General features: G+C 35.1%; 7 protein-coding genes and 1 long non-coding RNA gene across 8 annotated transcripts; 5 read left to right on the forward strand and 3 right to left on the reverse strand.

Moving 5' to 3' along the window:
• The first annotated feature begins 4982 nt into the window (after window positions 1–4982).
• LOC121213823 (homeobox-leucine zipper protein HDG2-like) lies at window positions 4983–6789 on the forward strand. Its single transcript, XM_041086981.1, has 3 exons — window positions 4983–5433; window positions 5531–5631; window positions 6654–6789. Coding segments are annotated over exons 1-3 (510 nt in total). The 5' UTR covers window positions 4983–5025; the 3' UTR covers window positions 6655–6789.
• Window positions 6790–7199: 410 nt separating this feature from the next.
• On the forward strand, window positions 7200–8065 carry LOC107917281 (homeobox-leucine zipper protein ROC2-like). Its single transcript, XM_041086335.1, has 3 exons — window positions 7200–7391; window positions 7547–7642; window positions 7724–8065. Exons 1-3 carry the CDS (start codon window positions 7344–7346, stop codon window positions 8063–8065), a joined length of 486 nt encoding a protein of 161 aa, XP_040942269.1. The 5' UTR covers window positions 7200–7343.
• Window positions 8066–14306: 6241 nt separating this feature from the next.
• On the forward strand, window positions 14307–15753 carry LOC121213824 (uncharacterized). Its single transcript, XM_041086982.1, has 2 exons — window positions 14307–14514; window positions 15156–15753. Exons 1-2 carry the CDS (start codon window positions 14425–14427, stop codon window positions 15729–15731), a joined length of 666 nt encoding a protein of 221 aa, XP_040942916.1. The 5' UTR covers window positions 14307–14424; the 3' UTR covers window positions 15732–15753.
• Window positions 15754–17808: 2055 nt separating this feature from the next.
• Window positions 17809–23535, reverse strand: LOC107938647 (AP-5 complex subunit zeta-1). The gene is made up of 15 exons (XM_016871870.2): window positions 23172–23535; window positions 22542–22633; window positions 22033–22129; window positions 21335–21378; window positions 20983–21071; window positions 20607–20698; window positions 20375–20521; window positions 19800–19947; window positions 19587–19663; window positions 19245–19316; window positions 19008–19055; window positions 18798–18925; window positions 18548–18704; window positions 18230–18440; window positions 17809–18102 (listed from the first exon to the last, which is right to left on the reverse strand). Exons 1-15 carry the CDS (start codon window positions 23427–23429, stop codon window positions 18050–18052), a joined length of 1713 nt encoding a protein of 570 aa, XP_016727359.2. The 5' UTR covers window positions 23430–23535; the 3' UTR covers window positions 17809–18049.
• Window positions 23536–23884: 349 nt separating this feature from the next.
• LOC107938630 (F-box protein At4g22280) lies at window positions 23885–25768 on the forward strand. Its single transcript, XM_016871858.2, has 3 exons — window positions 23885–25096; window positions 25187–25327; window positions 25411–25768. Exons 1-3 carry the CDS (start codon window positions 24227–24229, stop codon window positions 25663–25665), a joined length of 1266 nt encoding a protein of 421 aa, XP_016727347.1. The 5' UTR covers window positions 23885–24226; the 3' UTR covers window positions 25666–25768.
• Window positions 25769–34556: 8788 nt separating this feature from the next.
• On the reverse strand, window positions 34557–36147 carry LOC107938627 (uncharacterized). Its single transcript, XR_001694950.2, has 2 exons — window positions 35260–36147; window positions 34557–35135 (listed from the first exon to the last, which is right to left on the reverse strand). It is a non-coding gene; the product is annotated as an uncharacterized lncRNA (long non-coding RNA).
• Window positions 36148–60502: 24355 nt separating this feature from the next.
• On the forward strand, window positions 60503–61308 carry LOC107938631 (F-box/LRR-repeat protein At3g59250). The gene is made up of 3 exons (XM_016871859.1): window positions 60503–60697; window positions 60841–60981; window positions 61054–61308. The coding sequence occupies exons 1-3, from the start codon at window positions 60503–60505 to the stop codon at window positions 61306–61308; spliced, it is 591 nt and encodes a 196-aa protein (XP_016727348.1).
• A 6288-nt stretch (window positions 61309–67596) lies between these two features.
• LOC107938632 (aspartic proteinase nepenthesin-1) lies at window positions 67597–68178 on the reverse strand. Its single transcript, XM_016871861.1, has one exon. The coding sequence runs from the start codon at window positions 68176–68178 to the stop codon at window positions 67597–67599; it is 582 nt and encodes a 193-aa protein (XP_016727350.1).
• Window positions 68179–70938: the final 2760 nt, after the last annotated feature.

A 70938-nucleotide genomic window follows, 5' to 3' on the forward strand; every position in this document is an offset into this window, starting at 1 on the left:
TGTATTTATGTTTTTAATTTAATTTAATTTTTATTTTATTTTATTTTAAATAATTTTAATAAATAACGCAACGAATCGATTTAACATTAAATCGTTGATTTCACTGCTATATTGGGTGAATATCACTGGTTGCGTTAAACTCGATACGCCCTTTTAAAAATAAAAAATATTCAAAAAAATTTCGTGTTTTCAAAAAAATTCGCATGTTTCGAAATTTTCTTTTTTCAAAAATTTTCGTGTTTCAAAAATCCTCGTGTTTTCAAAAATTCCGGTGTTTCAAAAAATTTCGTGTTTTCAAAATTTCCAGTGATCAAAAAAATTTCATGTTTTCAAAAAAATTTCGTGTTTCAAAAATTATTGTGTTTTCAAAAATTCCGGTGTTTTAAAATTTTCGTGTTTTCAAAAATTTCGGTGATCAAATATTTTTTTCGTGTTTTCAAAAAATTTTCATGTTTCAAAAATTTTCATGTTTTCAAGAAAATTCCTATGTTTTAAAAATTTCCGTGTTTTCAAAAATTTTCGTGTTTTTAAGAATTTTCGTGTCTCTAAAATTCTCGTGTTTTAAAAATTTTTCGTATTTTCAAAAAAATAACTGTTTCAAAAATCTTCGTGTTTAAAAAAAATTATCGTATTTTGATTGGATCGCGATTAACTATTAAATTGAACTTGTATTTTTAAAAATTAAGACAACGCGCGTTTAACGAGATACCAATTTTGGGCGTCGCGAGGGTGCTAATTCTTTCCTCGCACGTAACCGACTCCCGAACTCTAATTTTCTCTGGATTCTCACGTAGACCTAAAATTACCTCTTTTTTTAGAAAATTTAAAAAAAATTCTTCTAAAAAGAGAATTTATTAGGTGTCCGATCACACCTAGGAAAAAAGATCGGTGGTAACTCCTTTAGAAATAAGATATTGAAAGAGTGTACAATATTAAAGTAAGCTAGCCTTAATTTAGAAATGCAAAGTGTTGCTTTTACTTGCATTAATAGAAATTCAAAATACTTGATATAGAGAAAATGAACAATCTAAAAATTAAAAAGCAAAGCACTGTACAAGAGCACTGAGAAACAAATTCCTAATTAAAAAAGCCTGTAATGGTTAGACAACTATACTTTCCTCTAGTAATACTATGTTTGTAATTGCTTTCATCTAATTGTAAATGGAGTTTTATCAATAGAAGACCATACAGCAGGGCCACCATTTTCATCCTTAAGAAGTTCAGAAACACAGGATCAGCAACATCAATCGTACAGCTTTCCTCGGACCCAGAGTCTCCTCCTCCATCTCCAATGGTAGAACCCGTATAGGCTTCATCCATGAGTGCAAGTAGGATCCGTATCATATAAGGGAGTTTTACCATTTGCACTACTTAAGGAGTTTTTACTTAAAATATACAATTTATAAAGTCCCACATATAACCTTAGGAGCCGCACTCTTCTGGATAGAAGCTATACCGCTTCCTATTAGTGACCCTGAGCTTCGTTCTACATTTTCCAATGCGACAACCAAGACTAATGTTGACAAACAAAAGTCAGAAAACACAATTAGTTTCTGAAGAAATGAAAAAAAAATTCACTTCATCCTACAACAAACCAGCTAAATGCGTATAGAGCACAAAACAAATAAAAGGGAATAAAAACCACCCTTTTAATCATTGGCTGGCAAGTGACACAAAACCCATGGGTCACTCAACTCCCCACAGCCTCTTCTATCATCTCAACCCCCAAAATAACCATTCCTCAAGAACGGACTCATCTTCTGCTCCTAATGGTAAATACAATCTCCATAACCCACACAAAATCACTATTAATTCACGTACCTTTCAACACGACCAGATTATTACATAAATCACTACCTTTCATAGAGAAATTTGATATCATACCGGAAACAAAATGCCACCACTAGAAGGGAAAATAAAGTTATCCCAAAATCGTACCTTTCGAATAATACCCCTTAAGCTTGGATGCTTAGAAAAATCTGCACACAAGATCCTTCAATCTCACCCACTTCCCTACTCTCAATTATCTTTATCCAATCCCTAATAATCAAATCTTCATTATTGCCTGCATTCAACCCTAACAATTATTGCAGGTATATATACATACAATATTGAAAATATTTTTATATGAATTTATGCTCGAAATTGTTCACAATTTCTTAATTAAACTAATATGAAAAAACATTTAAAATAAAAGAAAGGAAACAGTATAAAAAATAGGGTTTAGTAACTTAAATTTTATGTTTCACTAAAAAAAAGATTCAAGAGAACAGAAAGCAAAAACAAAAAAACACACACAAAAACGTTTTCATAAACTGTCTCAGTCATATTCTAAAGGACTGTCACGTCAACAAATACCCTCAACATTTCAACACTCTTTTCGAAACACTCCTTTGGTACCCACATTTATTTTTGCCCTCAAATATATAATAAATTTTACCTTTCACCCAAAAGAACTGATTGACGGAGAACAGAACGCAAGAACACAAAAAAACACACACTTTTTCATGAACTGTCCATTTACCCTCAGCAGTTTTCAATGCTCTTTTGTTACTCACCATTTACTTTTCCTCTGAAATATATGTATATAAATTCAGTGTTGTGCTCCTAAGGAAGAAGATAAATTTTATGTTGTACTCCTGAGAAAGAAGGCAAATTTGTTCGTCACTTTTTGTTTAAGGTATGGTTTTCTTTTTTCTTTTTGAAAGATTTGTTTCAAAGCACTTACAGATAAAACATTTATGGACGATTTTGATTTTTTTTTAAAACACTTATCCTCGCGCTTTTTTAATTTATTTTTGTACTTTTCAAAGATTTTTCTATCATTTTGATTGATGTTGGTTCAAGGAAAAAGAGAATTTAAAAATTTGCAGATAGTAATTATTAGGTCAATTAAACATTTTTTTTAGTTTTATTAAACATTATTGATGATTCTATCTTTTTTCTTCAATTTTTATTTTGTATTTTTGAAAGATTTTTCTATCATTTTGATTGATGTTGAATTAGGGAAAAAAGAATTTAAAAATTTATAGATAGCCAGAACGATGGATAAACAAACTAAAGAAACTCTTTTTTAGATGGCCAATATTTGGTGAAAATGGTGAAAACGTGAGTGATGATATCCAACAAAATAATATTTGGAAGTGTTCAACAATGGTTATTTTGAGAATATTCAAAATATAGTTGTAGCAGGGGATGAAGTGTAAGTGTTTCTTAATTATTCATAGTTTTCCCTAGGGATTTTTCTTTCAAAAATGGATTTGGCAAGAGTTTAATTTTTTCTTCTTCTTTCTTTTGGCAATTAGTCGTATCGTGGGATTACAAGAAGCTCCTGGGCATGAAATTGAGGTTAATTATAACCAGTTTGGGCAAATCCTCCTCCTGAAATGAATCCAGTGGTAAATTTTCATTTTCTTTGTTTTGTTCATTTTTTTATACTTTGTTAGAAGTTTAGTCGATCTAATTGTTAAACATAAATATTTCTAGTCATCCTAAAGCAAATCTATGATGCTAAGGTTCATGTTAATCACATTTTTCAAGAAAAAAACCCAGATTTCTTTAGAGTAGCAAAAACAAAAAAAAACCAGAATTTAAAGTCTATTTGAAGATGGCACTATCATTTGAAAAGAAATCAAACCTGTTTATTTAATACAAATGAAAACAGAATAAAAGACCCTACTTTTTGAAGTTTATTTGATGATGACTAAATAATTATAATTTGAAAAGAAAATCAAAAAGTTGAAGCCTAATTATTTCAATAGATAGATTATTAGGTAAATTAAACTAGTTTTTTTTAATTTTATTAAACATTTATAGATGATTCTACCTTTTTTTCTTCAAATTTTTTATTTTTAATTTTCCAAGGTTTTTCTATCATATTGATTGATGCTGGTTCAGGAAAAAAAGAATTTAAAATTTATAGATAGATAAACTTATAGGTAAACTAAACTAACAAATCTTTTTTTTAGATGGCCAATATAGGTGGAAATGGTGAAACATGAGTGATATATCCAACAAAATAATATTTTGGAAGTGTTCAACAATGGTATTTTGAGAATATTCAAAATATAATTGTAGCAGGGATGAAGTGTAAGTGTTTTTTAATTATTCTTAATTTTCCCTAGGATTTTTCTTTCAAAAATGGATTTGGCAAGCATTTAATTTTTTCTTCTTCTTTTCTTTTGGCAATTAGTCCTATGGTGGGATTAGAATAAGCTCCTGGGTATGAAATTGAGGTTAATTATAACCATTTGGGGCAAATCCTCCTCCTGAAATGAATCCAGTGGTAATTTTTCATTTTTTTATTTTGTTCAGTGTTTTGATACCTGGTTAGAAAATGTATTACTCTCTGTCAGTTTATCTGACCTAATTTGCTAAACATAAAATATTTCTAGTCATTCCTAAACAAATCTATGAAGCTAAGGTTCATGTTAATCACTTTTTTAACAAAAAAGAAAGAAAGAAAGAAAGGAAACCCAATTTCTTTAGAGTACAAAAAACCCTAGAATTTAAAGTCTATTGATGATGACCAATATCATTTGAAAAGAAATCAAACCTGTTTATTAAATACAAATGAAAGTAGAATGAAAAGACCCTACATTTTGAAGTTTATTTGATGATGACCAAAATAATTATCATTTTGAAAAGAAAATCAGAAAGCTGAAGCCTAAATATTTCAATAGAAATGAAAATAGTATTAAAATAACTTTAGATTTTGAATTCCATTTGAAAAGAAACATCACTTTGAATAGAAAATCATGAAGTTGAGGGCTGTTTATTTCATTAGAAATGAAAATAGCATAAAAAAAACTATATTTTGAAGTCCATTTCATTATGATGGAAACAGAATACAATGAGAAATTAAGCCATTTTCTCCTTATTATCTCATCACTTGTTGATGTTTTATTTCCCAGGAGGATTATTTTGCACAAAGTAATGAAAATTCTGGCTCCCCTTATTGTATAATCCTCATCCCCACAAAATTCACCGGGTTCGGAATCATCGACGAATGCTAAACTCGATCATATGAACCGAGCAAGTGATCTTCTTATGGCGGTCTCGATAGGAGCTGATCTGAACAAGAACAAAATCATCGAACAAGCTGTGGAAGCCATGGAAGAGCTGTTTAAGTTGGCAATAATGGGTGAACCACTATGGCAACACAATGGAAACGGTGGAATGGAGACTCTAAATGGGTTTCAATACTTGAGGGAATTCGGTAGCTTTGATGCAACAATGGAACAGATAATGAGGATGGTTGAAGTTGGTGAACCCCAATGTTTCCTAAGCTATGACTGCAACTGTAACTTTGATCAAGATGTCCCCTCATCCTTTTCGAAACTCAATTTCGAGCCTTTGAATATCGAAACTTCTCGAGAGACCGCATTTGTTGAGATGAACCCTATGAACATCGTCCAATTGCTCATGGATACGGTAGGGATTTTGTTTCCCCTTGTTCCACTTCATTATGTAAGTTTACTCATTTATGAAGTCGTTAATGAACTAACATTTTCCATGTTCTTGTGATTAGAAACAATGGGGGACAACATTTTACAGCATTGTCTCAAGGACAACATTGTTAGGAGTTATATTAGAAAACGTTGACGGGAGCTACAATGGGTTCTTCAAGTGGTAAACCTCAAACATCATCTTCATTTTAATCTAAAATTTACACTTTGGCTTTGATTAAATGTGGAATGCGATACATGAATTTTGATTTGCTACAATTATACACACATGAAACTTATTTGGTTTAATTAGACACATGAAACTTCGATTTGATTCAATTGTATGTATTTTTAAAAATAACTACATTCATTTGTTTTTACATTCGATAAATATAATTATTCATCTATACAACAATAGACGTATAGTCGATAATAGTCTTTAAAGGTTTGAATCAAAATTTTATGTATAAATTGCTCAAAATCAAAATTAATGTATCACATCGTATAGAAAGTTCATGTATAATTTTGATATTTATCCATTTTATATCTAATTTTACTTGATTCAATACCCTATTGATATCTCAACAATATTCCATGCATTAAAATTTAGTACAAAAATTCACTATTGTTTTGCTGAACATACGTATTGATATTGAAACATTTATTTAGAAGCTTTATTGTTCTGTAGAATCTTACTTTAAAGAAAGTGATTGAAATGATTCATATACGAAAAGAAAGAATCTCATGCAAATTTAAGGAAAGAGTTGTTTCATAGTTGAATACTCTTTTGTTAACTACAAGGTTTCGCTTTAGGGTTTACGAAAATCATTAAATGCAGTTATGCTTTTTAATATTCTTCATGATGGATATTTCTCTGTTCTTCCCCGATATTTTATATACTTGATTATGATCCATTAGTTTGTTTTCTCTTACGTTACTATATTTATTACGATTCATCTTCTTGTTTTTTCTCTTATAATTAATATGTTCGAGATAATTACGTATTTGCGTTGCCTACATTTAGTAACTAGCTAATGTTCTCTTCAAAAAATCCGTTTTATTTGTTTTAGTGTTTAGGGGTATCATTAGATGCCGCTATAATTCCTAAAATATCCTTACGATCGATTTCTTTGTTTTTTCTCTAATAATTAATATATTCATATGTAACTAGTCTTCCAAAATCCATTTTATTTGTTTTCTCATCAGATGTCAGCAGAGTTTCATCAGTGTACACCGTTAATACCAGCAAGACAATGCTATTTCGCAAGGTACTGTAAAAAGCACACAAATGGAACATGGGGAGTGGTTGATGTTTCCTTGGAGAATTTATTCCCGTATCCACAGTACAGTTTCGAAGAAGGCCATCAGGTTGTGTAATCCAAGAAGTAGGCAATAGAGGGTCAAAGGTAACATGGATTGAACATGTTGAAGTTGATAACAATCACTTCACCCTCTCTTTCGTCCCATTGTTAGCTCAGGTTTTGCATTTAGTGCCAAACGATGGATTGCAACCATCAACAGGCATTGCCAATGGCTCACAACTTCAATGGCTAGAACCGCTCCTACAACTGATGGGGGTAAAAATTTTAATTTATTCCTGCTTTCTATTTACATTACATGCGCCAACTTAATGAACACTTGTGATGTAATTTGATTTGTTTGGAAAAACAGTTTTAATACCACAAGAAGGGAGGGGAGTCTGCTGAAACTGGCTGAAAAGATGACTAAGAATTTTTTCAACAATATAATTCATGTTCTGAGAATGTATGGTCGGGGTTACCTCAAAACTTTGCTGCTCAAGATGTTAGGTTGAGATACGGAAATATATTAAAGGTTCCTGGGAAGCCTTCTGGTAACATTGTAATCTTCACTACTTCAATTCAAATTCCGGTTCCGATGGAGGTTCTGTTCGATTTTCTTCGTCATGAACGTACAAGAAACAGGGTATGTAAAACTTATATATATACGTGTTTAATTTTTTAGGGTTATTTTCTTGTACTGCGTCTGAATGCATACATGTATACAAACATATATGTGTATATATTACTCCATTGAGCGTGTAACTTTTCATGGATGGATCCGGGGTGTAAATTATGCAGTGGGATTTGCTTTCAAACCAACGACATGTCCGAGAACTTGTCTATGTCAGTAATGGTGAAAATCCTGGAAATCGAGTTTCCATTATGCAAGTGAATGTGAGTGTTTCGATATTTCCTTTTCTTTTCTCATCACAATTTCCTCCATGAACTAACAATAAGCATACTAAAAATTTGCAGTCATCACCAAACAAGATCGAGATACTATATCTCCAAGAAAGCTACACCGATGAAACTGGCTCGTACATAGTGTACGCGCCGATGGATATCATGGCCATGTCAAAAATCTTGAATGGTGGTAACCCAAAATTTGTATCTATTTTGCCATCAGGGTTCAGCATTATGCCTGATAAGGCACCTGGGCAAGGAGATGGAGCCGTGGGAAGTATCTTAACCCTAGCGTTTCAAAGCGTCGACAGATTAAGCAACAAGGAATATATGCCTCGTCGACGCTCAAAATCATTGATGCTATCTTATCAACAACCGTTGCTTCAATCAAGGATGCTATGCTATTTGGCATAAGGTGATGCCATTGCTAAGTCTTGAGCTTTTCTTTTTGTTGGCATGTTGCTGCAGGTACTGGTGGATTTATATTTGCTTTATGAGTTGCAGGTATTAATGGCTTCTTTGAAGTTGTTGAGAATGTAAGTATGTAAACCAAGGAGTTCAAATAGAAACTTTAATATAATATTATCTGCAAACTGTAGCTTTCTTAAAGGAATGTTTTAGAAGAGCTTTTGATAGGACTCTTTGTTGAGCAATGGGCTCATAGAAACCAATCCACAGTTTTAGACTTCTTTATTATGTTGTTGTTAATTGTTCAAGAATTTAAGACCGAAGTTGAGAGTTTTAATTCGGTTTGGATTGAATCACTTGCTTGATTTGGGTTTTGGCTTTCATGAGCTCATATAGTTAGAAAAAAGAAATAATGGGTTACTTGTTTGGTTAAATTATAGGATGATCGTTTGAAATTAAATAAGAAATGATGGATTATTTGTTTGTCACCAAAGTACTAAATATCGGCTCATCTTAAAAAATTTGCTTTAGTTATTTACTTTCATATGTTCAAATTTATTAGTGTATATAACAAATTTTATTAGTATGCAAAAATAATAATTTTCGACCACTAAAATTGATTTCTCATGGCAAAACATGATTTCGGAACAGCAATATAAAATATTACGAGGGAGTACCAAAATTATAAAATAGTAAAAATTTGAGGGAATAGAAAAAATCATGAGGAAGTACAAAAAATTTCTAGGGAGTACAGAAAATCATGAGATAATATCGAATATTCAGTTAAGATTTTGTCATTATCTCCTAACCTGTTGAATTAGTTAAAACTTATCATGAAACCAGGACATGGTGGTGTTTTTAATTTCGCTAGTTTAAGTCTCTATATTTTTCGATCTTTGAAAATTCAGTCAACTTATTAAATGGCAGCTGTTAAATTGTAAATTTTGCTATTTGAAAATGATATGCGTCGAAAAGTTTATTTTTTGTACAAACATTTATAATTAAATTTAAATAAAATATTTTTTATTAGATATATTTGGTTTAACCTTATGGAGTGAGCACATAATTTGACATTTACATGAGATTTATATATATATAAATGAGATTATTTACTTAAATCTGTAATAAAAATATAGATTTACTTAAAAGGATTAAATCGACTTCTCAAATTAGCCTATTTTACATGGAATACAACAGTAAATAAAATTTAAAAACTAGCCATAAGTTTCAAATTGGAGACGTGAATCTATTTGTATTGATACAATGGATGTCGATTAGTGCCAGGAATTTGCACTTGCATATCCGCACTGAAATTTCCACAGATGAATGATGAGCTTGAGCACCACACAGGGCCAATGATACCATACACCTGGATGGATTTTCCACCACTCCTTGATATCGATTCAATTAACGCCAACGCAAGGGACTAGTTAAAGGGTAATTGACTCTAAATTGCAATTACAATGTTGATAGCTTACCCATCAAAAACGCCGCTAGACTTGAGAAGCACAATCTGAAGAGAAAGCACACTTTCAAAAATTAAAACCCCCATTACCAAAACTAATCTCCATCAAATGGAATAAAGCTATCTCACAATCCACTCAGTTTCCAACTATACCAGCAGACTCAAATTCAAAATTGAACACATCAAACACACTTTAACTAAATCAGAGCACAAAACCACCCTTTTAATCATTGGCAAGTGACACAAAAGCCTTCAATCCCCACAGCCCCTTCTATCATTCAGATAAGCCACCCCAAATAACATTCCTCATGAATCCACTGCTCCTCATGGTAAACACAATCACCATAACCCACACAAAATCACTATTAATTCACATACCGACCAGATTATTACAGAAATCACAACTTAAAAAATGATTTCATCCTGAAAACAAAATGTACCACTAGAAGGGGAAATCCCCAACCATACCTTTCGAATAATAGCTGCATAAGCTTGGACGCCATAGTTAAACTGCACACAAGATCCTTCCGTCTCACCCACTTCCCTACTCTCAATTATTTGTCTAATCTTAATAATCAAATCCTCATTATTACCTGCATTCAACCTAACGATTATAGCATGTATAAAAATATTTTTATATAAATTTATCTCAAAACTATTCAAAATTTATTAATTAAGCTAATATGAAAAAGATTCAATATAAAAGAGGTTTAATAATTTCAAATTTATGTTTCGCCAAAAAAAGCATTGATGAGAACAAAAGCAAAAACAAAAAAATGCACACACTCTCGTAAACTGTCCATTAAAACCTTTAACCAATCACATTTCAAAGAAGTGTCAGTCAGCAGATACCCTCAACAATTTTCAGCATCTGTCCCATGTACCCTTCTATGCTCATTTCCTACTTATTTATTTTCCCTCTCAAATATATATATAAATCATGTTGTACTCTTAGAAAGAAGACAAATCTGTTCTCACATTTTGCTTAAGGTATGATTTCTTTTTTCTTCATGAAGTTTTAGTTTCAAAGACACTCAGAGCTAATGCATGGAAAATTTATGGATGATTTTTTTTTTATCTTTTTTTAATCATATAAATTTTTCTATCATTTGATTGATGTTGATTCAAGTAATAAAAAAAGAATTCAAAAGTTTGCAGATAGATAGATTATGAGGAAATTTAAGCTCATTTTTTTAGTTTAATTAAACATTTAGTCAACTATAAGATGGAATTGAATGAATTTATCTGTAAAAAGACATCGAATATACTAACCAAAATGATGTAATGTATGGTTGGATGTACCTGAGATGATTTCTGGAATGAGTTTTAGGCAACAAAAAGAAATGTTTTAGGTGGAGAAATGCTGGTGGAGGGGCGTCATTAAAGCCACTATCTTCATCAAACCATTTATGCTGCTATCAATTCACGTTCAACCAAAATTCAGATTTACTCTCTAAGAAAATAATGAAATGAAATACAAAAATAAGAAATAAATATATTGAAAAGGAATAAAAGAGGCACTATTAACTCCAAAAATAGAAGTTAATAATCTATCAGACTGAGGGCTATTTGTTGGAGCTTGTAGTACTGCAGCAACCCCAGGAGAAGTCCAATGGCGTTCCTGAAACAATCAATCTTCTGTCTAAGTGTCGACTTATTTCAAACTATAGAAAAAAAAAGGGATATTAGTTGCAAAACAAACAAAAACCAGGCTAGCCTAGTTATATACACAATTCATAGCTCAAAAAATATGATATTGTACTATTGGAAGAGCGTACAATATTAAAGTAAGCTAGCCTTAATTTAGAAATGCAAAGTGTTGCTTTTACTTGCATTAATAGAAATTCAAAATACTTGATATAGAGAAAATGAACAATCTAAAAATTAAAAAGCAAAGCACTGTACAAGAGCACTGAGAAACAAATTCCTAATTAAAAAAGCCTGTAATGGTTAGACAACTATACTTTCCTCTAGTAATGCTATGTTTGTAATTGCTTTCATCTAATTGTAAATGGAGTTTTATCAATAGAAGACCATACAACAGGGCCACCATTTTCATCCTTAAGAAGTTCCAGAAACACAGGATCAGCAACATCAATCGTACAGCTTTCCTCAGACCCAGAGTCTCCTCCTCCATCTCCAATGGTAGAACCCGTATAGGCTTCATCCATGAGTGCAAGTAGGATCCGTATCATATAAGGGAGTTTTACCATTTGCACTACTTAAGGAGTTTTTACTTAAAATATACAATTTATAAAGTCCCACATATAACCTTAGGAGCCGCACTCTTCTGGATAGAAGCTATACCGCTTCCTATTAGTGACCCTGAGCTTCGTTCTACATTTTCCAATGCGACAACCAAGACTAATGTTGACAAACAAAAGTCAAAAAGCACAATTAGTTTCTGAAGAAATGAAAAAAAAATTCACTTCATCCTACAACAAACCAGCTGAATGCGTATAGAGCACAAAACAAATAAAAGGGAATAAAAACCACCCTTTTAATCATTGGCTGGCAAGTGACACAAAACCCATGGGTCACTCAACTCCCCACAGCCTCTTCTATCATCTCAACCCCAAAATAACCATTCCTCAAGAACGGACTCATCTTCTGCTCCTAATGGTAAATACAATCTCCATAACCCACACAAAATCACTATTAATTCACGTACCTTTCAACACGACCAGATTATTACATAAATCACTACCTTTCATAGAGAAATTTGATATCATACCGGAAACAAAATGCCACCACTAGAAGGGAAAATAAAGTTATCCCAAAATCATACCTTTCGAATAATAACCCCTTAAGCTTGGATGCTTAGAAAAAATCTGCACACAAGATCCTTCAATCTCACCCACTTCCCTACTCTCAATTATCTTTATCCAATCCCTAATAATCAAATCTTCATTATTGCCTGCATTCAACCCTAACAATTATTGCGCATATATATACATACAATATTGAAAAATATTTTTATATGAATTTATGCTCGAAATTGTTCACAATTTCTTAACTAAACTAATATGAAAAAACACTTAAAATAAAAGAAAGGAAACAGTATAAAAAAATAGGGTTTAGTAACTTATATTTTATGTTTCACTAAAAAAAAGATTCAAGAGAACAGAAAGCAAAAACAAAAAAAAGCACACACAAAAACGTTTTCATAAACTGTCTCAATCATATTCTAAAGGACTGTCACGTCAGCAAATACCCTCAACATTTCAACACTCTTTTCGAAACACTCCTTTGGTACCCACCATTTATTTTTGCCCTCAAATATATAATAAATTTTACCTTTCACCCAAAAGAACTGATTGACGGAGAACAGAACGCAAGAACATAAAAAAACACACACTTTTTCATGAACTGTCCGTTTACCCTCAGCAGTTTTCAACGCTCTTTTTGTTACTCACCATTTACTTTTCCTCTGAAATATATGTATATTTTTTTAATTTATTTTTGTACTTTTCAAAGATTTTTCTATCATTTTGATTGATGTTGGTTCAAGGAAAAAGAGAATTTAAAAATTTGCATATAGTAAATTATTAGGTCAATTAAACATTTTTTTTAGTTTTATTAAACACTTATTGATGATTCTATCTTTTTTTCTTCAAATTTTTTATTTTTTATTTTTGAAAGATTTTTCTATCATTTTGATTGATGTTGAATTAGGGAAAAAAGAATTTAAAAATTTATAGATAGCCAGAACGATGGATAAACAAAACTAAAGAAACTCTTTTTTAGATGGCCAATATTTGGTGAAAATGGTGAAAACGTGAGTGATGATATCCAACAAAATAATATTTTGGAAGTGTTCAACAATGGTTATTTTGAGAATATTCAAAATATAGTTGTAGCAGGGGATGAAGTGTAAGTGTTTCTTAATTATTCATAGTTTTCCCTAGGGATTTTTCTTTCAAAAATGGATTTGGCAAGAGTTTAATTTTTTTCTTCTTCTTTTCTTTTGGCAATTAGTCGTATCGTGGGATTACAAGAAGCTCCTGAGCATGAAATTGAGGTTAATTATAACCAGTTTGGGGCAAATCCTCCTCCTGAAATGAATCCAGTGGTAAATTTTCATTTTCTTTGTTTTGTTCATTTTTTTATACTTTGTTAGAAGTTTAGTCCGATCTAATTTGTTAAACATAAAATATTTCTAGTCACTCCTAAAGCAAATCTATGATGCTAAGGTTCATGTTAATCACATTTTTTCAGGAAAAAAAAACCCAGATTTCTTTAGAGTAGCAAAAACAAAAACAAAAAAAAACCCAGAATTTAAAGTCTATTTGAAGATGGCCACTATCATTTTGAAAAGAAAATCAAACCTGTTTATTTCAATACAAATGAAAACAGAATTAAAAGACCCTACTTTTTGAAGTTTATTTGATGATGACTAAAATAATTATAATTTTGAAAAGAAAATCAAAAAGTTGAAGCCTAATTATTTCAATAGATAGATTATTAGGTAAATTAAACTAGTTTTTTTAATTTTATTAAACATTTATAGATGATTCTACCTTTTTTTCTTCAAATTTTTTATTTTTTAATTTTCCAAGATTTTTCTATCATTTTGATTGATGCTGGTTCAGGAAAAAAAGAATTTAAAATTTTATAGATAGATAAACTTATAGGTAAACTAAACTAACACATCTTTTTTTTTTTACATGGCCAATATAGGTGGAAATGGTGAAAACATGAGTGATGATATCCAACAAAATAATATTTTGGAAGTGTTCAACAATGGCTATTTGAGAATATTCAAAATATAATTGTAGCAGGGGATGAAGTGTAAGTGTTTTTTTAATTATTCTTAATTTTCCCTAGGGATTTTTCTTTCAAAAATGGATTTGGCAAGCATTTAATTTTTTCTTCTTCTTTTCTTTTGGCAATTAGTCCTATGGTGGGATTAGAAGAAGCTCCTGGGTATGAAATTGAGGTTAATTATAACCATTTTGGGGCAAATCCTCCTCCTGAAATGAATCCAGTGGTAATTTTTCATTTTTTTTATTTTGTTCAGTGTTTTGATACTGGGTTAGAAAATGTATTACTCTCTGTCAGTTTTATCTGACCTAATTTGCTAAACATAAAATATTTCTAGTCATTCCTAAAACAAATCTATGAAGCTAAGGTTCATGTTAATCACTTTTTTTAACAAAAAAAGAAAGAAAGAAAGAAAAGGAAACCCAAATTTCTTTAGAGTACAAAAAAGCCCTAGAATTTAAAGTCTATTTGATGATGACCAATATCATTTTGAAAAGAAAATCAAACCTGTTTATTTAAATACAAATGAAAGTAGAATGAAAAGACCCTACATTTTGAAGTTTATTTGATGATGACCAAAATAATTATCATTTTGAAAAGAAAATCAGAAAGCTGAAGCCTAAATATTTCAATAGAAATGAAAATAGTATTAAAATAACTTTAGATTTTGAATTCCATTTGAAAAGAAACATCACTTTGAATAGAAAATCATGAAGTTGAGGGCTGTTTATTTCATTAGAAATGAAAATAGTATAAAAAAAACTATATTTTGAAGTCCATTTCATTATGATGGAAACAGAATACAATGAGAAATTAAGCCATTTTCTCCTTATTATCTCGATCACTTGTTGATGTTTTATTTCCCAGGAGGATTATTTTGCACAAAGTAATGAAAATTCTGGCTCCCCTTTATTGTATAATCCTCCATCCCCACAAAATTCACCGGGTTCGGAATCATCGACGAATGCTAAACTCGATCATATGAACCGAGCAAGTGATCTTCTTATGGCGGTCTCGATAGGAGCTGATCTGAACAAGAACAAAATCATCGAACAAGCTGTGGAAGCCATGGAAGAGCTGTTTAAGTTGGCAATAATGGGTGAACCACTATGGCAACACAATGGAAACGGTGGAATGGAGACTCTAAATGGGTTTCAATACTTGAGGGAATTCGGTAGCTTTGATGCAACAATGGAACAGATAATGAGGATGGTTGAAGTTGGTGAACCCCAATGTTTCCTAAGCTATGACTGCAACTGTAACTTTGATCAAGATGTCCCCTCATCCTTTTCGAAACTCAATTTCGAGCCTTTGAATATCGAAACTTCTCGAGAGACCGCATTTGTTGAGATGAACCCTATGAACATCGTCCAATTGCTCATGGATACGGTAGGGATTTTGTTTCCCCTTGTTCCACTTCATTATGTAAGTTTACTCATTTAAAACCTTAGAATTTAAAGTCTATTTTGAAACGAAAATCAAACATGTTCATTTCAATACAAATGAAAACATAATTAAAAGACCCTACATTTTGAAGTTTATTTTATGGTGACCAAAATAATTATCATTTTGTAAAGAAAATAAGAAAGTTGAAGTCTAATTATTTCAATAGAGAGATTATTAGGTAAATTAAACTACTTTTTTTAGTTTTATTAAACATTTATAGATGATTTTATCTTTTTTTTTCTTCAAATTTTTTTTATTTTTCAAAGGTTTTTTTATTATTATTTTGATTAATGTTGATTCAGGGAAAAAAGAATTTAACAATATATAGATGAAAGACATAGAAATCTTAATTAAACTAATATGAAAAAGCATTTAATATAAAAGAAAGGAAAAAGTATAAAAAAATAGGGTTTATGTAATTTAAATTTTCAATTTCACAAAAAAAAAAAGAACTGAGAACAGAAAGTAAAAACAAAAAAAAAACATATATTTTCATGAATTGTCCATTAAATCCTTTAACCAAACTTATTTTAAATAAATACCACATCAGCAAATACCCTCAACAGTTTTCAACACTTTTTTCCTAATTTCCTTTCGAACTTAGCATTTATTTTTCCTCTCAAGTATATATAAACTCAGTGTTGTACTTTTGAGAAAGAAGATAAATTTTATGTTTCACCTAGAAAAAAGATCAGCGGAGAACAGAAAGTAAAAATACAAAAAACACACACAGACTTTCATAAACTGTCCATTAAATCATTTAACTAATCATATTTTAAAGAAGTGTCATGATCCTCAACAATTTTCAGCACTCTTTTTCTAAGACTCATTTCTTACTTTTCCTCTCAAATATATATATAAACTCAGTGTTGTACTACTGAAAAAGAAGATAAATATTATGTTATATTCATGAGAAAGAAGACAAATCTATTCATCACTTTTTATTTAAGGTATGATAACCAGGGAAAAAGAGAATTTAAAAATTTGCAGATAGATAGATTATTATGTAAATTAAGCTATTTTTTTAGTTTTATTAAACATTTATAGATGATTATATCTTTTTTTCTTCAAATTTTTTATTTTGTATTTTTCAAAAGTTTTTCTATCATTTTGATTGATGTTGATTCAGAAAAAAAGAACATAAAAATTTATATATAGAAAGACAAATAAACTTATAGGTAAATTAAACTAAAAAAATCTCTTTTTTTAGATGGCCAAAATAAGTTGAAATGGTGAAAACATGAGTGATGATATCCAACAAAATAACATTTTGGAAGTGCTCAACAATGGTTATTTGAAGAATATTCAATATATAGTTATAGCAGGGAAAGAAGTGTAAGTGTTTCCTACTTATTCTTAATTTTTCCCAGGGATTTTTCTTTCAAAAATGGATTTGGCAAGAGTTTAATTTTTTCTTCTTCTTTACTTTTGGCAGTTAGCCCTATGGTGGGATTACAAGAAGCTCCGGGATATGACATTGAGGTTAATTATAACTAGTTTGAGGCAAATCCTACTCCTAAAATGAATCCAATGGTAAATTTTCATTTCTTTGTTTTATTCTTTTTTTTTATACTTCGTTAGATCTAATCTGCTAAACATAAAATATTTTTACTCATTCCTAAAACAAATCTATGAAGCTAAGATTCATATTAATCACTTTTTTCAGAAAACATAAAAAGAAAAAAAAACTCAAATTTCTTTAGAGTACAAAAATATCCTAGAATGTAAAGTCTATTTGAAGATGACCAATATCATTTTGAAAAGAAAATACAACGCGATTTTCTTTTCAAAATGATAAACAGAATTAAAAGACCCTACATTATGAAGTTTATTTGATAATGACTAAAATAATCATCATTTTGAAAAAAAAATCAAAAAGTTGAAGCCTAATTATTTCAATAGATAGATCATTAGGTAAATTAAACTATTATTTTTTAGTTTTAGACATTTTAGATGATTCTATTTTTTTTATTCAGATTTTTTATTTTGTATTTATTAGGTAAATAAATATATTGACAAAGAATAAAAGAGGCACTATCAACTCGTTAATTATGTGAAATTAAAAAAAAAAAAGTGAAGCAAGTCAGATTTTTTATCTCTGATTTTCACCTTGTATACAAAGAATTCAACTTGGAAGTAGAATTACACCATTTATGTTCTATGATTCTATGATACATCATCATCAGTTGAATGCACCATAATGTGCTAACAGTAAAATCCATAATCAAAATGAACTTACAAGATGAATCTAAAAACTGGAAACTCCAATAAAATTAGGGACTCCAGAGATGCCTTTCTATTGGATAAGGTCATTGCTATCTTCTTCTCGGAAGAATATCTGGAAACGAAAAATCATGGAAGGGTGGACCTGCATCCGAAACAATAAAGCTACTCGAAGATTGTAATGGAAGAGAGCCGAACCCTATTGGTTTCATCTGTTCAAAAGCAGAAGAAAGTAGTACGCAAGGGGGAGGGTAAGTGGCATGGTCTCTTACCTTCCTGCTCACCAAGAATGTAAAATGGAATATGCGCAATCATTTTTGTGCCTCCATCATTCCAGTTGACGGTGCCTGGATTGTGTGGGTACCCATGTGAAGGCCTGGAAGGTCCCAAGACAGACAGACAGATAGCAGGGTCATCCATTAATCCCAGATAATCACGAGCTCGCCTCCAAACCCTTGAATCTGATATTCGAGATCGAGCAACCTGAATATGAATTGTTAGCGAAAAGCAACATTATTAAGTTAGAAAATCCATTTCCTTCTTTACAACTATTTGACCAAAGTAAATGTCCAAAATTGGATTCAGACAACCTTGCCCAAGGCTACACGTGCCCTCGGCAATAGTTCACGGTGATATGTAGCAAGCTTAGCAATAGCTGTGATAACAAAACACAGAAGCCTCGACTGTGATGACTTTCTGAAGTTCCTGCTGTCAGAGTTGATAGACTCCTGCCTCAGACCTAGACGACTTCCGAAACCAAGAATAAAGTCAGCATATAACAACCAACATTAGAAAGAATTTTTTTGAGAAAACATATAAAAAGAGCTACGAAAATATTACCTAGATGAAAGGTTTTCATACAAAAGTAGCTCTAAACTTTCAAAAAGTTCCCTAGCTGCATCTTTGTGAGATCCACCACCCCCACCATGCTCTCCTACAGCCCAACACAATTGTAACGCCAATTCTGTCTATTTAAGAAAAAAAACATATGAAGTCAGATCCCTAATGCATGAAAACCAATTTACAGAAACATAGGATGTAATTATTGACCTTTTCTGGGCTGTCATATGCTTCCCCAAGTCTGTCAACTATAGGCTTCTGCAGAAGGTTAAATGGACCATAAGTTAGACAAAATAATAACACTACACCAAATAAAGTTCCATCATAATTATGAAAAAGGACAAAAGAATTGCAATCCTATAAGACATCAATTCAGTAACAATTAATGTAGATGCTTAATACAAACTGGAAAAGTAAAATATATGGAGAAACTTGAGTGAATAATACCTTCAAAAGTGCAATAAAATCTGGAGAACGCTGAAATGAAGCAAGCATGAACTCTAGGAGCCTTCTACGAACCTGCCCAAATATAGCTTCTCAGAAATACAAGCCATTCCAATCTCAGCATCTAAATTGATATCCTATTACATGGACATTTACAAGAAAAGCTTTGAATCCATACAAAACCATTTCACTTACCTAACATAAGCACTTTAGTATGGACCCAAATAATTAATGTAAGGGAGTATCTAGAGGGTGGTACATACTGTAGATAATATGAAAACCACAAGGTAGTAGCCCCACAAGAAATACAATAAAAGAACTAATATTTAGAAAATGTATACAAACCTCATACATATAGTTCTTGTCAGGAAATAATGTAGAATTTCTTGCCATCAGAATGGGAATTAATGCACAGATTAATGCTACAAAAGAGAGGCAAGAACATAAATTAAGATACAAGCAATCAGTTTCGACACTTAAAATAAATCTACATCCTGTAGATAGAGTTATATAAGCACTAAAAGGATATCAAATGGATTAAAAAAACATAAAACATACAGTTATTTGCATCGCGCAAAGCTATAGTAAAATACATATCAAGAAGCCGAGGTGTGATATTGAGTATCTGCTTTAATCTATCAGACTGAGGGCTATTTGTTGCAGCTTGTAGTACTGCAGCAACCCCAGGAGAAGTCCAATGGCGTTCCTGAAACAATCAATCTTCTGTCAAATGTCGACTTATTTCAAACTACAGAAAGAAAAGAGATATTAGTAACAAAAAACAAAAACAAAAACAAAAACCAGGTCAGCCTAGTTATAGACACAACTCATAGCTCAAAAAATATGATATTGTACTATTGGAAGAGTGTACAATATTAAAGTAAGCTAACCTTAATTTTAGAAATGCAAAGTGCTGCTTTTACTTGCATTAATAGAAATTCAAAATACTAGATATAGAGAAAATGAACAATCTAAATTTTAAAAAGAAAAGTACTCTACAAGAACACAGAGAAACAAATTCCTAATTTAAAAAGTCTGTAATGGTTACACAACCATACTTTCCTCAAGTAATACTATGATTGTAACTGCTTTCATCTAATTGTAAATGGAGTTTAATAAATAGAAGACCATACAGCAAGACCATCATTTTCATCCTTAAGAAGTTCCAGAAACACAGGATCAGCAACATCAATCGTACTGCTTTCCTCGGACTCAGAGTCTCCTCCTCCATCTCCAATGGTAGAACCCGTATAGGCTTCATCCATGAGTGCAAGTAGCATCTGTATCATATAAGGGAGTTTTACCATTTGCACTACTAATGAGTTTTCACTTAAAATATACAATTTATAAAGTCCCACATATAACCTCAGGAGCCGCACTCTTCTGGATAGAAGCTATACTGCTTCCTATTAGTGACCCTGAGCTTCGTTCTACCTTTTCCAATGCGACAACCAAGACTAATGTAGACAAATGAAAGTCAGAAAGCATAATTAGTTTATGAAGAAATAAGAAAAATTCACTTCATCATTCAACAAACCAGATGAATGCACATAGAGCACATAACAAAGAAAAGGGAATAAAAATTATCATATCAACCATCCATCAATCTATTTATGTTAAAGAGCGCTTAGAATGAATGCAAATGAAGTTTTAAAATGCAAAACGAGGTGAAAAGGTGGACGAAATAAGTGCAGACAAGAGGACAATACAGTCAATTGAGAAGCCCAGACAATAAACTCACTTGGCAAATCTACTAAAGATGGAAATAGGGGGAGAAATGATCCAGGTGATACCAATCCTGGAAAAACCTTGAGAAATGCCTTTTCTAATCTGCAAACCACACATGATGATCCTCAATAGCATTTTAAAACAAACCATTTATGAGTACTGTATGTTTAACTGCTTATTCTGTAAACCACATCACATGGATTTAGTATCAGTTTAGCCTGTTTATTACTGATAAAGGTTCTCCAGAAGTGGAGACAAGAACATAGAGAAAGCAAGCTATTGCCATTCAGGTAATATACCACATACTGAACACTCATAAGACTAAGTCCGCTGAAATGGAAACAACCTTAGAAAGGAGAACTTACTTTTCTCCGTTCCATGCAATCAGCTTCAGAAGCAAAGGGAAAAACTACAAAGAAATAAGGAATATTAGTAAGAGATGCAAAGGGATAATTACTTGATTCCATATTTAGTCCACTGTTCAACTAGAAGGCTTCAATTTAGAAGAAAAATACATAATTGGCAAAGGGAAGATGAGCTATAACAAGTAAAATCACAGAGGGAATGAATTGCTGATAAACGTGGCACCTTTGAGCTTCAAAACATAAAGCAACTCCAACAGGATTACTCAAAAATGGTAGTTTGACAGAACAAGCATATTTAGATGTTTTAACTTCACCGTTAAATGATCTGTTAATGATCAAACGAAAATGTATTAACTCATGCTTGGAAGGAACGAAGTATATAGAGGGTTTTCAATTTTCATTCAGTGCAGCAGACGTCAAAATTGTTTTTGGAACAAAATTACATATATGCATAGTACATAGTACATAAATTTAAATTTTCTATTCTTTAGGTTCTGTAACTTCCAATCTTTTATTTACCAACAAATATGTTATACACGTCTAAAGCCATATGACAGTAATAGCATCAATTTCATAAATTTAAACAACATGCTCCAAAAAGCAATGCAAATTCTTAAGATATCCAGCATATTTAATACCTTAAAATGCATTATGTTTATCAAAAGAACCTGCTAAGAATCCTAATTCATTGATCATACCTGAGGCAGTAAGTTGGGGAAAGAAAAAAGAAGTTTGTTCTTGTTTACATTTAGAAAATCAAGGGTTGCAGCTGCAACAACAGGATCTGCGAACTCACTGTAATCAACATAAGAACAGTGCTAAGCATAAAGTTTAAGGAAAACAGAATGTTTAAATTCATAAAATGCATGCTGACATAAGAGAATAGGCCAGATAAAGTGAATGTGAAGGAAAAAAAAACGTCATGTAGATTAGCATCGTAGCAAACAGATTAACTAATGATACATCTACAGGATGGCGCTTAAATTCAAAAAATGCACGCTGCAAATATGTCATTATGCTTCATTTTTATCCAATCAAGTTCTTTATTATTATTATTTTTTTATATTTATGAAGAGAAATATCTTTTCAAAGTAATAAAATAAATCAAATAAACATAGTAGCTCAAAACTTATCTTTAGAAACAAATAAGAAAAACAATATAAAGTCTTCATCATCTAACGTTTGTCCAAATACTCTGTATCATTACCGGCTCAAACATGAACGGAAAAATGTCCTCAGACTAGGGTCAGCATCATGGAGAACCACCTCTCCAAAATCAAGGAAAAATTGAAGAATGACCTATTCAATAAATCCAAAAGAACAAAGATGAAGAAAGTTATAAACAATACAGCTAAACTACAATGCTATAATATACAAAAACTTTAACTAGGGCCATCTAACCAATGAAGTGATATTTGAATTTTGATCCACACAATCTTTTCCCTCATATCTCAAACCAGCCTTTACACAATGCAGAACCTTTTGGGGCCTTTGACGACTTAAACTTTAGAAAAGTAGCCATTTTCGAACAAAATTCAATATTTTACTTTCCCAATTGGAAATTATCTTAAGAAGATATTACATTTCAAAAATTGCCCATTTCCGATGGGGGAAAACAGCAATCAAACGAGAAACTACTACACACATACATCAGTATAAACTAAGTCACTAACAAATCAAAATTCAGTACATGATTGAAATAGTAAAGAAGAGTCAATTAAAGCATTAATTACACTTTAAATGAAGTTTAGTCAAAATTGCACACAAAACATTCAAGTAGTTCTAAAATTTTCTAAAAATCAAATAAAAAATCAGGAAAATAGAAGAAAACCCAAACCAGTAAGAGAATTCCGTTGGGAGAGGTAGGTTGAGAGAGGGAAGCAGTAGAGCGTTGGAAGAGCTTGTTGATATGAGGATAAACCCTAGCGACCAAATCCTCAGAGGATTTCTCTTCTTGTCTACAGAAATCGCAGAGTTTCTTGACGGCGTGAAGAAGAGAAGGATCGGAGGCTGGATCGTTAGCGAAACTCGAGTCTCTTGCACTGTTCGATACGGTTCGAAGATAGAAATCCCAATCTCGTTCTTGATCGCTCATTTTCCTTTCTTTTTCCGTTCTTTCCGCAAACGAAAAGTTCCTGCGACGGTTTTTTCCTCGAGGCGACGAAAGCGTTCGAAACGATTCGTTTTATATTTTGTTAATTACCGAATGCTCCCTTTATTTTCACTTTTATTATTTTTAAAACTGCTAATTTCATTTTTTCTTTTGGAAAGTTTTAGTATTAAATATACCATATCCTCGCTGATTAGGTTTTAACTTGATTAGTATAGTATTATTGTCAAATACACGATGATACGGGTTCGGTATACTCCCAATATATTTAAATAATTAAAGCTTTTTAATAGATAAAAAATGAAAAATAATCGAATAAAACGTATACTCGAATCTATATCTGCATTAATAATAATATCCATACCAATTGAGTTTAATGTTAAAGTTTTTTTAATAATTTTTTAATGGGATCAATTATAGTGATGAGATTGACTAACAGATAGCCCGACTGGTTGTATATCGGGTGGAGTTTAGAAAACATCGACTGTACACTACCTTTTATATACTTGATGAATTCATTGACTCCTTTGAATTGCCAGTTAGTGCGCTCCCTCCAAATTACGTAGATGTAAGCACTCCATACCAATTTCAGAACCACTGTGATTCAATGCTGTGACTTCATCTTCTTTCTCATTATTCCGGTATCTTGCTTTTCTTCCGCTACTGCTACTTCGAGAAAAAAAATTCTTCGTCTTAAAGGTAAAAGAAAGAAAATCTTGTAGGATTGGCAACGTTTCAAGGTTCTGAGATTATTCCGTATTCGACTTCTTGAGGGCTTTCCAATGGCTACGCAAGTGAAAATGGAGAATGTAGACAGGATTAGCAATTTACCCGATTCAATTCTTGGTTATATTCTCTCTTTTCTTTCTACAAAAGAAGCTGTTGCAACCTCCCTTCTATCTTCCAAGTGGAGATATCTTTTTGCTTTAGTTTCTAATCTTGACTTTGAATTGGACGAAAGTAGCCAAATGCTTAAAATTTCCACCATTAAAAGTTTCATGTGTTTCGTCGACAGAGTGCTGTTTTTCCATAATACGTCAAACATCAATGCATTCCGTCTCAGGTGCGGGAAAAGGGTTGATTCGGATCGTGTTTACGGCTGGATATGTGCTGCAATTTGGCGTGGGGTTAAACATCTTGGTTTAAGCATCTCTCTTGACAACTTCACTTTGCCTGGTGTTTTGTTTACTTGCACCACACTGATAACCTTGAAACTGAAGACTAATCTTGTTTTGAATGTTCCAAAGGATGTTTGTTTACCCAATCTAAAGATTCTTCATCTCAAATCAATCATGTTTCCGAATGATGATTCAGTTGAAAGCCTTGTCTCGAGTTGCATTAGTCTAGTAGAACTGATCATTTGTAATTGCAGCACCAAGAAGTGTAATATTTCCCACAATTCGCTCAAGTTATTGGAAATAATTCGGTCTGTACTTTATGGTTCCCTAGTGATTGATACCCCAGCTCTAGCCTACTTCAATTACACTTACAGTGTAGCAAGAGAGTATTCACTCAAGAATCTGCAGTCTCTTATCAGAGCCGATATTGCTTTTCTAGACATCAGATTTGACAGTCATCAAACTAAAGCAACAGCCTTTTTTGAAGGGATCTCTAATGTTAATATACTTGTTCTATCATCTCCTTCTCTCAAGGTGTGTTTCTTGATAACTTCGCTATCATAAAGTATCTAAGTTTTTGGTCCTTGATGTCTTCTAACACTGCAATATATCTCATTATGTTAGCTTCTTAAATGCTGTGAACCTCTTCCAATTTTTCCCAAGTTGCTCCATCTGAATTTGTATTGTGATTATCACAATTTTGAAAGGGGAGTTGCAAATTTACTGACAGATTCGGGTAGACTACAATCACTTTTCTTTTATCAGGTATTATAAATTTTACTTTTAAAGTTGCTATTTGAATAAGTTGCAAACTCTTATTGACTCCCATTCTTTGGTCTGGTATTTAGGAAGCTCTCACCAATCTCCCAGAAAGAGTGCCTCACTGTATATTGTATCAACTCAAGGTGATTGAAATTTCAGGGTTTATGACTAACAAAGATTGTATTGGAAAGGCAAAGTATTTCCTAGAGAACGCAACAGTACTAATGAAGTTGATCATACGTACAGTACCATTTCTTTCAGAAGAACAAAAATCGAGAATCTACCAACAGTTGATGGCTTCTCCAAGTAAATCAAAGCAATGCTGCATCTTGGTTGTTTGATATCCTTTGTATTTCCTTGGAAACATTTTCAAGTCTTAATTCTAGTGCAAGGGAATGTAGTTTAATACTTTCATGATCAAATGCCAAATCGAAGTTCGCAAAAGTAAATTTATTGAGATAGAATTATGTTATACAAGCCCTACATTAACTAGAATTCGATCATGGAAAATGATTGTTGCCACATTTCTCGGTAACCCATTGGAGTCCAGGACCGTTCACATCGTAAATGATGCGCATGTTTTGTTGCTGCCATGCTCCTAGTATAGTTGTTGATGCTTTAAACAATGCCACACAAAAACACCCATCCTCGGCAAAGTAGTGCATATATTTTCCATCTATAATATAGTCACCGCCCTCAAAATGTAAGGTCATTGTCCTCGTCGTAATAAGCTTGAAACGCAACCATCATTTCATTGTATGCATTGCGTACTGGAAAATATAGACATCACAAATATAATAAGGATAATTACATGTTATTATTTACTATCATGATAGTTTAGCCTAAATTAAAAGTGATCTAATTTGGTTAATGTTTATTGGGCTTTAATTATCACTACACCAATACAGGCTTTTAGCGGCGCTTTTTTAGCTGAAAGCGCCGCAAAAAACGCCGCTAATGAGAGCGTCGTTATATTTAGCGGCGTTTTTTGAAATAAACGCTACTAAAGGTTAGGGTCTTTAGCGGCGTTTTTGGTAAAGCACCATTAAAGACCATGACCTTTAGCGGCGTTTTTCCTACAAACGCCGCTAAAGATTAGGGTCTTTAGCGGCGATTTTCCTACAAAGCCGCTAAAGACCATGACATTTAGCGGTGCATTCCTTATAAACGCCGCTAAAGACCACGACCTTTAGCGGCACTTTTCCCACAAGCGCTACTAAAGACCATGACATTTAATGGCGCTTTTCCAACAAACGCCGCTAAAAACCCTTACCTTTAGCGGCGCTTTTTTAAAAAACGCCACTAATTTTGGCAGATTTGTAAAATTAATTTTTTATATTTTCAGCCCTCCTGTAAAAACAAATCAGAAAAAACCAAATTCAAACCAACCGAAAGCAATAAATCTATATAATATTTAAAATTAAACGAATAATATATAATAAATATCAATAAATAAAATAAAATTCGTATTATTCTTACAAAAATGTTAAAAGTTAAAATGATAATTAAAAGTCAAAATGATAAAAATATTTACACGATAGTCTAAGACGGCGGCTGTTGCTGAAACATCTTCATCATATTCTGAAGCTGCTGCTAGAGTTCATCTTACTTTTTACGCTGCTCTGCTTCCCTTGCTTCCCTCGCTGTCTCATCTGCTTGAAACTGCAGCTGGAGTTCTTCATACTTTCGTTGAACCTCAGCTTCTCTCGATGCTGTCTCTGCTTTAAGTTGTGTAATTTGCTCAACTGTTGTCATTTGCATCTGAGACATCTGGTCTCTTAACCTCTGGACTTCAGCTTGAGCCTGACTCCCCGAAGGCATGTATTGTTGCGAGCTGGATCCAAAATATTGGGATGGGTTAACAAAAGATCCTTGAAACCGAACCCGACCATACCTTTCAGGACCCAAAACTTCAGTGATAATCCGGTTATCAATGTCGTCAATATTAACAGAACTATCACTGGAAGGCATCGCATCGTACTCCGCCTTTTTATCCTTTAATTTTTCCTAATAAATAAATCACATAGTTAGGAACGCAATCTATATTAAAAAAACAAATGCAACATAACTTAACAATATTTTCATTACAAGAGATGAAATAAACCATTAGAAAATAAACACTAAAAATAATTAAAACAAGTCAAATTGTATTAAGCAAACGTACCATAATTTCTGCAGCTTCAGGAGTCATAGGGTTTCCATCTTTCTTCGTATGTGTCATGTCAAAAAGTTGAAGGCGTCCAACTTTTTGACTGGAGGACAGTTCCTACAATATAGTAGTAAAAATATTATTTGATAGAAAGTAATAAATATCTGACAGTATTAAAAAATTCAAAATACCTCGTCATGAGCTACACAAGCAAAACTTCTCGAGCCAGCTGTGTGAGTGAATTTTTGTTTCTGCCTACTACTTTTTCCAACTCGCTCACGATCTTACGTTATGAAATTATTAGTACATTAATTAGTAAATACTATAAACTAAAATAATTACAAGATTTTTGTAGTAACACATACCTCTCCTTTATTTGAAGTCCAAAATCTAACGACCTCTTCCCACTGGTACCTCAGCATTCTCGGCGGGATATTTTGTAATCTCTCGTCGAGTGTTGTTTTGGTCTTAAAGTAGTCTCTCTTTAAAGTGCTCTTATGGTCTCTCCATCTTTTTCCCAATGCCTTCTTTATATAAGCATCGGAGACCTCTAGAGCAAATCTCGCCTACAAAAAACACAAGTTAAGAAAGTAAATATAAATGAAACTTAAACCCAAGTACTATAAATGACACTAACGTTTTGTTACCTTAATGTGATCGAGAGCTTGGTTTTTGTTACTCTCGGGCATTTTATGCCATGACTCGTAGTTAATTGGCAACATATTTGCATCCCGTGCTAGAATGCCCAAGTACCCTGCTAGAAGGCGAGCTTCTGATCCAACAGGCTGACCAAAGCTATTACTGCATACTTGGACACACTCGACTGGATCTAGCTCGTACAAATCCCTCAGCAGCATACGTCCTCGAACTCTCCGCGTCCCACCACTTTCAGCTGAAAAATGTTATATTGTAATATAAGAATTTTAAAAATAAATAAACAAAAAGTCAACGCGCATGTAAATTCAATGTTAAATTACTTTGAACTTCTATTGGTTCCTCAGGTGTAGTCGGGACATTCGAAGATCCAACAGTAGTCTGTTGTTCAATGCTGTAAATTAAATGTTATATTGTAATAAAGTCTGGGTGAAATATGTGTAGATACTCTAGTAATTAATTTCTAATTAATAATGGGCTAATTAGGAATTAGGGCTAATGTGTCAAACTTATATATATTAAGGTTATGGTACCCAAATTACACACAATATAATTTCTGTAATATCCCATCCTTAGCAAAGAGAGAGCAAATATTCTCTAAATTTCTTGTGTGCTAATTTAGAAAATCAAATCCCCAAGATCCGGAAAAACTTTAAGGAATTTATGGATTCAGGTACGCTTCCACATCTAGTTTTATTCTTGTTTTGTTCTTGATGATTTAACATGACAAATCCTAATTTATGATTTTTAAGTTTTATATCATATCTTAATTTATGATTATAACATTGCGTCCTATGGTGTTTTCATCAATATGGCTAACTAGAGTCCCCGAGTCTATGAGTGAACCACCTAAGCAATCCCGCCTAAGGTTGAACATTCCAAGTGTTGACTTGAAATCCATTTTTTTGGATCCGACGCTGATATCTAACTATTGAACGTAGTAATGGTTGCGGCTGATCTTTAGGAAGGGAGTTTGATCGAAGATTTCCGATAGGTCAGGGGATGTCATCTCCGAACCTTAGGATAGTTGGTTTGCCTCAATACATCATGGAAAGGAACTGAGTAATATGAGAATCGATTCTCAATGATGCCTCTCTTTGGCTAATTGGCTTGCTAGTCTATCTGGTCCCCTGCTTAATCCTAGAATTCTCGAAATCTGACCATTCGCAAAATCAATATTTAGGTTGTCATTGAAGCATCTAAAAATCATATCATTAATCATTGTAATGTGGACGGTATCAATAGGAAACTGGAATGCTTTGAAAGATGCAACACCTTTGGTTCTAAGTGAGTTAGGCCGAGACCAAGCACCATATCATGTGCAGTAGACACATTCGTTACTATGACACCTGAACCAACTATTTTCGCCTTGACAAAGTCCGTGCATGCATGAAAGCATGCATGAAAGCTTGCTATAGCTCATGGAAGTTCAAGAATCGTAAATCGGGACCTTTTGTGGGTAACTTTTTGTGCAAGGCTGACATTGCGTCCAAATCAGACTACTTCTTGTATCCACCAGTAACTTCACCGCATGGCGCTGGCTTCCAATTTTGAGCTCGACCACATATGCGAAAGTCTTAGGAACACGACCTATTGGCAAATGGGGTTGGACTTTATCTTCTGATTGATTGAGACTCAGAAAAGAAGCGAAATGTTGTGATCTAGCTTAAAGTTAGATCAGTCTTCTGATTCTTCGGGATGTAGTGACATTGCCAGGGGATAGTAAGTCCCTTGGGTTAAGCTTCATGCTTAGACCAGTAGGTTTGGAAGTTATAGAAGAGGCTTGAAAGAAGGCTATGAAATAGAGAAATAGAATAGAAATGGGGACAATTGAGATTTGAGCCATTTTTGAAGTTGAGAATGAGACTCTAAGTGATATTTTCAAGTCATATTGTATGCAAATTTATAGTACCTATAATTTTCTTCTTCTTTTGCATGGTTGGCACATATTAGTCAACAATTAGCCATATTTGTATATCATTTATGTTGGATATTTGATGAAATATGTATTGAGACTGAAAGCAATAAAATCAGAACAATGAAGAAGTAATCAAATTATGAACTTCTATTTTTCATTTTTTAGACTTTAATTTACATGAACAATTATGCTTAAATAAGCTGAAAATAAGAATAAATAATTACAACTTGGCTCTTGGAACCTGTACCGTAAAACTTGCCACTTTATTGGTTGATTTTAGTCTAATTAGCAACCAAAACATCTTATCAAAAATATTATTATTTCATAGCAAGTTGGCAACTTGCAGAGAAAAGACTTGCATGTATAAGCTCGCCTAACAAAGCTCTCATCTTTGGTGACTTCGCAGCTTTTTGTAAGCTCGCACTGCTGGTAATTAAGCTCACATCTAACTGGTAATTAGTGAGCTTGCATATCTGATGAGCTTGCATCTTCTAGATGAGCTCGTAGGTGAGCAATTTGTGTTTGACATTACATGGATGGACACTTCACAACACTCATCCTTGGCCTCCATGTTGCGAACCCTCATATCATAACGTAACTTCTCAAATTTCATCTTCCTTAGAGGTTCTGTTAGAATGTCCACTAACTGATCTTGAGAATGTAGTGAACTAAAGTTACTTCCTTAGCTTGTTCCACTTCTCTCACAAAATGATACTTTATTTTGAAGTGTTTTGTTCTTCCATGAAACACTGGGTTTTTTGCAATTACAACATTTGACTGATTATCGCACTTTATCTCTGTTGTCTCCTCTTGGTTTTGATTCAAATCATTTAGTAGCTTACTTAACCAAATGGTTTGGTTTACAATGGTTGTGGCTACAACATATTCTGCTTCAGCAGTTGATTGTGCTATTGTTTCCTACTTCTTTGAGCTAAAACAAAAAACCACTGGATCCTAGAGTGAAGAAATAACCTGAGGTACTCTTCATATCTTCAGTAGACCCAACCCAATCACTGTCTGAGTATCTAAGTAACTTGATATTTTTAGTCTTCACAAACACTTCATCCTTTAAAGTTCCTCTTACATATCACAAAACTCTTTCGGCTGCTCTGTAATGGTTCACATCACAACAATGCATGTACCTTGACAACAAACCTACAGCGTACATCATGTCAAGTCTAGATTTATTCAAATAAAGCAACCATTCAACCAAGTTTCTATAGCTTGTTTCATCAACTCTTTCAACATCTTCATTGCTGGAAAAATTTTCACCTTGTGCGATAAGGGTGTTCGTCAGCTTACAATTCTTCATACAGTATCTTCGCAGAATCTTCATCGTAAACCCCTTTTGGGTTATAAAAATTGTATTGCGAGCTTGAATTGCTTTTAGACCAAGGAAGTATGTCATTTCTCCCAATTCTGACATTTCAAACATCACTTGCATCTACTCTTTGAAATCAACCACCAATTTGTTGTTGCTGTCAATCACAAGTAAATCATTAACATATAATCATATAAAAGAAGTGTTTCATTACCAGCTTTCTCCACATATAGTGTGGGATCACTGACACTTCTTTCAAGTCCCAACTCTGTTAGATGGTTGTTGATCTTTTCACACCACGCCCTTGGTGCTTACTTTAGGCCATACAAAGATTTTTTTAGTTTGTATACCTTCGCTTTGCATCTAGACATTACGACCCCTTGAGGCTATTTGACATTAATTTCTTCCTTCAGGAAACCATTCAGAAAGGCTAACTTCACATCCATTTGATGTATTCTCTAACCCTTTTGAGCTGCAAGAGTTAGTAGTAGCCTTATGGTATCTAACCTTGCTACTAGTGCGAAGGTTTTAGTGAATTTCACTCCATATTGTTGGCTAAACCCTCCACAACTTTTCTGGCTTTGTATCTATTGACTAAACCATCAGGATTCATCTCAGTCTTGAACACCTATTTAACTCTAATTACTTTCTTATGAATTGGTTGTCTACCAGTTTCCATGTTTCATTTTTTTTATCATGCTGATTTCATCTTTCATGACATTTTCCACATCAACTGCATCATTTTCAATTTGATCTCCAATGGGTTGTAGATCAAATTTCAGTCCCCCTATTTGCACATCTCCTCCTCTGTTGAATTCCATTTCAAAATTCTCCCTTTATTGAATTCACATCTTTTTTTATAATCATCTTCTTGGAGAAAGGGTTATAAATTTTATAACCGTTCTTAACACTGGAATATCTGAAAAAAATTCCTAGTTGCGATCTACTGTCTAACTTGTTTCTTTTCTTTCTTAGAACATGAACAAAGCAAGTGCAACCAAACACTCTTAGGTGAGAAACAGAGGGTTTAAAAGCATACCAAGCCTCAAATGGTGTCTTCCCTTCAGCAGTTTTAGTTGGAAGTCTATTTAGCAAGCAAACAATAGTGTTTATGACTTCTGCCCAAAAATCATTTGGCAATTTGCTCTCAAACAACAAGCAGCGAGCTATATTTATTATTGTTCTATTTTTTCTTTCACTTACTCCATTCTGTTGTGGAGTATACATATTGCTCAACTGATGATAGACATCAGCCTCTTCACAGAATTTTTAAAATTTTTTTAAAGTTTACTCTGCCCCATTATCTGACCTTATCATCTTAAGCTTGCAACCATTTAGATTCTCCATCATAGCTTTAAAATTGAAGAAGATTTTAGCCACTTCAGACTTATTCTTCATGAAGTACACCCAACAGAACATTGTATAGTCATCAATAAACAACACAAAGTACCTACTTCCATTTGGTAAACTTGTTTTCATGGGTCCGCAAATTTCAAGATATACTAAGTGTATCTTTTCACTGGCTCACCATGCTCTGTTCACAAGAAATGGAAGCCTCATCCGTTTCCCAAGCTGACACACTTCACATACATCTTCATGATTAACCATGCTTGATAAATTTTCAACCAAACTTTTTTAAACATTTGACTTAAGAATTTGTAGTCAACGTGTCTCATTCTCCCGTACCATAATTTGGTTTCATCTAGCGAACTGGCATAAGCAACAGAAGTTGCCAAGTTCCAATTAATAACAAAACTTCTATCAGTCATCGTTGTTGATATGAGCTCACATCCACTAGGATCAAAGATTAAACATTTATTGTCCTTGAGTACCACATAATATCTCTTCTCGAGAAATTGACCTACAGTTAGAAAATTTTGATCTATGTCAAGAGCTAAAAAAAGTTAGTTACAAGTCTAGTACCTAATGGAGTTTTAATAAAAACATCTCCATTTCCTACTGCTTTGATGTACTGGTCATTTCCATTTTTCACCTTGGAGTGGAAACTTTTATCAATGCTCTTGAAGATGCTTGCATGTACAGTCATGTGACTTGTACAACCACTGTTAAGAAGCCAATTCTTTCTTTATTGGAGGGTTCGCATGATGCAGCAAACTGGCTTCGTAGGAGGCATCGAACATTAATTCTTCTTGATTGGATTCTGTTGTTTGTGCCTGAACATTTTTTTGTTGTGCATGCCATTTATTCTTGCACACCCTTCCTTCATGGCCGAACTACTTACAATTTCTGCATTGAGCATTATGCCTGAACCAACAGACTCTCTCAGGTTGACCCAACTTCTTACAACACGAGCGTGGTGGATTTCTTTCTTTCCATTCCTTTTTTTTTAATTTTCTTTCTTATCTGACCAACTTTTCTTTCCTTTCTGATTTGAAGAGCTCAAGCCTTCTTTGTTTCTAGCTTGAAAGGCTCTCTCAATGTGCTCCTCTTCTCCACGTACCCTTCTTTGTTTTTGAACATACAGAACATTGATTAGTTTAGATAGTGAGATGATTGACAGATCCCTCGAATCTTCTAGTGATGATATCTTTCATTCATATCTCTCAGAAAGTGTCATAATCACCTTCTCAACTACTCAATTGTACGCAAACTGGTCCCTTAGCAGTCTTATGTGGCTTACCACTGCTATGATTTTATCTAAATATTACTTTAAAGTCTCATCTTCTTTCATCTTGGGGTATTTAAAATCTTATCTGAGATTGATCAACTGTTGCGCCTTGTCTTTTGCGAACCCTAGAACTCCTCCTTGAGCTTATCCCAAGCTTGTTTGGAATGTCACAAGCTATAATTCTTGTAAAAATTACATTTGAAACATTATTTTGCAAGCAAGACATTGCCTTATGTTTTGTTTTTGCACATTCTTCATTGTATTGTCTCATATGAGCAAGTGTTGGATTTGCTTTCAAGGTTGGTGGTTCTATTTCAATATTTACAACCTTCCAAAGATCAAAGGCTTGAAGATAAGTATTCACTTTTACTACCCAAATATGGTAGTTTTCTCCTATAAAAACAAAGGGTGGAGGTGGTGAAAAGCTTATTAAAGACAATTTTTTTATGGAAATAGAGGTTAAGGTCCACATAGATGACTAGTTTTGATACCAATTGTTGGATATTTGATGAAAATTGTATTGAGACTAAAAGCAATAAAAACAAAAAAAAAATGAAGAAGTAATCAAATTATGAACTTCTATTTTTCATTTTTCACACTTCAGTTTACATGAACAATTGTGCTTAAATAAGCTAAAAATAAGAATAAATAATTATTGTAATCACTAAATATTGTCCGCTTCGGATCTCGTGTTTTAATTTTTATTTCCAAATTACGGATTTGGATAATTTGAGCTCAAAGTATTTTTTGGATCAATGGATTTAAGGTTTCGGCCTGTCTCATATTGGCCCAATGATTGGGCCTGTAGTGAATTGATAATAGGGCTTATACCAATCTAATTTTGGACTTGTTTGGGCTTTAGCCCATTAGTGTTTTTGTTTTTTATGTTATATTAATTTTTTTAAAAATAATAAGAAAAAGGAAAATACAAAAATACAAAAAAATATAATATTTACATTTTGGCCTCTACTTTTCTAAAATTATATTTTGGCCCTTAGAGTTTTATGTCCTCTACAATTCAGTCCTTCTGGCGCGTCAGGTTGTCCCCTAGCAGCAACCAGGCGTACTTCGAGCCCCCACCCTCAGCTATTTTTGGTGATCGGCCTAGGCTTATGGTGGCCCTTGTCCCTCTATTTCTACCTGAAAACAGAGAGGGAGAAAGAGAGATCAACATACAAGAAGGCTTTTGGGAGCAGCAAAAAAAAAAGAGGAAGGAAAAAAATAGAAAGCGTTCAAAAAATAAATGAGAAAAATCTTTCTTTACCTTTCAGTCGCCACGACCATTTCCTCGGGCCACCACCGCGACCGCCCATCACCCCCACTGCCCTACCACTTCCAATACACCCATCATCCCTACCTACAATCATCGATTCTCAGCCTTTTTCACCATTTTTCTCCATCGCCTCCGGCCCCTCTCTCGGGGATCACTAGTGGCCCTTAATCACCAATCATTATTCTCTCTCTCTCAACCGAAACTAAGCCTCTAAAAATCAACCATCTCGGTACAACCGTAGCAGCACCCTCCATCACCTCACCATTCGGGCACCACCATCATTGCCCCACTCATCACCTCCATTCAAAATCCCAAACCTAGGAAAACCAAATAACCGAAAGCAGTAACCAAAACCAAATAACCCGAAATCAGTCAAAAAAGAGAAGCAAAAAATAAAAAAGAAATTCAAAGGACTTATCTGTTCGAGTTCGGGTTCGAAACTCTGGATCTCTGTTCAACGATCCCAATGGGGGTAAAGTGAACCACGGCATGATGTACCACATATGGAGACCGGTGGTGATCTGACGGTGTAAAAGGGAGATCGGAGAAAGAAAGAGATCGAAGCTTTGGCCTTTGTTTCATCAAATTTGGGTCGGATTCTTGGAAAACTAACTGACCGTTTGAAGAGAGATGATGGAGAGGTGTGTTCTGATGGTGCCTGATCGAAGCTCTAACAGTTGTAAACGATGGCAAGTGAGTTGAAAAGAGGCTAGGGTTAGAGAGAAAAAATAGAAAAAGAAAGAAAAAGAAAGAAAACAAATAAAAAAAGAACAGTCGGGTCCAACTCGACCCGTGCCACCGAACCCAACCCGACCGTATCACCGAACTAAGTTTGACTTGTTGCAGCAGCAGACCCACTCTAGCCGCAGCTTAATCCAGTCAGCCTAGCAGCAGCAGACCAACCTAGCAGACTCACTCCACCAGCAGCCCAATCTAGTCAGCCCAATGGCAGCAGACCAACCTAGCAGACCCAACAGCAGCAACAGACCCACTCCAACTACAGCCCAATCCAGTCAGCCCATCCAGCAGTAGCCCAAAGTGAAAAAAAAGTGAGAGAAAGGAGGCCTGATTGCATCGGTTTACGTCCATAGCCTTGGGCTTTTGGTAAACTTTTAATCCATTTTAAATTTAGTCCATGTATTTAAAAGACATCTCATTTTAATTAAATTAGCATTTTTAAATGGCCTTTTTGAAATATTATTATGTTTACTTCATTTACGATTTTAAATTTAAATAATTTCAATATATAAGACAACAAACTGATTTAGCATTAAGTCATTGATTTCACTGCTATGTTGGGTGGATATCATTGGTTTTTATTACATATGGAACGCTCTTCTAAAAATTGAAAAATTGAAAAATTCTCTCATTAAAAAAATAAAATCTAAATTTTTACTCATAAATCATCAAAATTTCTTTTTAAAATATATATAATCCAATATAATGTAATTTATCAAAATTCTCATTTTTCAATCGGATCATGATTAAATATTAAATTGAACTAGTATTTTTGAAAATTAAGACAACGCGCGCTTAATAAGATACCGATTTTGGGCTTCATAAGGGTGTTAATACCTTCCTCGTGCGTAACCGACTCTCGAACTCTAATTCCCTGGATTTTGACGCAGACCTAAGATTGACTCTTTGTAAAGGAATTTTAAAAAAATATAATTTTTCTTTTAAAAAGAGAATTTAATAGGTGTCCGATCACACTTAGAAAAAAGACCGGTGGCGACTCCTCTTTTTAAAAAAAATTGAGACTTTTTGCAAATTTTCAATAATCGTCAAGATAAGATTTCCTTTTGTAACGACCTCGACAAGCGCTCGCGAAAATTTTAGGTTGCTACAGCTGGCGACTCTATTGGGGAGCCTAGATCGAGTCGAGTCTGATATTAAACGCGTGTTATCAAAATTTTTAAATTCCTTATTCAAATTAACGTTTAAGCATGATCCCTAAATTTTGTTTTTGAAAAATCATGCGTCTATGTCATGTTGTAAATATTTTTCTAACTTGCTTTACTTTTTTTGCTTTTGAGCTCTAAGTCTTACAATTTTAGTTTTTTTAGTAAAAAAAAAGGAGCAAAAAAAGGTTTGTGAGTTTCTCCCCACACACCGTGCACTTGCATTCTTGCATAACATGAGCTCTCCACCCAAGCTCCGTCCGTTTAAGTGGAAGTAAATGCTACGCCTTCGTGAGTTAACTCGTCCCTCCGCACAGGCTAGTGAAATGCTTCCGGGTTACACATGACTTATGCTTTCGTGAGTTCACTTGTCCCTCCACATAGGCATAAGTAAATGTAATCCCTCGAATTGAGCTCGCGAGCCTGTGATGGGTGATGGCTGAGGCTCCGTACTAGCCTTTGTAGGCGATAGTACGGACAATTCGAGTACCTTTCTAGAATCAAAACCACATATAATGAACCGTACAAGTCACCCAATCAGAGCCATACAGAACCTCCGTCCGTTGAATAGTCACCAAATAAGTACATGGGAGAAATGTCTTTTACCTTTTATTTATTTGACATTTACATTTTTTGCAAGGGAACCAGGTCCGTTTAATAAATTTGGATTGGGTATATTATCTGATGAGTTTGTGGGGTAGGTTTATTTCGTAAAACATAGTTGGGTGAAACCGTGGGTCAATTTCTCCAAAATACATGATTGAATAGCTTAATTTGTTAGATTTATCATGGTTTTTCCTCCGTTTATATTTGTTGTGATTATTGACTAAGTCTATTTGTCTTCATTTTGTTTCTCATCGTACATCATAGGCATCCTATTAGGAAAGTGTTGATTAGAGATAGCTTGCCAAAAAAAAGGTTTCTGATGGATGAGTCAATTACGCAAGTAATCGAGAAAAAATCATATTTCGAGACTGGCTTTTGAGGACCCAGAAAGAAAAATGGGATAGTTTAAAATAAGGATATATCTCTAATCTTCCCGAGTACGTGACTTCGAATGCTCATTAGAATGACCTCGAAAACTTGACTAGGATCTGGAAATAGTAGGACTTAGATACTAGAGGTATTTTCACTGAAAAGTACGGGGATATAGCTCATTTGATAGCAATCAATGTGGACGAGCAGTTGATTCAAGCCATGGTTCGATTTTGGGACCCAGCCTACTAGTGTTTCACTTTCAATCAAGAAGGCATGACTCCGACCATAGAGGAGTATGCTGTCCTACTTCGCATTGACAATGTACAACTCAACAAAATATATGTGAAGGAGTCTAAACCGATAAGCTTTAAGAAAAGGCTAATGAATTTGACAAGGATGACTGATACATGGGCTGAAAAATAGATAAGGAAGAAGAATGTAGTCAGTTGTGTTCCGTGGTTTTCTTTTTGGAGAGTTAGTTCAAAATCATCCAGATATTTTGAAAAGAGTAGATCTGTTTGCTTTGGCCATTTATAGACTGATCGTCTTCCCAAAGGTTCTCAGGCATATAGAAGTTGCGGTAGTGGATTTGTTCGAAAAGTTGAGGCAAGGAATCAACCCTGTCCCGACTACCTTGGCCGAGACTTTTAGATCTCTAAGTAGTTATAGGATGAAAAGGGAAATGAGTTTTATTGGATGCGCGCAATTACTTAATGTCTGGATTTTTAGCCACTTTTGAAAAGTGGAGCGCACACTTTTCCATATGTTTTCAAAGACATTCGCTTCATTGGCAGCATACCTTGAAAAAGATTGGCCAAAGGATGTCACTTAATAGCACTGAGTCTCGGTTTTTTAGAACCTCCGTGTCAAAGATATAACTTAGAGAGCACCTTGGATCCGTCATTCTGTCTTGTTATACAATTGTGAAAACCAAGATTGGGTCCCTTTACTAGGATTATAGGGAGGAGTTGGATATGCTCCGTTGATGGTTCAAAGATAGTTTGATTCGCGATAGTTCATACCAGTTACCGATGGATTGGCACAATCCGAGTTTGCCTTTATGGGTGAGGGTTATATGAAAAAGGTCCGAGATACCGTAAATTCCTAGAGGGAAATATGTTGATACTATCACTATAGATTATGACATATGGAGACAACAACGAGTGAAGAATCAACTAACCCCATCGACTGATTATGCTTTACAGAATCCTTTCTCAGAAGAAGTGCTATCCGAGCTGGAGATGGCGAGACATTAATTTGAACGTGAAAAAGCCAAGCTATTACGAGATATTAGTTCTCTTCAGGAGGAAAACTACCAACTGAAGATTAATGTTTAAATTGAAAAATCCAGAACCGAGAAAGTTCAAAAAGAAGCTGAGATCACAAGAAATGATTTAAGGGATCTTCATTTGGAAAATAAGAAGTTACGAGGCACCATAAGGAATAGTGGACTGGGAAAATCATCGGCCGAATAGAAGGAAGAAATAAGCAACATCAAAGGTGGGATAGAGTTCTGGAGAGGAAAAGTGAATAAGGAAGAGGAAAAAACTGCTCGTGCTATGATGGAGTTAAGTAAGACGAATGTTGAATACGAAACCATGTCTGTAGAATTAATGACCAGTTAGCCCAAGTGTCAAGAGCTAAAAGGAAAGATAAGAGATTTAGAAAATACACTGCAAGCTCATCAGCAATATTTGGATGACCTCCTAAAAGCCCTAGAAGAGAAGAATGGTCAGCATGATAGAAACATTCATGCCTACGAAATAGCTCTCCAAGAAAAGAATATGCATATCGGCAGTTTGGTCAATAAAATTTGCAAGGCGACTATGCAAATAGTGCAACTATTGGATGGAGCAGAAGCTCTCAATTGCCAATTCCCTCCAAGTCAAAGATTGAGTATGCCGGAGTTCCTAAAACGTGTAAGAAAACAAGGCGATGTGGCTAGGAAATTTGTGTAACTGTTAAATCATATATGGTAAAATGTTTTGTAATGGACTCTTTTGATCAATGAAACGCCCAAGTATGGGGATATCTTGAAATCCACACCTAATTATTGCATATTTGTGCATGACTAACTTTCATTAGTAATTCATTCATTCATTCATTGCATGTACATATCACCCTAATTATTCACTAAAGCTAAAACCATATAATCCACAGTTATGACACTACAAGTCTAGAATCACGTCATTCTTATAGGACACGTCTAAGAGCTAGAGCTATGGATGCTGAACTCGACGAGAGAATTGAAAAGATGAAAAGATGAAAAGGACCCAAAGAGAGTTGCAAGAGTAGCTGGCTAAGTCACAGTAAGAGGTGAGAGATCTGATGGTAAGATCTCGATAGGAATCACTCGAGCAAAGGGATCAAATGGCCAGAATGATGGAGATTATGATAGCCTTGATCAAAGGAAAGGGACCTATGCAGAGCCCCGATATCATATAGCCCCAGTCAAGAGCTAATAATAATCAGCATCCACTCTATCCCCCAAGATTCACTTCACCTCACGCCCATACAACACAAAGAGGATATCCCCAAGGGGAACCTACAGTCTTGGAGAATCATCCTGCACCACTTACTCATCTAGGGCAAGGGATATTCGTATCGAACCTTGAGGCTAATCCTTCAGATCCAATTGTTCCAAAATTTGACGATCCTGTAGAAATAGAAATGTTGAAAATTAATGATCATAATGCTCAAGATAAGTATAGGATCCTGGAAGAAAGGCTCAAGGCAATATAAAGTACTCAAGTCTTTCCTGCGTTGAGTGCCAAAGAGCCTAGTTTGGTGCCCGATCTGGTTCTACCCCCGAAATTCAAGGCACCAGATTTTGAAAAATATGATGGGACAAGATGTCCAAAAATGCATCTTATCATGTTTTGCGTGAAGATGATTGACTACGTGAATGGGGATAAATTGCTGATACATTGCTTCCAAGACAGTTTGGTCGGATCGACTTTTTGATAGTATAATCAGCTCAGTAGAGAAAGGATCTGATCATGGAAAGACTTAGCATCAGCTTTTTGTAAGCAATACAAGTATGTATCAAATATTGTATCTAATCGACTAACTTTACAGATGATGGAAAAGAAGCCGACGGAGACTTTTAAATAATATGCACAAAGATGGAGGGATATCTTGGCTCAAGTAGAACCCCCATTAACTAAAATTGAGATAACAATCCTCTTCATTAACACTCTAAAAACGTCGTTTTACGATAAGTTGGTAGAAAGCGCCACGAAAAACTTCGCAGACATTGTAATATCCGGGGAGCTTATAGAAAAAGCCATGAAGAGTGGGAGGATGGAAGACCCTGAGATTTCAAAAAGGGCAGTACCCGTAAAAAAAAGGAGGCAGAAACCCATATGGTTGGAACCGAGAGCCACTATACCTCTAATCCGTACTCAGCCCAATCACAACATCGCTATCACCCACCTTTAAACTTTTACTTTTCTCCCCAAGATCCTTACTGTCAAGCACCTCCTTACCCAGTCTACGCCATGAATAACCAAAGACCATTCACCATGTTCCTACCAAACACCATGCCTATACGAAGCCAACCCAAAAATGAACAAAGACCAACGAAATCTAGTACTGAAAAACCTCAATTCACCCCAATTCCCGTGTCATACGGAGAATTATACCCGAAACTATTGGAGAAGAAATTAATATCCCCACATTATATGGCACCCCTGAAGCCATTATACCCAAAATGGTATGATCCTAACGCTAGTTGCATGTATCACGCTGGAAATCAGGGGCATTCTATAGAAAATTGCCTTGCCTTTGAAAGTAGGGTTCAAGGTCTCATTGATGCTAGCATTCTATGATTTGATGGTGTTAGTAATGTGGCCGAAAATCCTCTTTCTAATCATGCTGATGGGAATGTGAATGCGGTGACAAACGAAGACGAGTGGCGAGCCAAAAGCTGTGTTGCCGAAGTAAGGATGCCTTTGTGTAAGGTATGGGAGGTAATTGTTGAAAAGGGTTTGTTTTGTCCATCCAACACAATTTTCAAAAAATAAAATACAAAAGGTTAGAGTTTTTGTAACTTTCATGGTGTCGAAGGGCATGACATCCAATCTTGTGAGGAATTCAGAAAACTACTTCAAGACATGATGGATAACAAGGAGGTCAAGATCTTTGATAGAATGGAGGAAGCCGAGGTAGGAGAAATATGCGTATCTGATAATCAACCATTAGTTATCCCTTATAGCCCCAATTGACCTTTGGTGATTTATTACGAGGCGAATAAGGAGGAAGTTAAACCAAAGGTGATACTCGAAGTGCCATCTCCTTTCCCTTACAAGGACAATAAGGCGGTATCATGGAAATATGATGTCCATATTGTTGTACCTGAATGTGAAAAGTTAAAGGCTACTAATGAAGGTGTTAGCAGAGTAGGACACTTTACCCGCAGCGGGAGGTGTTAATCCCCCGATATAGTTAATCCAAGGAGGACAGTTGCTGACTTGATCCAGAAAGGAAAAACACCGATGCATGAGGATGAGGTCGATGTTGAAATGTCATCTAAGCAAGAAATTCAAAGACTTGTGAATGAGGAGGAAGCACATGAATTCTTGAAGTTCATTAAGCACAGTGAATATTGCATAATGGAGCAATTAAACAAGCAACCGGTGCGAATCTCAGTACTATCTCTATTATTGTACTCAGAGCCACATCAAAATACCTTGCTAAAAGTGTTAAATCAAGCTTATATGGTGAGCAACGTATTCGTAGAAAATCTCGATAGGTGGGTAAATAACCTAAATGCGGATAATTTCATCTCTTTTAATGATGACGAAATATCACCGAATGGTAGGGGATCTGTAAAAGCATTACACATCACAACCAGTTGCAAGGGTTACATAGTACCGAATGTGCTCATCGACAACGGATCTGTACTCAATGTCATGCCTTTGACACACTTTTTAGAATGTCAATTGATATGTCTTATCTAAGGCCTTGTCACTCCACAATAAGGGCATTTGATGGGACACGATGAGAGGTTATGGGAAAGATCCAAATTCCTCTAGAGGTGGGCCCATGTGCATATGACATCGAGTTCCAGGTCATGGACATCACGGTTCATACAATTGCTTTTAGGGGGCCTTGGATCCGTTCTACTGGGATAGTTCCTTCATCGCTCCATCACAAAGTGAAGTTTATCATGGATAATTACTCGATTACTGTCGTTGGTGAGGAGGACATCATCGCATCTATCTCTGCTGATGTCGTGGAATGTTCTTTTCATTCCTTTAAATTTATCAATGCCACATTTATCGCCAAAGGGAATAAGATTCCCACACCCAAGCTATCGAGGAATACCAATATGGGAATTAAGCTGACTGTGGGAAAAGAAACTCGGGCGAAGAAAGGTTTGGGAAGATATCAACAAGGGATAGCTAGAGCTTTGAAACTAACGCACCACAAGGCTCGATGCGGTTTGGGGTTCGAGCCAGATATACATCAGAGAAGAAAAAAATTGTAGGAAAATCAAGAAAGAAGAATCGTAAGAACCTCAGGTTAGGAATTGGAATGGGAGCCAATGACGTATCCTCATTTGTCAGAGACCTTTATATCTGCGAGAATGATGTACCTGGGGCAAGACAATCCACGAAGCATTTTGTTATCGATGGAAAAAGGGCCTTCAAAATATCAGCATAAATGTTGTTGACAACGAGGGTGATACAATTGAGGATGTTTCAATGATACGCCCTTGTCCTCCAGGATATATTTTGAACAATTGGACTGTTGTGGATCTCCTTAAAGTTTCTAAGTCCTCTCAAGAGTAATGCCCAATGTTAATTCTTCATTTTGTGTGTGTCCCTAAGTAGTAGGGTTCCTTTTGTAAGAGCTTATGTTTGCTCTTTATCATTTCAATGAACATTAATGAAGATGCATATTATCATGATCTTTTCATTTCCATTTAGCTTCGTAATTATTCTCTCTCTTCATAGCCTTTCCCTATATATATCTCATATCACTCCATGACATTGTGTTTGCTGATTCCAATACTTTGATACTCCTCTATAGTTTTCTTTTTCCATTCACATTTCAGGTGCTCGGATATCAATGGCATGAATAATCCCGTTACAAATCCTGAAATTGATTTCGAGAAGCTATTTGTTTAGGAGAATTCGAAGCTGAAGAAAATGCTGAAGATTGTGTCTTGTCTCTTGACTTACTAAGAAAGGTAGAACAAAAAGAGAAATAAATCCTACCCCATCAAGAATTTGTTGAGATAGTGAACTTGAGAAATGAATAAAAGAAACAAGAAGTGAAGATTGGGATTTTCATTTCAGAGAACACCAAACGGAATTTGATCGCCTTGCTCCGTGAATACAATGATGTATTTGCCTTATCTTATCAGGACATGCTAGGGTTAAACGCGGACATCATGGTCCATAGGCTCCCACTGAAACTAGAATAGAAATCTGTTCAACAGAAGCTAAGAAGGATGAGACCTGAAATGCTATTAAAGATAAAAGAAGAAGTCAAGAAACAATTTAATGTTGGCTTCCTACAAGTCTCTAAATATCTAGAATGGGTAGCTAACATAGTCCTGATACCGAAAAAAGACAGCAAGGTACGAATGTGCGTGAATTATCGCGATCTGAATATAGCAAGCCCCAAGGATAATTTTCTTTTGCCACACATCGATACGTTGATGGATAATATAGCAAAATATTCTTTTTTTTCCTGGATGGTTTTTCGGGTTATAATCAGATAAAGATGGCTTTCGAAGATATGAAGAAAACTACATTCTTAATAATGCGGGGAACGTTCTGCTATAAGATGATGCCGTTCAGATTAAAGAATATTGGGGCAATATATCAGAGATTCATGGTGATGTTGTTCCATGACATATACATAAAGAAATAGAAGTTTATGTTGACGATATGATTGCCAAATCTCGGGAAAAAAAGAGCATGTTAGGACTCTCAGGAAGTTGTTTGAAAAATTAAGAAAGTTTCAGTTGAAGCTTAACCCAGCCAAGCGTACGTTTGGGCTACCTCAGGAAAACTGCTAGGTTTCATTGTCAACGAGAGAGGTATTGAGGTTGATCCAAATAAGATAAAAGCCATACAAAAACTGCTACCTCCGCGCACACAAAAAGAAGGCAAAGGATTTTTAGGGAGGTTGAATTACATTGCTCGATTCATTGCTCAACTTACCAACAAGTGTGACCCAATTTTTCAACTCCTTGGAAAACATAACCCGGGAGAATGGAACAAGGAGTGCCAAATGGCCTTCGACAAGATAAAATAGTATTAGTCTAGTCCCCTAGTGCTAGTACCGTCGACCCCTGAAAAAAATTAATATTGTATCTGACTGTGTTCGAAAACTCAATGGGTTACGTACTAAGGCAACATTATGAGTCAGGGAAAAGATAAAAGGCGATTTACTACCTCAGCAAAAAGTTCACAAAGTGTGAGGCAAAGTACCTGTCAATTGAAAAATTCTGGTGCGATTGGTTTGGGTAGTTCGGAGGCTCAGACAATACATGTTGTATCATACGACATGGTTAATTTCAAAACTAGACCCAATAAAGTACCTGATGGAATCACCTGCACTCTCAAGGAAAATGGCACGATGGCAGATCCTATTTTCTGAGTATGACATTACGTATGTGAGCCAAAAGTCAATAAAGGGAAGCGCAATAGCTGACTTCTTGGCAAGTTGAGCAATAGAGGAGTACGAGTCTTTGCGATTCGATTTTCCGAATGAAGATTTGATGTGCATTTCCGAAAAAAGGGTGAAACATCAAAAGAGAAACCATAGAAGATGAGTTTTGATAGTGCATCGAACACATTGAGGCATGGGATAGAAGCAGTCTTAGTGTCACCAGAAGAGAACCATTACCCGCTTACTACCAGATTGAATTTCTCCTGTACCAATAATATAGCGGAATATGAAGCTTGCATCATGGGACTTCATGCAGCTATCAAATGGAAAATCAAAATTGTAGAAGTGTACAGGGAATCAACATTAGTGATTTATCAAATCCGTTGAGATTGGGAAGCAAGGGAGTCAAAATTAGTCAAATATTGCGATTTCGTTGCAGAACTAGTCAAGGAATTCAAATGAGTGGCTTTTAACTACTTCCCACGAGAAAAAAACCAATTGGCTGACGCTCTGGTCACCTTGGCTTCAATGTTCAAAACAAATAGAGAAACGAAAATAGTGCCTCTCCAAATGAGCATATATGAGGTCCCCGCACATTATTTTAGCATTAAGAAAGAGTCAGATGGACGACTATAGTTCCATGATATCCTGGAGTATATCAAGAATCAAAGGTATCCTAAGCAAGCAAACGAGAATGACAAAAGAACGATCAGGCGAATGGCGATTGGATTTGTTCTTAATGGGGATATCCTATGCAAAAGAGGAAAAGATCAAATACTCCTGAGATGCATGGAAGCTATTAAAGCTAGAAAAATATTAGAAGATGTCCATGAAAGAATTTGTGGAATGCACGCTAATGGTTTCATTATGGCTAGGCAAATTATGAGACTTGGTTATTATTGGCTGACGATAGAAAGGGACTGCATTAGTTATGCACGAAAGTGTCACAAGTGTCAAATTTATAGTGATAAAATTCATGCAGCTCATTCGCCTCTTCATGTCATGACTTCCCCATGGCTTTTTTCTATGTGCGGCATGGATGTTATAAGACCAATTTTCCCAAAAGCTTCTAATGGGCATCGATTCATTTTTGTGGTTATAGATTACTTCACAAAATGGGTAGACGCCACTTCATTTGCTAACGTGACGAAGACCGTAGTCTACAGATTCCTAAAAAAGGAGATCATATGCCGATATAGTTTGCCTGAGAGAATCATTTCAAATAATGCTTTGAATTTGAACAACAAGATGATTAAAGAAGTGTGTGAGCAATTTCAAATAAAGCATCATAATTCCTCACCATATCGCCCAAAAATGAATGGAGTAGTGGAAGCGGCTAACAAAAACATTAAGAGAATCATCGAGAAGATGATTGAGACATATAAAGATTGGCACGAGAAGCTACTATTAGCTTTGTACGCATACCGCACCTCTGTGCGGACATTTACAGGAGCAACTCCTTTCTCTCTGGTCTACGGAATGAAAGTTGTTTTGCCCATCAAAGTTGAGATCCCACCCCTACGCGTCTTAATGGAATCAAAACTAGAAGAATCAGAATGGGTTCGAGCTAGATATGATCAGCTAAACCTTATCGAAGGAAAACGCGTGAAGGTAATTTATCATGGAGAGATGTACTAGAAGAGAATGATCACGGCCCATGACAAAAAGATGCAGCCAATAGAATTCCGTGAAGGAGAGCTTGTACTAAGAAAGATCCTCCCAATACAAAAATACTTTCGAGGAAAATGGACACCAAATTGGGAAGGGTCGTACGTTGTAAAAAAAGCCTTCTCGGGAGGGGCTCTGATTCTCACTAAGATGGATGGGAAAGACTTACCTAGTCCAGTGAACACAGATGCTATGAAGAAATATTATACCAAAAAAATCAAATCAAGATAAAAACTCAAAAAGGGTGTCTTGATAAACAAAAAGGATTAGGGTAAAAACCCAAAAATGCGTCCTAATGAAGCAGGTTCGAACTAAAGGAGCAAGACGAATTGAACAGAGAGTCGAACGGTGAAGTTACAACATTTGAATCATTCTCAGAAGCTCAAGATCTTCTACACAAGGAGCCATGCTCGAAAAGATCCTTGATGAAGAAACGTAGAGAAGTTCATGAGTTAGATATCTAGGGCATTCATGGACAGTAAATATCTTTTTTCTATTCTTTGTGACGCTTTCTTTATTGAACTATTCCTTATCAATTTTCTTTGTTTGTTTCTTTTGAAATGAAATATGAACGTGATGTATTTCCTTCATGCCTACTTTGTCATTTTCAGGCATCTCATGTTGGGTTTATTTAAATGATAAATATTAAAATGCCATACTCTAAACAAAAGGAATGTTGAGCATTACCCAGATGAGAATTTGATAAGTACAAGGGTCTCGAAGTAAGAACAAAGTTCGACGGGGGGTAGAAGGGTGATATTCGAAGAAATGTGGGTTACTCACAAAACTTGAGGAGGAGCACAAAACCTGAGAGAAAATTCAAGGGTTGAGAAAATAATAGAGAAGAATGTGGGCCCTCACAAAAACCATGACAAAAAAAATTTAAAAATTTAAAAATGGGGGGCATCTAGGTAAGTGTGACAAACAGCCCAAGTGCACGGCATGATCATGTAGGCATAACAGCATTTAGGGAAAACACGTGCATATCATGATAACATCATACATGACATATACAGGTATCCCAGTAGAACAAGGGATTTTGGGTGGTAGCTGCGTTGAATCAATGAAAAAAGACGGCTTTTGAGTTTCACCTGATGATCTTTTTTGAAACTCTGATTCTTTCAAGAATCATTTCCTTTTTCATTTTTCAAAAAATCAAGTTATAATTCGAGAGGTGAGTTGAGCCTCGGGTCTCATGTTGAGGTATTTTCACTTTTTATTTTTCAAAGATCAACTCATAATTTGAGACGTGAGTTGAGCCTCGGCTCGCACGCCGAGGTATTTTCAATTTCTATTTTTCAAAGATCAACTCATAATCTGAGAGGTGATTTGAGCTTCGGGTCGCACGCCAAGGTATTTTCAATTTCTATTTTTCAAATATCAACTCATAATCCGAGAGGTGAGTTGAACTTCGGGTCGCACGTCAAGGTATTTTGAATTTCTGTTTTTCAAAGATCAACACATAATCCGAGAGGTAAGTTGAGCTTCGGGTCACACGTCGAGGTATTTTAAATTTAAGTCTTTTATTTGTTTTCAAAATTCTAGTTCCGCCCAAATCCATTTCAGTTTTTTTATTGCTCGCTGAGGTATTTTAATTTCCAGTTTGTTGTCAAGTGGATGTTTTTTCGAAGTAATAGTTACTTTCAAAATTTCATCGTGAGTCAAGTTCCTTTTTCAAAAAAAAAGAAAAAAGAGAAAAATAGGACATTCGAACAAAATCCAGTGCTTTTAAGTCTTTACCTTATCCCTGTTTCTCAGCGATGACCAAAGTGGGGCAGCTGTAATCACTAAATTTTGTCCGGTTCGGATCTCGTATTTTAATTTTTATTTCCAACTTATGGGTTTGGATAATTTAAGCTCGAAGTATTTTTGGATCAATGGATTTAGGGTTTAGGCTTGTCTCATATGGGCCCAATGATTGGGCCTGTTGTGATTGGATAATTAGGCTTATACCAATCTAATTTTGGACTTGTTTGGGCTTTAACCCATTAGTGTTTTTATTTTTTATGTTATATTAGTTTTTTAAATAATAAAAAGAAAAAAGAAAATCAGAAAAAATACAAAAAAAATATACTATTTACATTTTGGCCCCTATTTTTTTTAAAATTACATTTTGGCCTCACTTTTCTAAAATTACATTTTGGCCCTGAGAGTTTTGCGTCTTCTACAATTCAGTCCTTCTGGCGCGTCAGACTGTCCCTTAGCAGTAGCCAAGTGTACTTCGTGCCCCCACCCTTAGCTATTTTCAGCGGTCGCCTAGGCTCATGATAGCCCTTGTCCCTCCATTTCTACCTGAAAATAGAGAAGGAGAATGAGGGATCAGCATAAAAGAAGGTTTTCGGGAGCAGTAAAAAAAAGGAGGAAGGAAAAAAAATAGAAAGCTTCCGAAAAAAATGAGAAAAATCTTTCTTTACCTTCCAGTCCCCACGGCCATTTCCCCAGACCACCACTGCAATTGCCAATCACCCCTACTGCCTCACCACTCCCAATACACCCATCATCCCTACCTACAATCACCGACTCTCGGCCATTCTCACCATTTTTCTCCATCGCCTCTGGCCCCTCTCTAGAGGATCACCAGTGGCCTTCCATCACCGATCATCATTCTCTCCCTCCCTCAACCGAAAGTAAGCCTCTAAAAATCAACCATCTTGGTACCACTGTAGTAGCACCCTCCATCACCTCACCATTTAGGCAGCACCATCATTGCCCAACTCATCACCTCCACTCAAAATACCAAACCTAACAAAACCAAGTAACCGAAAGCAATGACCAAAACCAAATAACAGAAAATTAGTAAAAAAAAAGAAGCAAAAAATAGAAAGGAAAGTCAAACGACTTATCTGTTCAAGTTCGGGTTCAGAATTATGGATCTTTATTTGACGATCAAAATAAGGGTAAAACGAACCACGGCATGATGTACCACATACGGAGACCGGTGGTGATCTAATGGTGTAAAAGGGAGATCGGAGAAAGAAAGAGATCGAAGCTTTGGCCTTTGTTTCATCAAATTTGGATCGAATTCTTGGAAAACTAACCGACCATTTGAAGAGAGATGGTGGAAAGAAGTGTTTTAATTGTGCCCGATCGGAGCTCTGACAACTGTAAATGGTGGCAAGTAAGTTTAAAAGAGGCTAGGGTTAGAGAGAAAAAGAGAAAAAGAAAGAAAAAAAGAAAAATAAAAAAGAACAGTCGGGTCTGACCCGACCCGTACCACTGAAGCCGACCTGACCCGTATCACCGAACCGAGTTCAACCCGTTGTAGCAGCAGATCCACTTCAGCCGCAACCCAATCCAGTCAGCCCAACAGCAGCAGACCAACCCAACAGACTCACTCCAGCAGCAGCCTAATCCAATCGGCCCGTCCAGCAGCAGACTCACTCCAGCCACAGCCCAATCCAGTCAACCCATCCAGCAACAGCCCAAAGTGAAAAAAAGAGAGAGAAAGGAGGCCCGATTTGTATCGGTTCAAGTCCATAAACTTGGGCTTTTGGTAAACTTTTAATCCATTTTAAATTTAGTCTATGTATTTAAAAGACATCTCATTTTAATTAAATTAACATTTTTAAATGGCCTTTTTGAAATATTATTATGTTTACTTCATTTACGATTTTAAATTTAAATAATTTCAATATCTAAGACAACAAAATGATTTAGCATTAAGTCATTGATTTCACTGCTATGTTGGGTGGATATCATTGATTTTTGTTAAATACGGAACGCCCTTCTAAAAATTGAAAACTTTAAAAATTCTCTCATTAAAAAAATAAAATCTTTATTTTTACTCGTAAATCATCGAAATTTCATTTTAAAATATATATAATACAATAATATGTAATTTATCAAAATTCTCATTTTTCAATCGAATCATGATTAAATATTAAATTGAACTCGTATTTTTGAAAATTAAGACAACGCGTGCTTAATGAGATACCAATTTTGGGCGTCACGAGGGTGCTAATACCTTCCTCATGCGTAACCGACTCCCGAACTCTAATTCTTTCTGGACTTTGACGCAGACCTAAGATCAACTCTTTGTAAAGGAATTTTTAAAAAATAATTTTTCTTTTAAAAAGAGAATTTAATAAGTGTCCGATCACAGCTAGAAAAAGGATCGGTGACGACTCCTATTTTTATAACAAAATTGAGACTTTTTCCAAATTTTCAATAATCGTCAAGATAAGATTTCCTTTCGTAACGACGTTGACTAGCGCTCGCGAAAATTTTAGGTTGCTACAATTATAACTTGGTAAGCCTTGGAACTTGTATAGTACAACTTGCCTCTCTATTTGTTGATTTTAGTCTAATCAGCAACCAAAACAAATTGTCAAAAATATTATCGTCTCATGGCAAGTTGGCAACTTGCAAAGAAAGGGCTCGCATGTATAAGCTCGCCTAACAGAGCTCGCATCTTTGGTGACTTTGCAGCTTTGGTGTGCTCGCACTCTTAATATTTGATGAATTCGCATATTTGGTGACCTCACACATTTGATGAGTTTGCACACTTGATGAGCTTGCATCTTTTGAATGAGCTCATAACTTTGGATGAGCTCACAAGTGTGTGATCTATGTTCGTCATTGCATGAATGGCCACTTCGCAACAATTTAGTCTCTCTTTTCAGTCCATTTCTTGCTTGGAAGGAATAACTAGCTATAGCATAAAAGAGTTTTATTTTTAAGTTATTTTTATTGTTAGCTAGGCTTCAAGCATTTATCTGACAAGCTTTTACAATTTAAGATTCTTACTTGAACCCACTTTGCATTTGATAAAATAAGTCTTAAAGTTGCTCATATGTTGATTCATAGCCTTCACAAAATATCAATATTCCAACCTCCTTCCCAAATAGAACCACACAAAAATAAAAAAAAATACCAATTGGATTTCAGATAAACTGACAGAATGTGTTACGAAGTGGCCATTCATGCAGTGATGAACACAACATGTGAAGCTGCAAGCTTTACATTTCCAAGCTCAATAGAAGTTGCGAGCTCGACAACAAAATGCGAGCTCATTTAAAGATGCGAGCTTAATCCAAGATGCAACCCAAGCTAAGTGGGAGCTTTTATGGAATTTGGCAAACCTTAAGATGTGTTGCAAGAAGGGTTCGCATGTGTAGATATTTTGTTTAAGTCTGCTTACTTAAGATTGCTTGATAGGATAAGCAAACTTAGTATTGAAATTACCCTGATTGGTATAGATTTACCTAATCAAGTTGTGTAGAAGTTTTATGCTTACTTTTCCTAGAAAATTAGGTAGGATTAGTTGACAACTTGTAATCATTTTCAAATATATTGTAATTTTTGCAATGAAAAATTTGAATGAATGCACAAGAAATTTATTCCATCTGCTGTGCTATTTCTTTGTGTTCTGCACTTGGTTAAAAACACCAAAAATTGGTATCAAGAGCTAAAGTCTTTGAGGGCGTTTTGTAAGTGTCACCGTGTCATCTAGAAGCTTCACACCACCTCCACCTCCTATTTTTACTGGCAAAAACTACCACATTTGAGTAGTAAAGATGAAGGCATATCTTCAAGCATATGATCGATGGGAAGTGGTTGAGACAGATGAAGAGTCAACACCTTTGCGAGCTAATTCAATGATAGCTCAAATCAAACAATATAGTTATGAGTCTATTAAGAAATATAAGGCTTTGTCATGCCTTCAAAATGGTGTTCCAAATGTTATATTGACAAGGATTATGGCTTGTGAGACACCGAAACAAGCTTGGGACAAGCTGAAGGAAAAGTTCCAAGTGATTGAAAAGATAAGGCAGCAATAACTCTTGAACCTAATGAGAGACTTTGAGAACATGAAGATGAAGGAAACTAAAACAATCAAGCAATATGCAGACATGATTATGTCCATTGTCAACAACATAAGGCTACTTGGCGATTAGTTTAGTAATAGAATGACTGTTGAAAAAGTCATCACAACCTTGCCTGAGAAGTATGAGTCTAAGATTTCATCCTTGGAGGACTCGAGAGACTTAACAATAATCTCTCTATCAAAGCTTATAAATGCTCTATATGCATAGGAACAAATAAGAGCAATTAGAAAAGAGGGGCACACTAAAGGTGCTTTCTAAGAAAGAAACAATGAGAGTCCATGTTCTTCAAAGAACAAAGGCAAGAAGAAATGGAATGAAAGAAAAGAAAGACTAAAAAGAGATGGTGAGAAGAAAAAGTATCCACCATGCAGCCATTGCAAAAAGACAGGTTACTCAAAAAAATTTTAATGGTTTAGATCTGGTGTGCAGTGTAGACGCTGCAAACAATTTGGTCAAGTTGAAAAAGTTTGTACAAACAGAGAGTAGCAGCAACATCAGCACACCAATCAAGCTCAAGGTGCTGATGAAAAACAAGCTTAAGAGAAGCTCGCATTCACTGCCTCATGCTTCGCAGTCAACAACCAAATGAAGAAAGACTAGTTGGTTGATAGTAGTTGCACAAGCCATATGGTTTTAGATGAAAGTATGTTCAAGAAAATTGACAGGTCCTTTGGTTCACCTATAGGTACAAAAGTCATTACCGATGTTTTGTTTGTACCAGATATTGATCAGAACTTGCTCAGTGTTGGTCAGCTTGTTGAAAAGAATCATTTTGTTATTTTTAAAAGAATAAATATTTTATATCTGATTCAACCGGTCACAAGCTTATTTCAGTCAAAATGAGTGATAATATTTTTGTTCTAAATTGGAACTTTGTTACCTTTAAAGCTTACTATAGTTCAATTGATGGTACTGACTTGTGGCACAAGAGATTGGGGCATATCAATTACAAATCACTTGGTATGTTGTATAAGCATGGTTTAGTTGAGAACATGTCTAAAGTTGATGAACGAACTGTGGTGTGTAAAGTGTGTCAGTTTGGGATGCAAGCAAGACTTCCATTTCCTACGAACAAGGCATGGCAAGCTACTGAGAAGCTTCATCTAGTTCACACTGATGTATGTGGATCATTGTAAACTACTTCACTTAGCAACAGCAGGTACTTCATTTTGTTTATTGATGATTACACTAGATATTGTTCGGTGTATTTTTTTGAAGGCCAAGTCTAAAGTTGCTGAGGTTTTTTGGAAGTTTAAAGCTATTCTTGAGAATCAAGCTTATTGCAAGCTGAGAATACTCAAGTCTTTGTAATAGGACTGAGTAAAATTCTAAAAAATTTCAAAACTTTTGTGAAGATGCTGGGATCAAGCATCAGTTGACAAACACATACACTCCTCAGCAAAATGGTGTATGTGAAAGAAAGAATAGAACTATGATGGATATGATGAGATGTTTGTTGTTTGAAAAGAAGCTACCAAACAAGTTGTAGGTTGAAGCTACGAGCACCTCTGTTTATCTGCTCAAATTACTACCAACAAAAGTTGTGAAAGATAAGACACTGTTTGAAGGATGGTTTGGATTTAAGCCATCAGTGCCACACTTGAAGATCTTTAGTTGTTTGTGTTATGCACTCATTCTTGTTGTTAAGAGGAAGAAGTTGGAAAGAAGAGCACAACTGGGTATCTTGGTTGGGTACAATGGAAATAAGAAAATGTATAGGATTTATAATCCTTTGACAGTAAAGTGTTTGAAAGCAGAGATGTCAAGTTCAATGAGGAAGCCTTATGGAATTGGGAAGGTATAGAAGCAGAAATGGTTGAACAGATTCAGATTGAGTTGAATGTGCAAACTGATAAAGTTTAATACCAAGATGGTAATAGTTATGAGAGATGTGATGTTGCTACACTAGAGCCTATGAGTTATAAAGAGGCAGCAAAAGAAAATGGCTGGAAAGAGGCTATGGAAGCTGAGCTAGCCATGTTTAAGAAAAATGAAACTTGGGAGTTGGTTGACATACTAGTTCACAAGAAGGTTATTGGAGTAAAATGGGTTTACAAAACCAAGTTAAATGTCAATGGTTTAGTAGGTAGACTCAAGGCTAAGCTGATCGAAAAAGATTAATGTAACACCCCTAACCCATATCCATTTCCAGAATAGGGTTATAGGGCATTATCGGAGTTTACAAATTAATTTACAAACATTTCATTATTCATCAAGCATTCATATTTATAACCAATCAAAATCAAAACATTAATGAGCTAATGTTGGCCAATTTAACTTATTCATGCCATTATAACCAGAATCAAATCATCCAAAATTACTGATAGAATCAATGGATAGTGTGATATATCTCCAACAAACCCCCAACCCAATCGAGTTTTCGATAATCATTTCAATGCATCTAATAATTATACATATTACCAATAATAATTCAATTCCAATAATAAAACACATATTTATATAATATTCATCACCAAATAATATTCACTTTAATTAAAATTATACAGAATATAGTTCATACGAACTTATCAGGCTAAATTGCAGAAATACCAAAATTTAGGGACATTTTGGTAATTTTCTATTTTTCTCAAATTTTCACCCAATCTTGATCTAAATTAATATTTCATTCAATTTATTAATTTAAATAATAAAATAATTCATTTCATGCAATTTGGTCACTTTTTGACATTTTTACAAATTTACCCTTAAAGTTTCACATTTGTTCAATTTAGTCCCTGAACTTAAAACATGTAAATTAGCTATTTTAAAATAGTCTCATATTAGCTGAATATTCACATATATTTTTCCTCCTCCTCCTCCTCTCCATTCCACATCCTTGGTATATACATAATACCACTATTTACTTGTTTACTCAAAACAAGCTGTTCACTTGAGTCATGGTCAATAAATTAATTATATCTTAAGCTAGACTCAAATATCTTCTTACCATAAAATTTTTAGAATTTTTGGTTTAGCAAATAAGTACAGTTTATTCTTTAAAGTCATTCATTTTCTACTGTATTACAATTTCGACCCTTCTTCACTAAAAATTAATTATATCCTAGTACGAGATTCGGATGATGTTATCGTTTGTTTATATTGAAAATAGACTAATTAAGGATTTAAAATATAAATTTAAGCTCCTAATTATTTTTCTCCAATTTTTGATGATTTTCCAAAGTCAGAACAGGGGAACCCGAAATCATTCTAACCTTGTCTCACAAAATTTATTATATCTCATGATTTACAATTCCATTACTTACACCGTTTCTTCTATGAGAAACTAGAATCAATAAGATTTAATTCCATATTTTTTTCATCCTCTAATTCAATTTCCACAATTTATTGTGATTTTTCAAAATTAACCTACTGCTGTTGTCCAAAACTATTTTAGTGCAAGATGTTGATTACTAAGTTTATAACTCCCTTATTCCCTTTCTCTATAATATTTCCCATCACTTTCACTTATTTTCCGTCACTAATATATCAAGAACATAAGACCTTATATAAGAAAACTCTACTATAACATTATTTCCATACTTTTTCAATAATATCAAACTTAAAAATGTATTGAAATCTTGATGTTCTTACCTTGTTCTATTAGTTTCAAACTTTAACTTGATTTTCTCTCTCCTCTAGCTTCTATTTCTTGAATCTAACTTGATATTTTAGCTCCCTATAGTCTCCTTGTTATCTCTCTCTCTTGATGGATATGGAAATTCTTTTGATTTCTAAGTGAAAATGGTGAGTATTTGGTGAAAGGACCAAATTGTAAAGAAAGCAAAACTTTCTTTCTTTCTCTCTTCTTCTCGGGAAAAATGGTAGGATGGTGGCTTTTTTTTCCTTTCATATATATATACTAAATAAAATAATAAAATATCATTAAAAAATCAAATCAAATACTATAAACTAATATTTATTTATTAATCTAAAATATCTCCAACATCATCATTGCCTTCTAGATTTCTCTCTCCTTCTAATTGACCATTTTGCCCTTCATGATCTTTTAAAATTCCATCCTCGAGTCATCACTCAATTTGGTAAAATTATGATTTAGTCCCTCATAATTCTTCACTTATTCAATTTGTTCCTAATTCATCCATTTTCCTTAGTTTCTAGATCATTCCACCCTTAAAATATTTTCACAATTAATCCTTCAAATTTTTCATATTTACACTTTAACCCTTCAAATTTTAAATATTTACTCCTGGGCAACAAAACTTTTCTCACTTTTGCGAATTAGTCCTTTCTTGTATTAATGTCATAATATACTTCCCAATGTTGACATAAATCAAAATTTTGCTTTTTGTCACTTTATTTCCTTATTTTACTATATCAAGTATACCTACTTTCTTACTATAGTAATTTTCGGGATATTACAATTAAAGTCAACAATATGGGGTAGACTACGCAGAAACCTTCGCACCAGTAGCTAGATTGGACACCATTAGGCTGCTACTGACAATAGTAGCTCAAAGAGAGTGAAAGATACATCAGTTTGATGTAAAGTCAACACTCCTCAATGGTATTCTAAAGGAAGAGGTATATGTTGAACAACTACAAGGATTTGTAGCTGATGGTGAAGAGCACAAAGTATGCAAGGTGAAGAAGGCTTGGTATGGCCTCAAACAAGCTCCGCGAGCCTGGTATTAAAGAATTGATATGCACCTGGTGAGCTTAGGATTCGAGAGGAGCATTACTGAACCCACATTGTATGTAAAGAAAGAAAGAAATGAGACCTCGCTGATAGTATCCTTATATGTTGATGATTTGTTAGTAATTGGGGGTTGTAAAAGGCAATTAAAGGAGTTCAAGAAGTAGATGCGAGCTAAATTTGATATGTCTAATATAGGAAACATGACCTATTTCTTTAGTTTAGAAGTGTTTCAATCTGAATAAGGAATCTTCATCAGCCACAAAAGTTTTCCTTTAAAGTCTTGAATTGGTTTTGCACGGAAAACTGCAAGCTAGCAAACACTCCCATTGCCCAATGAGAAAAGCTCATAAGCCAATGTGACTTTGAAAAGGTTGATGAAGGCACCTATAGAAGTCTTATAAGATGTCTATTTTATTTAACAACATCAAGGCCAAATATTATGTTCGTTGTTAGTCTACTTTCAAGATTTATGCATTGCTGCAATGTGGTTCACTTCAAAGTTGCAAAACGAGTTCTCAAGTATATTAAAGGAACCCTAAGTTATGGTATTGAGTATGTGAAGGAGAATGAGCTAAAGTTGATTGGTTACACGGACAGTGATTGGGCTGGCTCTGTTGAAGATATGAAGAGCACTTCAAGGTAATTCTTCACTTTGGGTTCGAGTGGATGCAGTTGGAGCTCAAGGAAGTAAGAAACTATTGCACAATCAACTATTGAAGCTGAGTAAATCGCAGTAGTTGTAGCAGTAATCCAAACATTTTGGCTAAGCAAGTTAATGTCTGATTTAAATTTGAAGCAAGTGGAGGCAACAAAGATACGTTGTAACAATCAATCTACTGTTGCAATTGCAAAGAACCCCGTCTTCCGTCAAAAGACAAAGAAATTCAAGATAAAGAATCACTTTGTTAGAGAAGTCGAGCAATCAAATAAGGTGAAGTTAGTTCACTACAATTCAGATGTTCAGTTGCTGATATTCTTGCAAAACCTCTTAGAAGAATGAGGTTCGAGAGGCTGAGAGATGATATTGGAGTTCGCAGTATTATGGCCAATGAGGAGTGTTGCGAAGTGGCCATTCATGCAGTGGTGAACACAGCATGCGAAGCTAGGAGCTCATTAGAAGATGCGAGATCAAACAAGCCTGCGAGCTCTACATTTACAAGCTCAATAGAAGCTGCAAGCTTGATAACAAAATGCGAGCTCAATCCAAGATGCAAGCCAAGCTAAGTGGGAGTTTTTATGGAATTTGGCGAACCTCAAGATGTGTTGCAAGAAGGGTTCGCATGTGTTGATATTTTGTTTAAGTCTACTTACTTAAGATTGCTTGATAGGATAAGCAGAGGTAGTATTGAAATGACCCTGATTGGTATAGATTTACCTAATCAGGTTGTGTACTTTTATGCTTACTTTTCCTAGAAAATTAGGTAGGATTAGTTGATAACTTGTAATCATTTTCATATATATTGTAATTTTTGGAATGAAAAAGTTGAATGAATGTTCAAGCAATTTATTCCATCAGTTATTTCTTTGTGTTCTGCACTTGGTGAAAAACACCAACAGACTGACCCCAATATGGGAAAATAAACTTGGAAGTCTTCCAATGAAAGAATCATAGCTGCGGTTCTTAAATGTTAGAAACGTAATCTCGCATTTATTTAACATAAAGTTAGACAGTCTTTGACTCTCCATTTATATCCTTAATCTTTGAGACTTTAGACGGCTGGGTTCCAGAGCAGCCATTTATGTAACAGCTGAAAATCCAATGAACTTAAGTCATCCACTTCAACTTCTTCAGGACATCATTTAAAGGTGAAAAAAAATCCTTGAAGAATCGACAACTTTTCATTTTATGAGATTATTCCTTCTACGGTTTCATCTTATTCAGGCTTTCTAATAAGTGAAAATAGAGGATGTAGACAGGATTAGTGACTTGTCTGATTCAATTTTAACTCACATTCTGTCATTCCTTTCTACAAAAGAAGCAGTTGGAACCTCCATTTTATCTTCCAGGTAGAGATATATTTTTACTTTAGTTCCTAATCTCCACTTTGATTTGGTGGACGATTTGTGTCACAAGAATCTTGAAAGTTGCATCCTTCACATTAAGAGCTTTATATCCTTCTTCGACAAACCACTGAGTTTACATGAGACTAGTTTAGATAGATTTCATCTGAAATGCAGGGAAACGGTCCATGGTCCTCGTGTTTAGAGTTGGATATCTACTGCAGTTCGTCGTGGGGTTAAACATCTTGATATAAGCATCTCCCCTGACCAGTTTACTTCGCCAGGTATTATGTTTACCTGCAGGAGCTTGACGACTTTGAAACTAGATTTTACTTGTTCTGTTTTGGATGTTCCAAGAGGTGTTCCTTTTCCGAATCTAAAGACTCTTCATCTTAAGTCAGTTGAGTTTTTGAGTGATGATACAACTAAATGCCTTTTATCCAGCTGCAATAATCTTGAAGATCTGGTCATAGCGCACTGCAACATTGAGAACTTATTTAACTTCACTATTTCACATCATCTGCTCGAGATTGACTATACTTTCCACGTTTAATAGTCACGATTGTCGGTTAATGCTTGATACCCCAAATCTAGCTTACTTCAAATACGGTAACCTTGTAATAGCAGGGCATCCACTGGAGAATCTGAAATCTATTAACAGCGCTTTTATTCAATCGGCATTCTCCAATTTTCGAAATTATGCAACAACATTATTTAGAGGGATCAGTAATGTCCATTCACTAGTTCTGACATATAATTCTCTCAAGGTTTGTTTTCTTGACAAATCCTTGGTCTTATTTCTGCTAAAGTCTCCTATTAAATTCTACTAACAGTCCAATCTTTGTCATTATGATAACTTCTTTTAAGCTGTGAACCGCTCCCTGTTTTTGCTACCTTGGTCGAACTGAAGATATGTGATTATTATCGTGAACAGTCGAGTTGTGAATATGCTGATCTTCTGATAAATGTTAAATGGTCAAGTTCAATGGATAAAGGACTTGAAATTTTACTGTCAAGTTCGCCTGAACTCGAAAAACTTGCCTGTCATCAGGTATTATTCTAACTTTAAGCTTTGGTTTAAGTTGCAGACTCTTACCGACTCCTTTCTTTGTTGTGGATTTAGGAAGTTCTCAGCAAGCTGCCCGAAAAAGTGGCTTATTGTTTGTTGTCTAAACTAAAGGTAATGGAAATTTTAGGCTTTAGAAACGATAAAGATGTTATTGAGAAGGCAAAGTATATCCTAAAGAATGTTGGAGCTCTACAGAAGTTGACTATACGTACACTATCAAACATTTCTAAAGCAAAAAAATTGAAGATATCAGAAGTGTTGTTGAGTTCACCAAGGGAATCAAAGCATTGCTGCATCTTGATTGTTTGATATAATATTCTACTGTTTCTCTCTTGCTTTTATGAATTAGTCTTTTGCTTCTGATTTTGATAATGTCTTTTGCTTCACCAAGGGAATCATGTCTCTGATTTTCTTTTTTTAATTTCCTTATTAATGAAAACACAGAAAATATTATAAATTCCCAAACTTTTTTGCTTCTTTAGGGGGGAAATACAGTAACATGCATGGATTTGTTATTACTTAATTAGTCTTATTTTTAGTGAAAAGTAGTCGCAAATATTTGTAAATGATAGGGTTTGAACCTTAATTTCACTCGAGTGATTATTGCATTGAGAGAGGGAAGCAATGGATTGTTCTCCATCTCGATCTTGTCTACAGAAATTTAATTGAGATCGAATCTAGTTATGTTACAACCCTACATTAACTGATGATATAAACTAGAATTCAATCATGGGAAATGATTATTAGCACAGGTCTCGGTAATCCATTGGAATCCACCACCATTCATATCATAAATGATACGCATGTTTTGTTGCTGCCATGCTCCTAATATAGTTTTTTGATGATTTAAACAATGCCACATAAAAATACCCTTCCCCTTCCTCTTCCTCGTCTGCGAAGTAGTGCATATATTTTCCATCTATGAAATAGTCCCCCCCTTCGAAATGTAGGGTCATTGTCACGAAGTCTCTAAAACCAGCCTTGTTATAGTAACATAGCTCAAACTTTTCTTCCACTTGGCCGACCTTTCTTCGGAAGTTTTTCTTGTCATAATAAGCTTGAAACTCTGCCATCACTTCCTTGTATGCATTGCGTCCTATAGTGTTTTCATCTGTTGAAAGCTGGACTGCAATGCAACATGGAGCCAGAAGCATGCTACTGTCGAGACCAGCAGCTATCGAGCTCAGCTCATTTTGCTTGGCGCGCACGAATGGTTTTTGGACCAAATGAAGCAACTGACATTGTTGTTTTGTTTTGATGTAATTTAGTTCAGTTTAATTGTAACTAGCTTTAATAGTTAGCAAGATTAAGTTAGTGATTAGATAGCTGATGTAAAAGCTGATATGGCAGCTCATTTTGTATTTGACTTAAACTTACATTGGTTGTAAATTAGTGGAAGCAGTTAGATTAGTAGGTAACTGTCAAATGAACAAATTGTAACTCCTTTTATTTCAAATTTTGAATGAAAAAATGGTAATGTTCAATTACAATTCTTGCTGTACATTCAAGTTTCTTTCTTGCTGCTCTGCTTGTTTTCTCTTTTCTGCTTCGATTACTCTTGCTTCTGCTTGCAAATCTCTTTGTTGCATACTGCCATTGTTCCAACAAATGGTATCATGAGCCCGAGTCTTTGAGGGGCCTTTGCTTGCATTCTGTTGATTTCAATTTAAAATCTACAGCAAAGCTTAAAACTAAAAATGATCGAAGCACTTAAACTCAGTCTAGCAAGATGAGTTTCACTCCACCACCTCCACCAGTGTTCACTGGAGAAAACTATCACATTTGGATAGTTAAAATGAAGACTTATCTTCAGGCACGCGATTTTTGGAGTGTGATTGAGAATGATACTGAACCACCTCCATTGAGAGCCAATCCCACCATTGCACAGATGAGGCAGCATGCTGAGGAGTGAGCCAAGAAGCATAAGGCTATGGCCTGCTTGCAAAATGGAGTCTCTGATGTGATATTCACTCGCATCATGGCCTGTGACTCACCAAAACAGGCCTGGGAAAAGCTGAAGGAGGAGTTCATGGGGACTGACAAGACAAGGCAACAGCAAGTGATCAACCTCAGGAGAGATTTTGAAATTTTGAGGATGAAGGAGTCTGAGACCATCAAGCAGTACTCAGACAGGATAATGGCCATTGTCAACAGCATTAGGCTCCTGGGAGTGGACTTCACAGAGAGCAGAGTTGTTGAAAAGGTCATTACAACTCTCCCTGAGAAATTTGAGTCTAAAATCTCTTCACTTGAGGACTCGAGGGACTTATCAGCCATTTCATTGTCTGAGCTGATAAACTCCCTGTATGCACTTGAGCAAAGGAGGGCAAATAGGCAAGAGGAGAATCCTGAAGCTGCTTTCCAGGCTAAAGCCAATGAAGGCTCAAGTATGAGTGCAAAAGGCAAGAAGCCTTGGCACAATAGAAAGGCCAAGTCAGGAAGAGATGAAGCAAAAAGGGTGTTTCCACCATGTGTTCACTGCAAGAAGACAACACATTCAGAAAAATATTGCTGGTTTAGGCCAGATATTCAGTGCAGAAAGTGCAAGCAGTTTGGTCATGTAGAGAAGGTGTGCAAGGGCAAACCAAGGGAGGCTGCTCTACAACAAGCTAGACCAGCTGAGGACATGCAAGCTCAGGAGGAGCATGTGTTTACAGCAACCTGTTTTGTTGGCGCAACAAAAACCAGCAATGATTGGCTACTAGACAGTGGCTGCTCACACCATATGGCAGTAGATGAGAAGTTGTTCAAGGGCTTAGACAGAAGCTTCCACTCTAGGATCAGAATTGGAGATGGCAAGCTGATTGAGGCTAAGGGCAAGGGCAGTGTGCTGGTTAGCACTGGTTCAGGTAACAAGCTGATCTCAGATGTGCTTTTTGTACCTGACTTAGACCAGAATTTGCTTAGTGTAGGCCAATTAGTTGAAAAGGGCTATACATTGGTTTTTAAGGATGGTTGATGTACTGTTCAAGACATGAATGGTCTGGAGTTAATCTCAGTCTCCATGACCAATAGATGCTTCATGCTGGATGTTAGCCAAGTAGAAAGAAAGGCATACACCAGCCTTGCTGACAGCACTGACTTGTGGCATAGGAGACTAGGCCATGCCAATTTCAGATCGCTTGATCTGCTACATAGGCTGAATTTGGTTGATTACATTTCAAAAGTTGAGGTTAGTGGGAATGTTTGTGAGGTTTGTCAGCTTGGTAAGCAGGCTAGACTGCCTTTTCCTGCTGACAGTGCTTGGAGAGCTCAAAATAAGCTCGAATTGGTGCACTCTGATGTTTGTGGTCCTATGAGAACACCTTCAATCAGTGAGAACAGGTACTTTGCCCTATTTATAGATGATTTAACAAGGTTGTGATGGGTCTACTTCCTGAGGCAAAAGTCAGAAGTGTTTGAAGCCTTCTGTAAATTCAAGGCTTATGCTGAAAATCAGTCAGGCTGTAAAATTAAAGCTTTGAGGACTGATAATGGCTCTGAATATGTGTCTGAGAGATTTCAGAAGCTTTGTGACAGTGCTGGGATTCATCATCAGCTCACAACAGTCTATACTCCTCAACAGAATGGAGTCTGTGAGAGGAAGAATAGGACTGTGCTGAACATGGCCAAGTGCCTCTTGTTTCAAGGCAAGCTTCCAAGTCAGTTTTGGGCTGAGGCAGTTAACACCTCAGTGTATCTGCTCAATAGACTGCCAACTAGAGCAGTCAAGGATAAGACTCCTTATGAGGCTTGGCATAGAGTTAAACCTGTAGTAACACACTTGAAAGTGTTTGGTTGTGTGTGTTATGCTCTTGTTCCAGTGGAAAAGAGAACCAAGCTCGAGAGCAGGGCCACTCCAGGAATCTTTGTTGGCTATAGCAGCAACAAGAAGGGCTATAGAGTTTATGATCCTATAGCAAAGAAAGTCTTAGTCAGCAGGGATGTAAAATTTGATGAAAAAAAGGTGTGGAATTGGAATGGTGCTGAAGCTAACATGTTTGAAATGGACCAGTTGGACTTGGTTGCTGAGCCTACAGAAGAGGGAACCAAATGATGATGCTGTTGATGATGCACCAATGAGGGGCACTAGAACTTTGGCTGATGTCTATCAGAGGTGCAGTGTTGCTGTGATTGAGCCTACAGACTTTGAAGAAGCTGCCAGAGATAGGAACTGGCTGAAAGCCATGGAGGTTGAGTTAGAAATGATTAACAAGAATCAGACATGGGAGTTAGTGAGCAGACCAGAACACAGGAAGGTCATAGGGGTCAAATGGGTGTACAGGGCCAAGTACAATGCTGATGGCTCACTGAACAAACACAAGGCCAGGCTTGTGGTAAAGGGTTATAGTCAGCAGTATGGTGTGGACTTCTTGGAGACTTTTGCTCCAGTGGCAAGACTGGACACAGTCAAGCTACTGTTTGCTTTAGCAGCTCAGAAGCAGTGGAAAGTTCACCAATTGGATGTCAAATCAGCATTCCTGAATGGTTTTCTCAAGGAGGAGATCTTCATCGAGCAACCTGAAGGTTTTGAAGTTGTTGGACATGAAGACAAAGTGTACAAGTTGAGAAAGGCTCTCTATGGTCTGAAACAGGCACCAAGGGCCTGGTATGACAGAGTTGATGCTTACCTGACCAAACTTGGATTTGTGAAGAGTATTAGTGAGCCTACTCTGTATGTTAAAAGGTCAGAACATGAAACCTTGCTGATTGTCTCCTTGTATGTGGATGATTTGCTTGTGACAGGGAGCAAAGTTGAGCTCATTGATGAGTTCAAGGTCCAAATGCAGCAAGTGTTTGAAATGACAAATTTGGGAATCATGACTTACTTTCTTGGCATGGAAGTTCACCAGTCTGATCGAGGTATCTTCATCAGCCAACACTCATTTGCTTTGAAGATCCTAGATAAATTTTGCATGCATAACTGCAAAGCAGTCAGCACACCTGTGGCTCAAGGAGAAAAGCTGACTAGTAGTGGTGATCAGCAGAGGGTTGATGAGAGGCACTATCGAAGCCTAGTTGGTTGTCTGTTGTATCTAACAGCAACCAGGCCAGACATCATGTTTGGTGTTAGCCTGTTATCGAGATTCATGCATTGTTGCAATGAGGCACATTTGAAGGCTGCAAAAAGGGTCCTTAGATACATCAAGGGCACTGTTAGCTTTGGTGTAATGATTAAAAGTGGGAACCAACTGAAACTAGAAGGCTACTCTGACAGTGACTGGGCAAGATCCCTCGATGACATGAAGAGTACCTCAGGATACTTCTTCACACTTGGATCGGGGATGTTTTGCTGGAGTTCAAAAAAGCAGCAAACTGTTGCTCAGTCCACAGCTGAAGCAGAGTACATTGCTGCAGCAGGAACAGTTAATCAGGCCATTTGGCTAAGGAAGCTGCTTCATGACCTTAATGAAACTCAAGATGAAGCAACTGAAATTTGGGTGGATAATCAGTCTGCAGTTGCGATAGCTAAGAACCCTGTGTTCCATGGTAAGACTAAGCATTTTAAAATCAAACTACATTTTGTTAGAGAGGCTGAACAAGCAAAGGAAGTCAGCCTTGTGCATTGCAGCTCAGGGGCACAATTGGCTGACATAATGACCAAGCCTTTAGGGGCTGCTCGATTTGAATCTTTGAGAAGTGCAATTGGAATGTGTTGCATACAGTCCAAGGAGGAGTGTTGAAAGCTGGACTGCAATGCAACATGGAGCCAGAAGCATGCTACTGTCGAGACTAGCAGCTATCGAGCTCAGCTCATTTTGCTTGGCGCGCACGAATGGTTTTTGGACCAAATGAAGCAACTAACATTGCTGTTTTGTTTTGATGTAATTTAGTTCAGTTTAATTGTAACTAGCTTTAATAGTTAGCAAGATTAAGTTAGTGATTAGATAGCTGATGTAAAAGCTGATATGGCAGTTCATTTTGTATTTGACTTAAACTTACATTGGTTGTAAATTGTGGAGGCAGTTAGATTAGTAGGTAACTGTCAAATGAACAAATTGTAACTCCTTTTATTTCAAATTTTGAATGAAAAAATGGTAATATTCAATTACAATTCTTGCTGTACATTCAAGTTTCTTTCTTGCTGCTCTGCTTGTTTTCTCTTTTCTGCTTCGATTACTCTTGCTTCTGCTTGCAAATCTCTTTGTTGCATACTGCCATTGTTCCAACATCATCAATGGTGCTAACCACAGTCCCTGAGTCTATGAGTGAACCACCTAAGCCATCCTGCCTAAGCTCGAACATTCCAGGTATTGACTCGAACCCCTTTTTCTGGAATTCGACACTGATATCTAACAATTCAACGTAGTAATGGTTGCGACCGGGGTACAGTATGAAGTCGATATATTGAAGATTTCCTACAGGTAGGGGGATATAATCTCCGAACCTTAGGATAGTCGGTTGCTTCAATACATCATGGAAAGGGACTAAGCAATATGAGAATCGATTCTCAATGATGCCTCTCTTGGCTAATTGGCTTGCTAGTCCATCTGGTCCCCTGCTTAATCCTAGAATTCCCGAAATCTGACCATTTGCAAAATCAATATTTGGGTTGTCATTGGAGCATCCGAATATCATATCATTAATCACTGTAGTGTGGACGGTATCAACAGGAAACTAGAATGCTTCGAAAGATGCAACACCTTTGGTTCTAGGTGAATTACACCGAGATGTAGCACCATATTGTATGTTGTAGACACATTCATTATTATAACACCTGAACCGATTGTTTTCGCCTTGACAAAGTTCATGAGTGCATGGAAGCTTGCTGTAGCTCGTGGAAGTTCGAGAATCGTAAATGGGGACCTTCTGCGGGTAGCATTGTATGCAAGGCTCACACTGTGTCCAAATCAGACTACTTCCTGTAACCATCAGCAACTTCACCGGATGGAACTGGCTTCCGATTTTAAACTCGACCACATATGCATAACTCTCAGGAACACGACCTATAGGTAAACGTACTAGGACATTATCCTCTGATTGATTTCGACTCGGAAAAAAATCGAAATTTTGAGCTCTAACTGAAAGTTGCACCAATCTTCTTATTCTTTGGAATGTAGTGAGGTTTCCAGGGAACAATAAGTCCCTTCGGATGAGCTTCATGCTTAGACCAGTAGGTTTGGAAGTTGCAGAAGAGGCTTGAAAAGAAGCTATGAAGAAGAGTAGTATAGCAATGGTGAAAACGGGGATTCGAGCCATTTTTGAGTTTCACAATGAGACTGCAAGTGATATTTTCAAACCATATTGTACGCAAATTTATATCACATTGAATATTTTCTTATTATTTTGTTGTTCAGCACATAGTAATCAACAATTAGCTATATTTGTAGTATATCATTTACTCTTTTTTAAATCCATTTCTTGATTACAAGGAATGGATTAACTATACTAGAAAAGAATATTTTATTTCAAGCTATTTGACAGTGCACAATGACTTTAAACATGGTTTCATCCAGGCTTCAAGCTTTATCTGGCTTTTCAACAATATTTCACAATTTAAGATTCTTAGTTATTTTTTAACATGCATTGGTGCATGTCACATTGACGATTCAGTGTTCTTGCTTTGATAAAATCTTGTACTGAATCTTAATTTGCAGTTTCTCTCTTTGTTATTGAAACCCAATTTAATGGTTTTTGCAGCCATTATATATTTAGACATGAGTATAAAGTAATTGAACATATATATTGTTAGAGTTGTGTGACTCAAATTCTAAGAGATTGCTTACAAGTCAAGTTAAACAAAATATATTTTCTTTCTAGAAGATTTAGTATTTATTAGTATAATATATTTAGCATTTATTAGCATAGTTTATCTGACCTACTAATTTAGCCTATAAATAGGTTCTTTTACAACCTTAGAAAATACACCCATTAGAGATTAGAAATCATAACACATTTAGAGAATTTTGTGTTTACGTTTTGAGGGTTCTTTATTTTCAGGTTTCGGGGTTTAGTTTTTATCTCCATCTTTTATACTTTTTGTTCTTTTGCCATTATAGTAAAATTATCTTTACCCGTGGTTTTTTTATCCTCTTTGTAGGGGTTTTTCCATGTTAAATTTGTGTATTTAATTTCTTAATTTATTCCGCTATTTTTTTTACTTGTTGCTTAATCGAGTCAGTCCTAACAAGTGGTATCAGAGCTAGTTCAATTTTCATAGATCAACCCGTTCAGGGATGGCAGCAATAAGGTTTGAAATTGAGAAATTCAATGGTGAGACAAATTTCAATCTGTGGCAAGTTCGAATGATGACAATTCTAGTTCAAACCGGCTTGAAAAATGTTGTTACCGGGAAAAAGCCTAAGAATCTAAATCAAACAAAATGGGAATGTAACACCCCCAACCCGTATCCTTCGCCGAAACTGAGTTACGGAGCATTACCGGAGTTTACAGATCAAACAGACAAAAATTTCAAACATTTCATATCATCAAAACAAGTCATCAAAGCATCATTTTAATCCAAATTATAAACATATCAAATCCAAATCAATTTTGCCTAGTTCATGAGCACTTAAACATAGAATTAAAATTCACATGCACCTATCTAGATTTAGTTCAATTTACCATGCCATAATATAGCTTCAAAAACAAACACATATTTATATGTATAAAACCAACCAAAATTAAACTTATAACCTCATTTACAATCAAACCACAAAATAATTATTATTTAGACACTCTAGGTACATGCCGACACAAAGGATAAACATCACCACATTTGAATTCGGGATCGTTGTTAAATGCTGAATCGGCGATCAAAAGTTAAGTACCAAACCTGCGCACGGGAAACAAAACCGTACCCCGAGTAAAACTCAATGGTATTTCTATAATCTGAATATTTAAAGACAAAATAATATAATAGGCACAATTAAATATTAATCACAATTGAATATTTAAAATTCACATTTATTTATACAATAGCATTAACCATTCAATACTCAAATCATAAATACATCATTTTATACCATACTCAATTCTCATTATTTTCCATAAAATAGCTTCTCACAATATAATACACATCTCACTTAAACAACAATAATGTTCATTCCATGTCCAATTCATGAATGCACAATTCATGTGTCTCAATCCATATTTCAATTCGCAGTCCCATTTTCATTTCACATATAATATTATCCAACATCGATCATAGTGTCATTTCATTTAATTATCCCTATTAATACGACTCGGACTTGGACGGATACACGGATCCAACCAAAACACACCAGTTTGACACCCAGTGCCTCATCGGATAATTCGAAGTAATAATTTGACACCTAGGGTCTCATCGGCTAAACCAAAGTAAATTGGCACCTAGTGCCTCATCGAATTAATCCGAAGTAATAATTTGACACCCAGTGTCTCATTGACTCGAAGTTGAAGAAATCCCTGAACTCTTCCAATCCTATGGCATGCCATCTATATCTGACTCAGCCCAATACAGTTAGTAGGGTTTAAATTTCACATTTCAAAAATAACAATTAACCAATACCAATTTTTCATATAAACACATAAATTCAAATCAAATCAAACAATCAATACAATCATAATATATATATATACCAATTCAATCAATTTCCATCAACTTTAATTCAATTCTATATCAAAATACCAAATACTCAACTCAACCACTTACCATAAGTATTAAATCAAAATACAATAATTAATAACTAGATTCAGATTATAGAAAGACAAACCAATAATTCTAAGCTATTCCATGTCGAATTTATCTTTCTCCTTTTTAATTGAGGATTCCAGTACGACGTTAGCTACAAAATTAAAACAATTAAAATTCATCAATACAACACAATTCAATTTCATATTGCATATTTCAATTTTTGCTCAATATTTGCCTAATTTTCAATTTAGTCCCTAAACTGAGACTAACTTTATTTCTTTACATTTAATTCTATATTTTCATTCAATTTCCACTTTAAACTAGATTTAACTCTCTAATTTCAC

The sequence above is a fragment of the Gossypium hirsutum genome, chromosome D01 (assembly GCF_007990345.1).
Source record: "Gossypium hirsutum isolate 1008001.06 chromosome D01, Gossypium_hirsutum_v2.1, whole genome shotgun sequence".
Classification (NCBI taxonomy): domain Eukaryota; kingdom Viridiplantae; phylum Streptophyta; class Magnoliopsida; order Malvales; family Malvaceae; genus Gossypium; species Gossypium hirsutum.

What these genes read in the sequence shown, in the direction of transcription:
- LOC107938632 (XM_016871861.1), bottom strand. Translation starts at nt 68,178, where the DNA reads ATGGCTCGAATCCCCGTTTTCACCATTGCTATACTACTCTTCTTCATA.
- LOC107938630 (XM_016871858.2), top strand. Translation starts at nt 24,227, where the DNA reads ATGGCTACGCAAGTGAAAATGGAGAATGTAGACAGGATTAGCAATTTA. An exon ending in TATCATCTCCTTCTCTCAAG is followed by an intron (nt 25,097 to 25,186) that starts GTGTGTTTCTTG and finishes TCATTATGTTAG; the next exon opens with CTTCTTAAATGCTGTGAACC. An exon ending in AATCACTTTTCTTTTATCAG is followed by an intron (nt 25,328 to 25,410) that starts GTATTATAAATT and finishes TCTGGTATTTAG; the next exon opens with GAAGCTCTCACCAATCTCCC.
- LOC121213823 (XM_041086981.1), top strand. Translation starts at nt 5,026, where the DNA reads ATGAACCGAGCAAGTGATCTTCTTATGGCGGTCTCGATAGGAGCTGAT. An exon ending in TCCAATTGCTCATGGATACG is followed by an intron (nt 5,434 to 5,530) that starts GTAGGGATTTTG and finishes TCTTGTGATTAG; the next exon opens with AAACAATGGGGGACAACATT.
- LOC121213824 (XM_041086982.1), top strand. Translation starts at nt 14,425, where the DNA reads ATGGTGGGATTAGAAGAAGCTCCTGGGTATGAAATTGAGGTTAATTAT. An exon ending in CTCCTGAAATGAATCCAGTG is followed by an intron (nt 14,515 to 15,155) that starts GTAATTTTTCAT and finishes TTTATTTCCCAG; the next exon opens with GAGGATTATTTTGCACAAAG.
- LOC107938631 (XM_016871859.1), top strand. Translation starts at nt 60,503, where the DNA reads ATGCTTGATACCCCAAATCTAGCTTACTTCAAATACGGTAACCTTGTA. An exon ending in TGACATATAATTCTCTCAAG is followed by an intron (nt 60,698 to 60,840) that starts GTTTGTTTTCTT and finishes GTCGAACTGAAG; the next exon opens with ATATGTGATTATTATCGTGA. An exon ending in AAAAACTTGCCTGTCATCAG is followed by an intron (nt 60,982 to 61,053) that starts GTATTATTCTAA and finishes TTGTGGATTTAG; the next exon opens with GAAGTTCTCAGCAAGCTGCC.
- LOC107917281 (XM_041086335.1), top strand. Translation starts at nt 7,344, where the DNA reads ATGGAGGTTCTGTTCGATTTTCTTCGTCATGAACGTACAAGAAACAGG. An exon ending in ATGAACGTACAAGAAACAGG is followed by an intron (nt 7,392 to 7,546) that starts GTATGTAAAACT and finishes TAAATTATGCAG; the next exon opens with TGGGATTTGCTTTCAAACCA. An exon ending in TTTCCATTATGCAAGTGAAT is followed by an intron (nt 7,643 to 7,723) that starts GTGAGTGTTTCG and finishes AAAAATTTGCAG; the next exon opens with TCATCACCAAACAAGATCGA.
- LOC107938647 (XM_016871870.2), bottom strand. Translation starts at nt 23,429, where the DNA reads ATGAGCGATCAAGAACGAGATTGGGATTTCTATCTTCGAACCGTATCG. An exon ending in AGAAGAGTGCGGCTCCTGAG is followed by an intron (nt 20,522 to 20,606) that starts GTTATATGTGGG and finishes TATATGATACAG; the next exon opens with ATGCTACTTGCACTCATGGA. An exon ending in CACGTGTAGCCTTGGGCAAG is followed by an intron (nt 18,441 to 18,547) that starts GTTGTCTGAATC and finishes ATTCATATTCAG; the next exon opens with GTTGCTCGATCTCGAATATC.